The following is a 70706-nucleotide window of genomic DNA, read 5'->3' as shown; positions in this document are numbered from 1 at the left end:
TGAACCTCTAAAAATCTCACTGACATGGCAGTCCACTGATTATTCTTTAGGATTAAAGAATATACATATGAGGGGCGCCTGGGTGGCTTAGTTGGTTAAGTGACTGCCTTCGGCTCAGGTCATGATCCTGGAGTCCCGGGATGGAGTCCCACATCGGGCTCCCTGCTCAGCAGGGAGTCTGCTTCTCCCTCTGACCCTCCCCCCTCTCATGTGCTCTCTCTCTCTCTCTCTCTCATTCTCACTCTCTCAAATAAATAAATAAAATCTTAAAAAAACTATTTAAAATAAGAAAAAAGAATATACATATGAGACTTACTAGTATATCCAGAGCAGTTGCCACTTCCTGTTTAACAGGTCCAATTAACACAATGCCATGAGCATTGTGGACCACCATGATGCCATGGAAACTGTGAAGACGATCAAATCTCTGTAGACTCTGTTGGAACAGAGAGCAGTTGTTAACAGCACGGAGGCAAGACATGGAGGTATGGGAATATCCTCACCACAAAGAGTTGAACTGCCTTTGCTCTTCTGTCTTCATAGGTATTGCGATGAAACCACTCACTACATCAATAACCATTTATCAAATTCCAGAGGCTTAGTTGATCTGTTCCAGCAAAAACAACACATCCAGAATAGCAGCTGTAGTTGGAACTGTCACCTGTTTAAGCTAACATTGGTCCATCATCTGCCAAAACCCATCTTTTAAGTCTTTGATGGTGGTGCTTTTACTTGGCTCTTTCTACCATATTGGCCTGTACTCATAGGTTAGGGAATAATTGGAAAGGCAGGTCTCAATGAGCAAGTACTTTTTCAAGTCTCTGTTGGTGATGTTTGCTAATGTCACCTCAACCAAAGCAACTCACATGCCCAAGCCTGAATTCAAGCAGCAGAGAGATAGACAATGCCTCTTGATGGGATGAGCATCAGAGAATTTGTGGTCGTTTTAAAGAAGTTGACTACAGGGGCACGTGGGTGGCTCAGATGGTTAGGCGTCTGCCTTCGGCTCAGGTCATGACCCTGGTCCTGGGATCGAGCCCCGCTTCGGGCTTGGTGGGGAACCTGCTTCTCCCTCTCCCTCTACTGTTCCCCTTACTTGTGCTCTCTCACTCTCTCTGTTAAATAAATAAATAAAATCTTAAAAAAATTAAAAAATTAAAAACTTGACTACAGCCCTGCTGTAGAGAGTACAAAGGTCACCTAGTACCCTCTTGACGGAACGCTGCCAGTCTGGGGTGAGACTCAGCTTGCCCTTGTGGCTGAAGACAGAGCGGGCTGATGGTGTGTGACCCGGGGCATGGGGAGGGTCAGCTACAGAGGCCTCTTGCATCACTCAGGCCCTCTCGTGCCACACTGCAAGGTCAATTTTTCAGGTTCTTTCAGTTCCTCTAAAGTTCCTTCAGTTCCTCTAAAGGTTTAGTGCACAAAGCTAGGGGAGTCAGCTGAAGTCGTTGACTGGATCTGAGGTGGTAATTGAGGTTTTCTTCCTTCTCCAGCGCTCACTCTAGGTTTTCCTCCCCTTCCACAATAATTTTAACTGGTCTAGGCTGCTTGCTTGGTAGGGTGACCAAGTCTTTTAGACTTGAGGAGTCTGAGACTTTGGCTACCTTGCTTTTGTCCAGATGCGGTTGCTCCAACTGCCCGTCATTTTCATTTAGTGTATAAGCACCAAGACATGCCCTGGAAAATCCTGAGTTCCGGACATACTCCTCTCTGTCTTCACTGTATGACACACCATAGCTTCTCAGGATAATTAGGGTCAATTACCCCACCAACAAAGTAACTCCTTTTTTTTTTTTTTTTTTTTTTGCCTGCTGGTCCATCAGGATAGAGTTCAAAGTGATCAGACAGTAGTCATAGCTCCAAATTCTTACAGTTCCTGGAAGAAGAATTCATACCCCCCCCCAATAGTAATGTAGTAGAACATAAGTTTTCAGTGACTGGAAGCACAGATTCTTCACGTGGGTCCTGGGAGTGATGTTGAGAGTGGTCATTCCTATTCCCATCCAGTGTCTTCTAGCTATTTGGATGTAGCACCGTATATGGGCCATCGGTTCAGTGCTTATTCTGCATCCAAGTAGACAGAACCCCAACCCTGCAGGGTGATGACCCCAATCTAGTGCCTTAGCTGAAAATTCCACTCTTGTATCTGGCCAGCTGCTTCAGGGTGATATGATCTGTATCAGGAATAGAGGGTCATGGCCATAACCCATTGTCACACCACTTTTGCTATGACATGCGGTCCTTACTCTGAGGGGACGTTGTATAAGATCTATCAGGCATCTGGCAAACCTTGCTTAGAGTCATAGGCACAGAAAAAGAAATCTATATCCAGAGTAGGTGTTAATTCTACTTCTTTCCCTCTTGGTTGGAAGAGGTCTGATGTAATACACCGGCCAGGTGAGTGGCTGGTCTCTTTGAGGGACAATACCACACTAAGGGCTACTGTCAAAGGTGCCATCTCTTCCGCTGACAGGTCAGCATTTGGCAGTATCACTGGTGACATAAGTCTCAGCGAGAGGGAGTCCACGCACAGCCTCCACCTCTGCCAACATTGCTATTCTGGCCAAGGTCCCATTGTGCAATGTTAGGGTTGGGGAGGACAGAGGCGGGCTGATGCCTGCTGGAAAAGTCATCTCGTCTACCAGGTTGTCTACACTTCCTCAAGGGAGGGGGGTCTCGGGGAGGCTCTGGTGAGACACAAAGATCTGCTTACTTTCTGCCCAGCTCCCTCATGTTCACAGACCTCTTCCCCAGAACTCCTTATCTCTAGTCTTCCAGCCTTACTCTTTTCTCATCCCCAACTAAACAGCCAACCGTTCACTACTGCCCAGGAATATCCTTACTTAGCTCTTTCCCGGTGCCCTAACTCAGATGACCGTGTGTATTTCTCAGAGCGCTGTCTACTGGGGGGATTTCACTTCACTACCGTCCCTTAGGGACAATCCTAAGTGTGGCAGCAATCTCTTTTTAGCTTACACCAAAATATCAAGTGATTCTGTCTGTGAATCATGCCGGGTTTTGTCCTCTCCCATCAGCAAATCTTAGGCAACCTCTCACGAAGGCATCCGTATGTGTTGAAGGAGAGGTGTTAGCGCAGCAGAGCTAGGGAACCTGTGGGTCTGGGCCACCTGCTCGTGTAATTTATTTGTACTCTTTGGATATGATGCCACATTTACATTGTCCTCCGTCTGATGAACTGCTGCTGGGTCCACCTGACTCTAAGACTTGGTGGATCTTAAAAGGTCTCATCCAGAGCAGTCAGTTATGGCCACAGTCACATAATGTGCTATCGCCAGTGCTCAGACTCTCCTAGGACCCAGGAGCATGCCGGAAGCTCTTTCTCAAATTGCTAGTGGCTGTCTGCTCCGTATGTCATGATCTCACCCCAAAACCCTGTGACTCCCCCATTAGGCTTGCCAGAGATTTCCCCACAGCATCTTTATCTAGTACAGATATTTTGAGTACCAATGGATCCACTAGGAAAGGGCAGCTCTGGGCCCTACTCATGGTGAAGGAACAACGTACAATAGCTTGTCTTTCATCTCAGAGGGGATGTCATGACATACTATAGACCCACTGGACCCTTAAAAACATCATCAATGTGCAGGACCCAGAATTTATTCAGGGTCTGTGCCCCACTCTCTGGCACGCAGGTGACTGAACAGTGCATCCAGGGTCCTCGCTACTTCCTGCTCAACACATTAGTGTAACTTATAAAAACAGTGGACTTGCATACTCTTCTGCTCACTGCAAGGTTTTTGTGGAGTATGTCAGAGAGAATTAAGAGTCCTGGTGACAGTAAATATGCTCTGCTATCTTTTCCATGGTGAAGCAGATTGTTTGATTCTCTTTACTGACGGGGATTGAAAAGAACATGTATGCCAAATCAATCACTATAATGCAGTGCCAGACGCCAGGCTGATCTGTTTGGGTAAAGATCATAATTCTGGCACAGGTGCAGCAATCTGGGCTACCACTTGGATTAAGGCGACAGTAGTCCGCCATCATCATTGTGGATCATCTGGGTATTTCAGGGACTATACATTAAACAGGAAGACACGTCACGGTGCTACAAAAGAGTGCCCAATGCTTAAGGGGGGACGTGTCAGAAGGACATGTAGTCTAACTGAGTAAGAGTCTTACTAGTAAACTGTAGGGTTATTTTAGCTTCAAAAGGAATCATAACTGTAATTAATTGTAAACCATTCAATAAATCAAGCCCACAACTTGATAGTTATGCTGAAAAAGTAAAAAGGAACACAAGGAATGTTCATCCTTTTAGAAGAATGTCAGCCAGAATGCTCAGAACTAACACAAGAACTAGAAAACTGCGATTTCTGCATCCTCCCATGAAACGCTTGCCTCCCGCAAGGACAGTACACAGATCAGTTTCCGAAACAATAGTGCTGCATAGCAAACAACCCCACCCCGAAACAAGGAACATCTGTTTCTCATTCGCAGGTTTGTAATTCTCATGAAGGCTTGTTTATTGGGTTCAGCCTCAGCCCATGGACTAGGTTCAGTTTTGTCTCTTTATTCTCCGTGGACCAGGCTCCACCTGGGACATGTCCATTTCATGGCAGATTGCAGCCCAACCCAAGTTCACAAGCATATTTAACGCCTCTGCCTATGTTATGTCCGCTCACGTTGCGTTATAGCTCAAGTAAGTCACATGGCCAAGCCCTGGATCAATGGTAAGGGGAAACATATTTCCTGTACTTCAGTGGGAGATACTGCAAAGTCACGCAAAGGATATGGAGGTGTAATTCTAAACCTGGGAAGGAGTAAAGAATTGAGAACAATGATCTACCAAAGATGTGAAGGTTGCTAAAACCATTTGGTGTAGTTGTTGAGAGACAGCATATTTGCAAGATGCAAAAAGTGTTAACACACAGATACTAGCTAATTTCAAAAAGAAAAAAAATGTGGTAGAGATACACAATGGAATATTACTCAGTCATAAAAAGAACAAAATCTTGCTATTTGTGACAATGAGGATGGACCTAGAGGGTATTATGCTATAGGTGAAATAAGTCAGAGGAAGACAAATACCATGACTTTTTCTTATATGTGGAATCTAAAAAACAAAACAAATGAACAAATAAAACAAAACAGAAACAGACTCATAAATGCAGAGAACTCGTGGTTGCCAGAGGGGGGTGGGCAGGAGGATAGTTGAAATAGGTGAAGGGGATTAAGGGGATCAATCTTCCAGTTACAAAATAAATAAGGCACTGGGATGAAAAGTACAGCATAAGGGAGACGGTCAATAATACTGTAACAACTGGGGCGCCTGGGTGGCTCAGTCGTTAAGCGTCTGCCTTCGGCTCGGGTCATGGTCCCAGGGTCCTGGGATCGAGCCCCGCATCGGGCTCCCTGCTCAGCGGGAAGCCTGCTTCTCCCTCTCCCTCTGCCTGCCGCTCCCCCTGCTTGTGTTCTCTCTCTCTCTGTGTGTCAAAGAAATAAATAAAATCTTTAAAAAATAATAATACTGTAACAACTGTGTGTGGTGACAGACGTAACTAGACTCATTGTGGCGAACGGTTTGTACTGTATATAAATGTTGAATCACTGTGTTGTACACCTGAAATTAACATAATACTGTATGTCGACTATACTTCGATTTTTAAAAAATAATTAAAGAAAAACAAAATACTTTTGAGTTTCCACTTAGAGTCTTTATCTGACCCATGGGTTACTTAAAAGTGTGTTTTTCATTTCTAAATATTTGAGGATTTTTTCCAGAGATTTTTTCTGTCATTGTTGGCTAATTTAATTCTATTGTGGTTAGAAAACATACTTTGTATGTCTTGAATCCTTTTCCGACTTTTAAATTTACTGAGACTTGTTTATGGCCCAGAGTATGGTTTGTCTTGGCAAATGTTTGGTGTGCACTTGTGAATACTTGTATTCTGGGCTGTTGTGGGGTGGAATATTCGGTTAATGTCAATTAGGTCAAGTTCGTTGACAGCCTTGTCTGTTTCCTTCCTGAATTTCTACCCGCTTGCAACTGAGAGGGGTGTAGAACTCTCCAGCTACCCTTATTTGTGGGTGTGTCTGTTTCTCCTGGTAATTCGATCAGATTTTATTTGGTTTATTTCAAAGCTCTCTTATTAGGTGCATAAACATTTAGATTTGTTACATTCTCTTGATTGACCCCTTTGCCCTGTTTATTACTGCTATTCTTTCTTCTGAAATCTACCTTGTCTGATGTTATCAGAGATACTCTAGCTTTCTTTGATTTAACATGGCATATCTTTCCCCGTCCTCTTGCTTTCAAGCTACTGTCTTTATATTTGAAGTTGTTTCTTGTCGGCAGCATATAGTTGTGTCTTGCCTTTCTTAAAATTTTTTTTAATACTGTGACAATTTCTGCCTCTTCATGCAGGAGCTCAGACTGTGTGTTCTGGGGCTGTGGATATGGTTGACTTTAAGTCTTTCATCTTACTGTTTGCTTTCTGTTTGTCCCATCTGTGTTTGTTTGTTTTATCCCTCCACCCTCTCTTTCTGATTTGTTTTTTGGAATATTTTTTTTAAAGATTTTATTTATTTATTTGAGATAGAGAATGAGATAGAGAGAGAGCACGAGAGGGGAGAGGGTCAGAGGGAGACGCAGACCCCCCGCGGAGCAGGGAGCCCGACGCGGGACTCGATCCCGGGACTCCGGGATCATGACCTGAGCCGAAGGCAGTCGCTTAACCGACTGAGCCACCCAGGCGCCCTGGAATAATTTTATTACTTCATCAGCTTTGTTGGCTAATGAACTGTAATAGTTCATTATTTTAGTAGTTGCTTTAGGGTTTATAGTATACATTTTTAATTTAACCACTATCTGCCTTCCAGGTCTGCCTTCAAAGTGCTATTATGCCGCTGGACGTACAGTAGGAAACTTACAACAGTTTGCCTGCCTTCTGCCCCGTCCTGATGCTACTGCAGTCCTACCTACGCGTCCCTTCGCATGCATTATAGCCCCAATTTACTATTATTTTGGCCTTGTTCCTCTCTGTAGACCCAGGGTTCTCTCTGGTGTTATTTGCATTAAGCTTACAGGACTTCCTCAAACACTTCTTGTAGTATGAGTCTGCTGGCGATTTGTCCTTTCAGCTTTTTGTCCGTCTGAAAAAGCCTATTGCGCCTTAGTTTCTGAAAGACATTTCCACTGAGTGATGAATTTTATGTCAACTGTGTTTTTCTGCTTTCCTTCAGTTCTATAAAATGCTGCTCCACCATCTTCTGATTGCATTATTTCTGACATTGGTTCAATCTTTCTTCTACCTTCTTAAATATGGAGACCACAGTTACACGGTGTCCTAGCTCCTAACGCTTTCATCTGGGCCATTCATGGGTCCATTCCAACTGACTGATTTTTCTCCTTGTTATGGGTTTTACCTTCCTTTTTCCTGCATACCTGGTACTTCTAATGGGAAATCAGACCATGTGAAGATTACTTTTTTGGTGCTGGATATTTTTGTGTTCTGTAAATATTCCCCATCTTTGTTTTGGGATGCAATGAAGTTACTTGGTGGGACCCAAGCAGCATTGAGTCTAGGGTTAATTTTCCTTACTCCTGCGCTGAGACCTTGCTGGTACCCTTACCAGTGTCATGTCCCAGTCTGGCGGCTGCAGGTGAGCACCAGGCACTGCTACTTCCGGTCCTTTCGGGTAGTTCCCACCCACCCCTGAGCACGCGCCAACCGGTTCTCAGCTGGACACTGCAGGGAGACCTTCTGCAGGGCTCCAGAACTCTGTGTGCCCTCCTCTTCAGTACTCTGCCCCGTGGGCTCTAGACCACGTGGCTTCCCTGGACTGCACTCAAGAGATGCTGGGGGGTGGCAGTCTTGACTGCTGTCCTCTCATGTATTTTTGTCAGGTTTTCAGTTGTTTAGGTCAGAGAGTAAACCTGGCTCGTGCTGTTCCATTTGACCAGAACCGGGGTCCTTTTGCATGTTTTTTTTTTTTTTAATTTTTAAAATAGATTTATTTATTTTGAGAGAGAGAGGAGAGAGAGTGGGGAGACGTGCAGAGGGAGAGGGAGAGACTCTCAAGCAGGCTCCCCACTGAGCACAGAGCCTGACACAAGGCATGATTCCAGGACCCTGAGCTCATGACCTAAGCAGAAACCAAGAACTTAACCAACTGCGCCACCCAGGCTCCCCCTTTTGCATTCTTTTAAATAGAGTCTGGGAGCCTGACTTTAAAATCTGAATTGATTCTGCCCAGCTCTGAATTGGCACAAATCACTGGTGATGCCCGCAGCAACAGTGAGAAGTTTACTTTGGTCCATTTCTTCGGGTTTGATGGCTCTGAGAAGAGTCACAAAGAGCTGACACTCCCCAGATCGTGGCCTAACCCTAACTCCACACCTGCTGCGTGGTGGGAGGCTTACTCGGTTCTGGGGAGATTTGCAAAGCCAAGCTGTACATAAAGTCAACAACTCTTCCTTCCCTGGAGGCCAGGAGTTTGGGAGACCTGAAATGACCAGTTAGAGCAAAAGTCCATCTACTTTTGTTTCCCTCCTAGACTCCTAGTCCCTGGAAGGCGCCTAGCAGCCTGCCTGCTGATGGAAGCGTCCCCATGCTGAGCTGTGTTCCAGGACCCCCCGGGGGCTCCTCCAGAGCCTAGCCTGGCCCCCCAAGTCAGAATAGCCCTGCTGGGGACACAGGACCGCATTTTCACACGCTGGCCCTGCCCAGGGTGATTCTATGATCCATCAGACAGGAAGTCCAGAGACCTACAAGGCTAAGTCCGTGACCCTGGACCACGACAGAAGTCCCCTTGCATCTGCACCCCGCTCACCTGTCCATCTCCACTCCAGTTACAGCCTCCAGAAAAGACTTCCCAAACTGGTGTGTTCACAAGGACTACACCTGGGGTCCCAGCAGTCGGGGATCCCACGGCGGGAGGCGGGGGGACGTCACCGGGTTACATGCCGGCTGGAGCTGTGTTAGTCATACCCAGCATTCCAGAACATTCCTGAAATTCTTCAGACTCACAACCCGAGGAGAGGGAGGTACTGGCATTTGCAGAAAGTGTGGGCGGCTGGGGCTCTTCGGGGACTGCAAGCTGTGGGGTCACCACACCCACGCCAACCCTCTGCATCCTGAGTGGAGCCTGTACGCAGCCGTTGCAAACAGATGCTGGTGAGAAGCCACGGGGTTGGGGAAACGTCCGTGTGTGTCACTGACTGGAAGAAGCCCATCAGGAAAGCCTGCATACTGTGTGACGGCAACTCTAGGACATCCTGAAAAAGGCAAAACCATGGAGACAGTGGGATGATCAGTGGTTGCCAGGGGTTAGGGGGAGGGAGGGGACAAACAGGCAGAGCCCAGTGGATGCTTAGGGCAGTGCGTTTACTCCGTATGAGATTATGATGACGGATTTATGTCATCACACATTTATCCAAGCCTGTAGAATGCACGACACGAGGAGTGAGGCCTCGGGTAAACTCGGGACTTTGGGTGAAAATGATGGGTCAGTGTAGGTTCGTTGTTGGGAACAAATGCCCCCCCTCTGCTGGGGGAAGCTACATAGTTACAGGAGCAGGAGGTATTTGACAAATCTCTTACATTGTGAACCTAAAACTGCTCTAAAAAAAGGTAAAGTCTTAAACAAAAAGAAATCCAACCAACCAAACAAACAAAAACCCAAAGAGATGCCTCTTGCCTTTCCAGAATTCAGGTGGATTTGAGTCCCACAGAAGCTCCAAATATTAGAACACTTAGATATTTTGGATGAAATATAACAGAAGTGCTTTAATTCTTGATTGGGATCCTAATAAAAGCAAAATTTCTTCCATGTAGTCCATCTAAAGGTGGCTCAGAAGATGATTGTTTTGGCCTGAGCTTTAGGAGCTTTAGATAGATAGAAAGCCCCGTCTGAGGGGCGCCTGGGTGGCTCAATCGGTTAAGCATCTGCCTTCGGCTCAAGTCATGATCCCGGGGTCCTGGGATCGAGCCCCGAGCCCCGTGTCGGGCTCCCTGCTCAGCGGGGAGCCTGCTTCTCCCTCTGCCCCTCCCCCTGCTCCTTCTCTCTCTCGCTCACTCTCTCTCAAATAAATAAATAAAATCTAAAAAAAGAAAGAAAGGAAGGAAGGAAGAAAGAAGAAAGAAAGAAAGAAAGAAAGGAAGAAGAAAGAAAGGCCTGTCTGTAACTCAGAAATCAGGGAGGAAACCAGGGACCCTTCATGTCGGCTTGTGCTTCAACCCTAGGCCACCCGCTCTGTCTCAGAAACTGCCAACTGTAGTACAAGGCAGCGGCCTGGGGAGGCTAAGAACCAGGTTTTCCAGATTCTGCAGTTGATGCTTCAACACCGAGGGTGTTGGCTGACCTTGGAGGGACGGCCTCTCCAGGGTCAGTCAACTCCTCGAGACAGTAAAGGAGTCTCCTGCGGAGCACATCTTGTGTATGCAAACCCCCAAATCCAGAGCCCACACCCCAACCACCGCCTCTATCAGGCCTTCCCACTCAGGGCCACCATTTCCCTAGTCACCCTGGAGCCATGTTCCAGACAACTGGGGACAGCCCCCATGCCCCAGACCCACCAAAACGATTCAAGCCAGCCAATTCTGAACCTGCTGACCCACCTTGCCCGTTCCTTCTGGTGGAATCCACCATAACGTCTCCTGCCCACATGTCCCCCTTCCCCTCTGCCCCTGACTGACCCCCGTGTGGTCCCTCCTCTTGGGAGCTGTGTGTACAACAAGCTACTTTTCGATGGCAGTCTGTGAAGGACTGAACGCAGAAGCCTCACAAAGGGGATTAGCGCCCCTAGAAAAGGGAGCCCAGAGAACCCCTCGGCCACGTGAGCCACAGAGACTGTCCAGCCCAGGCGTGGTCTGACCAGACGTGGCCTCCTCTAAAGGACGTGCGCTAAGACACTTGTCACAGAACGATGGCAGCAGCATCATTTGTAAAGGCCAGAGCATGAAAACAGCCCCAAGGCCCGGCCCAGGGAAGGAGCCGTGGCAAAGCCACGCCGTGGAAGGCCGGGCGCACGGCCGCGGGGATGAAATGACAGTTGCCCCCCCCTCCCCCATCAGGCCCTCGGATTCCATTTATGAGAAGTTCAGAAAGGATGGTCACTAATAACTGATATTGTAAGCGGACTTTCTGGGTAAAAACGGGGACTTTTACCGTTCTCTTTTCTCTGCAGAAACTTACTTCTTTCATGCACAAGAGAACAGACTGTGTGTGAAGCCTGGCGGGTCTGTTTTGCTGTGCTATGGGTCTTCTGTCCCGGCCTCTGTTGTGGCCTTGGGGACCTTTGTGTCCCTGAGAAGAATTTGTAGCAATGTTTTCAGGCCCATAGTGCAGGTGCCTTCCCCGAAGAGGATTTGCATGTGCTTCTGCCAGGCCCTGCCTGAGTCCTTCAGGGATTAAGTTGACCACTGAGGGGCGCCTGGGGGGTTCAGTCGGTGAAACATCTGCCTTGGGCTCAGGTCATGATCCTGGGGGCCTGGGATGGAGTCCCGCATCGGGCTCCCTGTTCAGCGGGGAGTCTGCTTCTCCCTCTGCCCCTATTGCTCTCCCTCCCCGCCTCATGCTCTCTCTCACTCAAATAAAATTTTTTTAAAAATAATAAAAAATAAAAAAATAAATCAACCTCTGAGAGTGAGTGTAGGCTGAACACTGCCAAGTGCTGATTTATCCGGGTGACCCGGAGGGTGAGGCCCTGTGTTAGCAGAGTACAGTGTGGAGGGGTTCCTGCGGACGCCCAGCTTGGGCAGGCAGGGGATGGTCTCCCTGCATGAGAGGCCGTCAGAATCCCTGTTCTGATTCACCTGGAACCCCTGTGATCTCCTGCCTCTTTCCTGGCTGAGCCCATTGGGCCCTGTCTCCCTTCAGTGACAGCCTGGTGACTCCTTACTACTGTACCATCTCACAAATCTTTTCTTTTTTTTTTACTGATAAACTTTATTTTATTTATTTATTTATTTATCTATTTATTTAAATTTCTTTAGAGAGTGAGAGAGAGAGAGATGGGAGAGAAGGGCAGAGGGAGAGGGAGAGAGAATCCCAAGCAGACTCTACTGAGTGCAGAGACTGATGCAGGGCTCAATCCCAGGACCCTGAGATCATGACCTGGGCCAAAATCAAGAGTTGAATGCTTAACCGACTAAGCCACCCAGGCACCCCTAAACTTTATTTAGAGTGGTCTTAGGTTCACAGCGAAATTGAGCAGAGGGTACCAAGATTTCCCATACACCCCCTCCCACACACACACAGCCTGCCCCCCTATCAACACCAGATGGGACATTTGTTTTGGTGATGAACATACAGTGGGACACATCATAGTCGCCCAGAAGGCATGCTTTACATTCGGGCTCAATCTTGGTGTTGCACAGTCTATGGGTTTGAACAAATGTACAATGACATACATACACCACACTAATATACATACTTTGCCCTAAAATTCCTCTCTGCTCCACCTCTTCATCCTTCCCCCCGCCATCACTGGCAACCACTGTTGTTTTTTTTTTTTACTGTCTCTGCAATGTTACCTTTTCCAGAATTGTCATATCGCTGGAATCATATAGTATGGAGCCTTTCCAGATTGGCCTCTCTGACTCAGTAATAATATACATTTAAGGATCCTCCATGCCTTTTCAGGGCCTGATGGCTCATTTCTCTGTAGGGCTGTCTGGATGACCCACAGTGTATTTATCCATTCGCTTACTGAAGGACATCTTGGTGCCTCTCAGGTTTTGGCAGTTATGAACAAAACTGCTATAAACATCCACGTGCAGGTTTTTGTGGGGACATAAGTTTTCATTTCACTTGAGTAAATGCCAAGGAGCAGGACTGCTGGGTCACAGGGTGCGAGGATGTTTAATTTTGTAAGAAACCTCCCGATTGCCTTCCCCAGGGGCTGCACCCTTTCCCACTACCCCCAGCGACGAATGAGAGTCTCTCTTGCTCCACATCCTGACCAGCATTTGGTGTTGTCACTGTTTTGGATTTTGACCGTTTTAATAGATGCAGAGTGGTATCTCATTGTGGTTTTAATTTGTATTTCCCTAATGACAGAGAATGCAGAGCATCTTTTCATGGGTTCACTTGCCTTTCTTGTATCTCCTCTGGTGAGGGGTCTGTGCAGGTCTTTTGCCCATTTTTAAGTCAAGTTTTGTATTTTCCCACCGTTGACTTTTAAGAGTCCTCGGTATATTTTGGATACTGGTCCTTTATCAGATGTGTACTTTGCAAATATTCTGAGTCTGAGGCTGAACTTCTCATCCTCTGGGCATTGTCGTTCAGAGAGCACAAGTTCTCATCTTTAATGAGGTCCAGCTCGCCCGTTTGTCCCTCGTGGATCTTGATCTTGGAGTTCTATCCAAAAAGTCATCACCACACCCAAGGCCATCCAGGTTTCCTCCCCTTGTCTTCTAGGAGTTTTACAATTTTATATTTTACATTTAGATCTATGATCCACTTTGAGCGATATTCTGTGAAAAGCGTGAGATCCAGGTCTAGATTAGCTGCTTCTGCATGTGGGTGACCCGTTGTTCCTACTTTAGAGTAAGTCCTTTAAAAACATTTTTTTATTTTGGTAAATTAAAAATAGAATAGATTCCATGAGCGGTCACATCTTAATTTCCACATAGTTCTAAGTACAGTTATGCCTTAGTGAAGCGTTTTAAAGAGAGATGTTCTCTCTCAGGTAGCTCAATCTTGTACGGAAACAGTCCAGCTCTGCTTCTCAGTTTTGTAACTGACATCTAGTTGAAAACTGAGTGCAAATAAAGGGTTTTTAGAACTTGCAGGGGCATCCTATTGGCTTCCCCTCCTTGGGTAGATCCTGGCTGTCAGTTCCTGTCCCTAGCAGCCCAAGCAGACAGAGCAGAAGCTCCAGCTCCGCAGGGATGCGCAGCAGCCTTGGGAAGAAAGCTGACAGGTAGGGTGACTGACGTATCCCAGTTTGCTTAAGACTTTCCCAGATTTAAGACCGGGAGCCCTGAATTCGGAGAACGCCTTCAGGTCTGGGCCAGCCACGATGGCAATCACCCCACAGGCAGCCTTCCTGCATGACCTGATGTAGAAGAGGCTTCCCGGCACGCACAGGCCCACCTCTGCAGACGCCCTCAGCCAAGGCCATTGATGCCCCGTAGTTGAATGAGCGGGGCTTATGATGCAGAGCAGGAGGGGGAACAGAGCCAGAGCAGGGAAAGCAGGTTACGCCCTGACATCGGCTTGGCCGGGGGTCTGGGAGAGGGGCTAATGAAGCAGGGGTTCGCTTGGGATTGGATGCTGTCAGAAAGCGTCTCCATAGCCCTGCTCTGCAGACCACGAGCAAGATGGAGTGACAGGGGCAACGAAGCAGCTGTCACCCCCTTGAGCCCAGCCCGGGGCTGCTTCCTAGGCTGGGGGGGGGGGGCCGTGGCGAGCTTGTCTTCATCTGTGCTTACACGGAGTTGTGAGGTGGCCTTGCTTTCTCTCGTTCCATCATTGTCTCCGAGCGGCCTTGGCTGAGCGTGGTGCCCATGGGATGGTTTAAGTCCTCCAGGAGGACAGCACGGCCCGAGAGGCGCGCGGGGCCGACTTCTGTGAGCAGGGGCTATATTTTCTTTCCATGGAGGGGGGAAATGGTAAGTAGGACGAGCATAAATTAAAACTTAACATTCCTCAGAAGTCACTATTAAGAGAGTGAAAGCCAAGACACCCCATTTCAGAAGATATGTTAATACATGTATCTGAAAAAGATTAATATCCAGAAGACACATAAACCCCAAATCAATGAGGAAAAGAAAGAAAACTCACTGGAAAAATTAGGGCTTTAAAGACTCAAATGAAAATGTGAAAATAAGTAGACTTGCAAATAGCCATCAGCCTATGAAAAAGTCCTCGGTTTCATTCATCAAGGAAATGTCAATTAAAAGCATAGCTGGACACAATCACACACCTGGCAAAGGAAAAAATGAAAAAACAATCAAAAGACTGAGTGTTGCCACGGTGCCCAGAAGCCTCTCACAGGCCAGCTGGAGCCACATGTGGGCAGCCACTTTGGAGACAACGCTGACGGGCAGTGTCTACCAGAGCTGCACCCACCCAAACCCTAGCACCCAGCACGTACTCCTAGAACAGGACCCAGAAGGCGAGGCACCGAGCCAGGGCCAAGAGCGGCCCCAGCAAAACCCGCCGAGGACCTCACGCTGGACAACCGAAGAGCTGACCCCAGGGCGGTGGACAGAAGTCGGCCCCACTCGTATAGGGAACACGAGTCAGCAAACAGACGGAACGAACCGCGCCCACTCGGCCGCCGGGGAGAACCGCACCTGCACGTTCTGAGAGAACCCAACCCAGGGTCATGTTGTCGGCGTCCCTGTGGATGAAGGCCGGTAACAGGTGAGACTAGTTCTGCGTGAGAATCAGCCGTGGTGCTTCCCTGTGGCGGGGACAGGGGAGGGGAGCCGATGGGGGCTCCTGGGGGACCGACCCGCGGTGTTCGCGCTGTGCAAACGTTTGCAACTGCCCATTGACAATCCGTATCTCTTTCTACAAGTATGATACACTTCACTTTAAAATTTTACTCCCACACGTGTACAGACGGGCTCCATGTAGAAACTGCCCATCCCCGGATGTCCTCAGGCGCCTGCGGCACAGGCCACAGCCCCTGGCTTTGACCCTGATCGCCTGTGGCACCCTGACAGCGAGATTTGCTGAGTGCGGGCTGCTGGGAACAGGGAAGATACAGCAAAGACACACCGGCACCTGGGCTTCCCTTGCTGAAAGCCCCCCCACCCCCACCCCTGCCTTCCCTGCCTGGGCTCAGCTGCCCCCTCAACACCTAACAACCCCCCCCCCCGCCCCCCGGCTCTGCTTCTGGAGCAACGGCTGGCAAACAAGCCCTCCTCGTCCCCGGGCTCCGCCGAGGTCTCACTTAGCCATCGTCCTGCCACGCACAGCACGCTAACGTGTCCCTTCCTGTGCTCTGCCCACGAGGAAGAGAACAACACAGAGCGACGTGCGCTCGCTCTCCCGCAAGAGCAGACAAAGGTCAAGGACAGCCCGGCAGATTCAGGGCACCAGCGGCTGCGAAGGAGGCAGTGGAGACACCTGCCTGGGACCCGGACAACCGAATGTGGAAAGCACGGCGGCTCCAGTCAGGGATTTGGCCAAGGCAGCAGTTCGCAACAGGAGGCTCGAGGACCCTGGGGAAAGCACAAACGGTTATTTTAAATTGCTGCGACAGCAAAACATTCATTGGAAACCGCTAGATGCAGAATTGGTTAAATGACGTCGGAGGGCTCACACCATCAAGCACAGTGAACCGAGTTCTGCCAGTACGTTGTAGATGATCCTCGCCGACTCGGGGCGCATCCAACAGACCCCGAAGCCACACGAGACGGGGGGCCTGGGTCCCATTTTCAGGCTTTCCAGGCGATTCCCAAGCACCAAAGCTCCAGATCACTCCCACAGCTGGAGGCGGCTTCTGAGGGGAAACAATCTGTCCCAAATGAAACACAAGGTCCCTTACCAATGTCACTTCATCTCCTAAACATACCTAGATTCAGAGACAGTAGCAAGGGAGGCTGCGGTTAGGACCTGTTGTCTCAGAGGGAAGGAGGGATGCTGGTGTTTCTCCACGTCCTTGGTTCAGCTGAGACGTCAGCTCTCTCCCACCATCAGAACAAGATTTGCCAGGACAGAGCCTGGGTCACGGGCCTGTGGAGGTGGTGGAGCCTCCACACTCAGAGTGTGATGGAGAAGCCGGGGCCCCACACGGCCGGCAGGCGGTAACGAGGCGCCACCGGGACCCCGAGGAGAGCATAGAACGCTCTGAGAAGGAGAGAGCCCTGACCCGCAGCCCTCCCTCGCTGTGGGGGTGGGGGAGGGCCTGATGAGTTTTAACTAGAACCTCCTGTGCATTTTGTGGCCCCATGTTCTGTGACCTGCAACAGGTGAGTTGAGCTGATTTTCCAGAGCCAGTTTCCCTGTCGTGAAAGTGTCCTTGCTGGGCGGAGCTACAGGCCTCGGTGCTGGGAGACCCCCGCCCCCCACTTGCCCTTCATGCCGCTGGGACCCCAGTGGACCTCCATTCTGGCCACGCATGAGAATCCCCTGCACAGGGCTGGAACCGATGGCTTCCGTCTACTTTGGCCTGAGCCCATTAACGGGATTTCTGTGGCTGACTCAGGACCGCGACGCCGAGGGAGAGACCTGGGACCAGCCCCGCGCCCGGCTGCGCCTCCGCCCTGGCTCCCAGGACACCCCCCCAAAGTTCCCCGGGGGCCCCGCGCCCCAACCGGCTCGGGGGCGCAGGCAGCTTGGCGGCGCGAGGGGAGCCCCGCGGCGGCGGAGGGCGGGCCGGGGAGGGCGGTGTCCTGGGGCAGGCGGGGTCGTGACTCTCGTCCCCTCCCCACTCCAGCCTCGACGTCCCGGAGCCATCGGAGCGCGGAAAGGCCCCCGTGGGCAGCCCGGCATCCGCCTTCCGCGCCGCGTCTGGCCCGAGGGGGCGCTTCATCCGTGCTGAGCGCAGCGCGGGCTAAAGGAAGCCGCGCTGCGAAGGGCTCCGGGCGTCCCCTGGTGCCCGCGTCCAGGCCCTAGTGGGCCTGCCCTCGCCGCGCCGCCCTCGCCCTGCCTCCCCCCGCAGCGCTCAGTCCGAGGTCACCACAGCTGTCGGAGGGCTGGCAGGTGGGCTCTAGGGAATCCGTTTGCGGGTTTGGCCCCCACGGGGACTCTTTCCTGAAGCCCGGCTCCCCGCGAAGGGCCCTGGGGTCGCGGGGTCCTGCCGGGTCTCCTGCCCTGTCACACGCACCCTCTCCTCCTTTGGAAGCAGCACCACCCGCCCCTCCGTGGCGCAGGCCCGCTGCCCCTCGGTGAGCCAGTGGTGCGGGGACCTCCAGGGCCCCAAACGAGACCGTTCCCGCGGTGGTTGAGCAGAGAGGCCGCTTCCTGCCGCGGTCACCGCAGATCCCGGAGCACACTGTGTCTTCTCTCTCCGCTGAGCTCTTGAGCAGCACACTCAGGGAGAAACTGGGTATTTTCACCCTGGTTGAGCTGTTCCCAATACGGGGAGCGTGGGGCGGCAGCGACCACGGCTTTTCCGCCTGACCTTGTCCAGAAGTGCCCCACTCCCAGGCCGGGAGCCCGAGGCAGAGCCCGAGAGCATCAGGAGGCCGTGTGGCAGGAAACACGCCTCCTTCCAGCCCAGCTCCCTGCAGGAGAGCAGCCGCTCTCTCCGGGTCTCCTCTCAGAAGCAGACGTCAAGTGACATGGCCAACTGAGGACACGCGTGCTGAGTGTCCAGGTCTGGTGCGGGAGCCCATGTCCGGGAGGGGGGCTTGGTGAGCAGCGTCACCCCCGAGCAGCCAGCCGGGCCACCCCACGGAGACACACTGCATCCAGGTCAGTCGTGGTTGTCTGAGTTTGGTGATGAGGGTGTCCTGCAGAAGCGGGGGTCCTCCGTGGCAGAGCTAAACACGCACTCCTGCTCCAGATGTCAGAGAAGCTGGAGAAGGATCTAAGGAAGGTTGAGCAGTGCCGACCCAGCAACAGCCCCTCTTCAGTGGGCGAGGCAGCCGGTCTGGGACTGCATGTGTGAGTGGCAAACAGACACTTCTCTCAGCCTTCCAAAGCTGTGCTCTAGTTGACTCTGTCCAACCCGGGTGCGGGTGCACTGAGCCTCCAGTTTCTGTTTGCATTGCATATAAATTACCATTGTTTGCTTCAACCCATATGTATCATTACATTTCTTTTAGAGGGGGAGAGAGAGAGAGTGGGAGAGCGAGGGGGTGGGCAGAGGGGGAGAGAGGGTCTGAAGCAGGCTCCATACCCAGTGGGGCTTGATTCCACAACCTGAGATCAAGACCAAAGCTGAAACCAAGTCTCTGCTTAACCGATCGAGCCACCCAGGCGTTCCTGACTCTTGATCTCTGCTCAGGTCTTGACCTCAGGGCCGTGAGTCCAAGCCCTGTGTTGGGCTCCACACTGGGTGTGCTGAATGTGCTGTTTAGAAGATCACACTATTTACCCTGAGTGTTTGAATACTTTAAAAGTAGCATCAGCATTGGAGGAGAAAGATAGCCTATAAAACTAAGAACTTTCTTATATCCTGTTTTTTGATAGTAGCATATGGGAACTCTTTCCTGAAAGCTTTCGCCTTTTGTGACTTCAGCACAGATTTCATTTAGCTCGTTTTTTAAAGTTTGTGTCGATGTGCACTTCCTCTCTTACACCAGCTGTAGGAGCTCCTTGCTTCCAAATAAAACAAATCCCAGCAAACCCCACACCCGGGGTTCGGTCTGTAACAATAAACAAGTTTGTCAAAGGAAGCTCTGTTAATATTGTATATCCCATTTAAATAAGGTGATGGCTTTTACCTTCCAACCTCCTAAAACAGAAAAACAAACCCAAAGGACTGAATGTCCAGCCAGAGGCTGAGCCTCCCCTCACTGTCCCCTCCCTCCCAGGGTCGGACTACTTTTTGAAGCCTTGGAAACCAAAGACTTGCTTCCCTCCTCCCACGCTGGGTGGGCCCTGGACAGTTTGCTTCAGAGGCCTCCCCTCCCCTGGTGGTGTCACCTTACACTCTGAGCAGAGACCTCCTTCTGTGTCAGAGGGGAATGGGGAGACACCCCTCCCTCCAAGTCACCCTAGAGGCACCAGAGTCCACTGCCGTTAGGGGTAGCTAACAGTGACTCCTTCCCTGCCTCTCTGGTGAGTCTGTCCCAAAGCTGTCAGAGCACAGGCACCACGAGGGGACCAGTGTCCTGGGCTTCTCCTGGCCCCAGCCGCTGCCTCCCTGGGGGCTGTGACCCACCCACGGCTGCCCTGGGTTCCCGGATCCTTGCCTCTCTAAATAGTGACTGAGATCCAGGAAAATGCATGCTATCTCCAAATAAGCCCTTTCTCCTGGCGTGGCCTGTGGGATGCACCTCCCAGCTGCCCTCAGTGCTCTCTGGAATGGGGCTGGGCCTAACTCGCTGGCCAAGAGGGACTTTACAAGGGGCTAGTATGACAGGTGTTTGGGGGGCCAGGCTCAGGGGTCTCCTTCCAGGAGCCCTTGAGCTCCTGAGTTGAGGTTCTAGGAAGGCACCAGAGGCTGGTCTGGGAGGCCCAGGTCCGGGGCCCAGGGGTTCACTCCCTACAGGATGGATCTCCGAAGGGAACACCCGAGTCCTTCCCTCCTTCAGATGCCCTCAGACAGGTCAGGGGCATCTGTTCCTTGTGGACTGAATATCTGCCCCCATTTCACCTAAAACCACCTCGTGGCCCCCACCCTGCTCACCCCAGGCCTCACTCTCCCACAGGTTTGCCTTTTCCACCCAACCCCAAGAGCCAATTTCTGTCACAGTGATCGTTGGGCTTGTGTCTTAGGACCTGGACTTGGGCCCCAGAGGAGCTGGTGGGCCTTCTGGAGGAGGCAACAAGACAGACTTGTTCAGGGGGCCCCCAGGAAGGATGAAGCCCCCCCACCACCACCTCCTGCAGAATCCTGAGAGGCTCTGCACCCTGCTGGACTCACATCCAGGACTCACTGCTCCTGATGGACCCTGGTTGGAGATGCCTGGTGGGGGGGTCCGGGGGGGGGAGTCCTGGGGCTGGAAAGAGTCAGAGAGAGGAAACCGCAGGGAAAGGCGGCAGCCAAGGGCTCGCCCCTCCCAAGGTCAAGGGAAGGAGCAAGTTGGAAGGAGTCACGTGGCTGCCAGTCAGAAGTTTAACCCAGCGGGGTTAATTTTAAACATTTGTTTTGTTTTAAAAAAAAAGAAAAAAAAAAAGAAGGAAAGAAAAAGTTCTGGAAGTGGGTAGGGCAGCTGCTCAGGGCCACCTTCAGGGGTTGCCAACCCAGTCCCTACTCCCTGCGTCTCAGGTCTGGATGGGATTGTGGTTCTGCCAACCGTGCGCCCTCCCCACAGATTTGGAAGTGGGAAAGGGGCAGAGGCTCTGCCCCGCGCCGCTCTCCCCTCTTTGCTGCTGACAGGCAAGGTCTTGAAGGTTGGGACTTTCTGAGCAGGTTTCAGCTGCTGGCAGGAGACAGCTACCTAGATGCTGGGAGGCTGGGATGGCAGCGACTGGCAGTGACATTAGCAGCAGAAGCAGCTCTGTGTGGGGGCCAGAGTTTGGGATGACCACTCTGGTTGCTCTATAAACTCCTGACTCCAGTGGCAGGTGCACAGGTCCAACACTTCCCCACCCCCAAGCCGCTGAGAGCCTCTGCCTCCAGTTCTTCCAGAAGTTTCATAAGCACCTGATTATGTCTATTAAGTCAACCCCTGCTTAGATTACCCCTAGTGGTTCTGTTGCCTGCACCCTGCCTGCCACGGGATTTGCTGTCAGAAGTGACATGGCCTTAATACCACAGACGAGGCGTAGGCAGCAACAGTGTCCTCCAGCTAAAGCCCACAGTAACACAGCTGTTGTTGAGCCAGTGAAGGGAGCACACACCATGGGGAGCCCTAGGGTGTCTCAGTGAGAAAGTGCTAGAAAGCACTTGGATTCAGGCTTGTAGGAGGTGATTTTAGTGCAAGTTCAGGAAAGTAGAGTTTCACTCTGGAATGGACGCTGTCAGGAAGTGGGGGACATTTCATGACTGAATATCATAGTACAGTTTATCTAGAAGGAGGGAAGGCTGCACCGTTGATCCTTGAACAACATGGGTTTGAACTGTGCAGGTCCACTTAGACGCGGATAGTTTTGTTAGATACAGTCCAGCCCTGTGAATTGTATTTTCTCTTCTTTATGATTTTCTTACTGACATCCTCTTTTGTCTGGCTTACTTCATGGTTAGAATACAGTGTAGACTACATGCAACACACCCGATAAGCGTGGTTTATGTCATTGGTGAGCCTTCCAGGCACCTGCAGACTATTAGTAGTTAAGTTGTTGGTTTGGGCGGGGGAGGAGGGGCGTCAAAAGTCATACACGGATTTCCAGCTGCGTGGTGGGGTGTCAGTGCCCCTGAACCCCGCGCTGTACCAGGGCCAGCTGTAACTGAAAGAGCAGTGGCCACTCACAGAAACCACGAGAGGGGGCGTGTTTGGTCATCTCCGTGGTTTTGAAATTATTCATATTTCTGTCCGTATTCAGACATGATTACAGAGGGCTCCTGTGTGTCTTTATCCATCCCGGTCACAGAGGGGTCTTGTCTCGCTGATGTTGGGGTTCTCTGAGACTGTTTATGTGCAACAGAATGCCACAATCTCGCTGTGAGGCCCAAGCGAGCTCCCACGTGGCCGGGACTGCTTTTCCCGAGAGCGACAGCAGTAGGCAAAGATGCAGGCTGGGAGGCTGGAGAGCCCTGAGCAACCACGGCGAGACATTTGGTGAAACTGTTTTCAGTGCCACGTATCTAAAGAGTCTGTCCAAATGTCCTGAGAGGCTGCATCTCTCACCTACTCCTGCTGCATTGTCTCCTCGCCCACAGTCCAAACCTATGACCTCATAGGGAGGTCTTTACGACCAGTTGATCGAGAAGGAAAAACCTCGATCCTGGTTTACAGATGGTGCAGAAGTGGATGGCTCAAGCATTCACGTGGTGGCCCAGGACAGAGATGAAGGAGAACCCTCTCAGTGGTCATTACTTCAAGCACCACGTTTGGCTGTTGTCCACTTTGCCTGGCCTGAATGATGGCCAGAAATAGGGCTCTAACTGATTCATGGACAGTTGCTAATGGCTTGGCTTGATCATCAGAGCCTTAGGAAAAAAAAAACACACACATTGCAAGACTGGTGATGAGGCGATCTGGGGATAACCTATAAGGAGGGACCTCTCTGGATAGACGTGGACCGTGAAGATCCTTTGTCACATGTGAATGCTCATGCAAAAGCAGCTGCTGCAGAGGAGGCTCTCAGGAACCGGTTGGACGGGACAGTCCATTCTGGGAGGGCAGCCAGCCTCTTCAGCCAGCCATCCAAATGCTTGTTCAGTGGGCTCATATACAAGGTGGCCAAGAAGGCAGGGCTGGAAGCTATGCGTAGAGTTTCATAGAACTTGGCCTCACCAGGTCTGACCTGGACATCGTCACAGTCGAGAATCTAACCCACCAAGAGCAGAGACGAATGTGGAGCCCCTCATAAGGTGCCATTTCCTGGGGCAACAGCTAGTTGCTTGGTGGAGGGTGGATTACATTAGATCTCTTCCGTCATGGAAGGAGCAGCAATTTGTCCTCACTGGCATGGACATTTAGTCTGGATATGAACTCACTTTCCCTGCCTATAATGCTTCTGTCAGCACTACTGTCCACAGATTTATAGTATGCCTTATGGACCTTTATGGTATCCCACAGAACATTTCTCTGATAAAAAGATTAATTTTACAGCAGAAGAAGTGAAGCAATAAAGCTATGCACATGGAATTCAAGGTTCTTACTTTTACGTACTCATCCAGAACACATAACCTGATAGAAAGCCTGATGGTCTAGTGAGGACTCGTGTGAGCCCCAGGGGGGACACAACACTCTGAGAGGATGGACCTGCACCTTACAGGCTGTGACATTATCTAAATTATAGTCATAATACAGTTACTCGTATATATGGTGCTGTTTTTCCCAAAGCCAAAATAGAGGAGTTTGGGAGTCAAGTGGTGGTAGAGGAACTAGCCCCTCTCACTGTTATTCCCAGGAACTAAGTGGGTCCTTGGAGGTGCCTCTTGGTACTTCCATTCCAAAGGTAAAAGGTTATCAGAAAACAGTATCAACCAAAAACTGGCAGAACCTGCTGAGGATTCAGATCCTTTGGGTATGTTTGGGTCATACTACTAGATGAAAAACCCCAACCAGCCAAGGTCTTGGCTAAGGGGAGAGAAAACATGGAATGGGTAACGGAAGAAGAAAAATAGAAAAATCATACTTGAAAGTAGCTAAGAGAGTAGATTGTAAATGTTCTCATCACAACAGCAAAAAAATGGTAATTATGTGAGATGAAGGATGTGTTAACTAAACTTACTGTGACAATCATTTTGTAATATATACATGTATCACACCATCACATCATATACCTTAAACTTATCCAGTGTTACATGGCAATTACATTTCAATAAAGCTGGGGGGGGAGCACCTGGGTGGCTCAGTCATTAGGCATCTGCCTTCAGCTCCAGTCATGGTCCCAGGGTCCTGGGATCGAGCCCCGCATTGGGCTCCCTGTTCAGCGGGAAGCCTGCTTCTCCCTCTCCCACTCCCCCTGCTTGTGTTCCTCTCACTGTGTCTCTCTCTGTCAAATAAATACATAAAATCTTAAAAAAAAAATAAAGCTGGGGGCAATATCAACTATGCCCTCAAGAAAATACTAGCAAATAGAATCCAACAACACTTTAAAAGGGTTATATGCTATGACCAAGTGGGATTTATTCTTGGAACACAAGAGTGGTTCATCATAGAGAAATCAATCAATGTAATACAGCACGTTAACAGAATGAAGGGGAAAAACCTGCACTTGATGCAAAAAAAAACTACTTGACAAAATTCAATATCTTTCCGTGATAAAAACACTCAACAAACTAAGAACAGAAGGAACTAAACATAATAAGATGCGATATATGAAAAGCCCATAGTGAACATCATACTCAATGATGAAAGACTGAAAGCTTTTCCTCTAAGATCAGGAAGAAGATAAGGATGCAAGCTTTCACCACTTCTATTTATGATAGTCCTGGAAGTCCTAGCCAGAACAATTAGGCAAGTAAAAAAGGGGGGGCATCCTAATTGGAAAGGAAGAAATAAAATTATCTTTGTTTTCAGATGACATGATCTTAAATACAGAAATCCCTAAAGATTTCGTTAAAAAAAAGCTGTCAGTAGTAATAAATTCAGAACGTTGCAGGATACACAATCAATACAAAAAAATCAATTGCATTTCTATACACTAACAATGAACAATCCAGGAAGGAAATTAGGAAAACAATCCCATTTGCAATAGCATCAAAAAGAATACTGGGAAAAGAACTTAACCAAGGAGGTGAAAGATTTGTGTAATGAAGAGTACAAACCATTGCTGGAAGAAAGAAGACACAAATAAATGGAAATACATTCCATGTTCATGGATGGGAAGATTAAAGATTGTAAAGATGTCAATACTACCCAAAGCTATCTACAAATTCAAAGCAATTCCTATCAAAATCTCAATGTCATTTTTTACAGAAATAGAAAAACCCATCCTAAAATACGTATGGAATCTCAAGGGATCCCACATAGCAAAAGCAATCTTTTTTTTAAACATTTATTTATTTATTTTGAGAGACTGAGAAAGAGAGAGAGAGAGCGCACATGAGAGGGGGGAGGGTCAGAGGGAGAAGCAGACTCCCTGCTGAGCAGGGAGCCCGATGCAGGACTCGATCCCGGGGCCCCAGGATCATGACCTGAGCCGAAGGCCGTCGCTTAACCGACTGAGCCACCCAGGCGCCCCAGCAAAAGCAATCTTAAAAAAGGATGACCAAAGCTGGAAGACACACTTCCTGATTTCAAAACTATCACAAAATAGTGTGGGAGTGGCATAAAGACAAACGTAGCCCATGGAATAGAATAGACACAAACTATGTTTTCATAGGTCAAAACCTTTACAACTTTGGATTTGGCAATGATTTGGATATGATGCCAAAGGCCCAGGCAACAAAAGAAAAACTGGATAACTGGACTTCATGAAAATGTTAAGATTTTGTATGCATATCAAAAGACATGATAAAAAAAATTTTTGTAAATCATTATTTATATATCAAATGTATATATATCAAAAGGCAGCCTGCAGAATGGGAAATAATATTTGCAAACCATAGGTCTGCTAAGAGGTTAATATCTAGAATATATGGAGAACTCCTAAAACTTAACAACAAAAAAACCCACCTGGGGCACCTGGGTGGCTCAGTCGTTAAGCGTCTGCCTTCGGCTCAGGTCATGATCCCAGGGTCCTGGGATCGAGCCCCACATCGGGCTCCCTGCTCCAAGGGAAGCCTGCTGCTCCCTCTCCCACTCCCCCTGCTTGTGTCCCCTCTCTTGCTGTGTCTCTCTCTGTCAAATAAATAAATAAAATCTTAAAAAAAAACAAAAACAAAAACAAAAACAAAACCCACCTGATTTAAAAATGGACAATGAGTTTGAATGGACAGTTCTCCAAATAAGAGATACAAATAGCCGATGAGCATGTGAAAAGATGCTCAACATCATTCATCATTAGATGACATCACAATGGGATGTCATCTCACACCTACTAGAACGGCTATTATGAAAAAACAAACAGAAAGTTACAAGTGGTGGTGAGGATGTGAAGAAATCGGAATACTTGTGCACTGCTGGTGTTGGTAGAAATGTGCCGCTGTGGAAAACTGTAGGGTGGTTCTTAAAAAATTAGAAATAGAATTAGCATATGATCCAGCAACTCCACTTCTGGGTGTATATCCAAAGTAGGGTCTTGAAGAAATACCTGCACACCCACGTCCAGAGCAGCATTATTCACAGGATCCAGAAGGTGGAACCAACCCAGGTGTCCATTGAGAGGCGAATGGATAAGCCTAACGTGGTGTATCCATACAGTGGAAACTATTCAGCCTTAAAAAGAAGGGAAATTCTGTCACATGCTCCAAGATGGGTGAAACTTGAGGACATTTTGCTGAGTGAAATAAGTCAGTCACAAAAAGACAAACACTGTATGATTCCACTTACGTGAGGTTCCTAGAGTAGTCAGATTCAGAGACAGAACGTCGAATGGTGGATGCCAGGGCTGGGGGAGGTTATTGTTTAATGCATATAGAGTTTTAGCTTGGCAAATGAAAAAGTTCTGTGGGGGGAGGGGAAGCACCTGGGTGTCTCAGTCGGTTAAGCGTCTGCCTTCGGCTCAGGTCATGATCCCAGAGTCCTGGGATCGAGTCCCGCATCAGGCTCTCTCAGAGCCTGCTTCTCCCTCCCACTCTGCCACTCTCTCTCTCTCTCTCTCTTTCATATAAATAAATAAAATCTTTAAAAAAAAAAAGACAAGAAAAAATTCTAGGGACGGGTTGTACAATAATGTAAATCTGTAAACACTCCTGAACTATACATTGAAAAATAGTTAAGATGGTAAACTTTGTGTTATGTGTGTTTTATCACAATTTAAAAATCAACTATGGCCTCGTGACCAGTTACAGAGACAATGATGTAACAGCCATGGATTTTTTGTTGCTTGACTGTTATGGGGCATGAGTTAGCTAGACTGCAAGCAGACCGAGGGGAATAAATTTGTGACTCCCTTACCGCGCCCCTGCCGAGATGGACTGGGGGTGTACTACCCAGAGTCTCCTTCAACTGGGTTGTTGCTTCAGCTGCCGGGAGGCCTGCTGGTTGACAAGACTGCAGCTGTCAGCCCCCTTAGGGACCACCCCAGCTGTAGAGAGCAGCCTTGCTCAATACAACGCCCTTCCCCGGGGACTTCCCATATAAGATGAGTGATCTTAGGGAGGAGTATAAAGACCTAGCTATTCTGACCCTACTCAGAGCAGGCGAAGGTCCATTCTGGTCCTAGAGATCCTCGTGAGGTTGGCTGAGGCCACTGTTAGGGCTGCGCTGCAATTCAACTTCTCCTTCTGCCTTCCGGCCGCCCTTCCCTTCCTCCCATCAGTCTTATTCCCAGAGGCGTTTCTTCATGAGCATCCTGCATGCTAAACTCCTCTTCGGGCCTGCTTCTGAGCCTCCATCAAGCTCTTCGTCTGTGAATCGTGGAGTGAGCCAGAGGTGGAGGTAGAGAAAGGGCAGAAATAAACAATATTGGGGAAAAGGAGAGGATATAACCAGAGATGCTACAGTTATTAAAAATCTTATTTAAGAGGTTGTCATGAACAATTTTATGCTGATTTGTTTGGAAAGACACAGGTTGTGTAGATCCCTAGAAAAATACAAACTAGGAAACTAAAATAAGAAGAAAATTAAAAACATAACCATTAAAGACATTAATTTTTTTTCAAAATGATGCATTCACAAGCAAAAGCTACCAAATGTGGAAAGAGCAGATAATTCCAGTCTTACACAGAACCTCCCAGAGAATATAAAAAGAAGGAATACTCCCCCACTAGACTTGTGTGTGTGCGTTAGCCTAATATTGATACCAAATGCAAACAAGGGCAGCATAAGAAAAAATGTATAGGCAGGTCTCGGTCACGAACATAGATGCAAAAATATGGAATAAAATCTTAGCAAAATCAATTAATCAAATGTATAAATATTTATATCAAATAACAACCAACTGGAGTTTATCTCGGGAATGCAAGTTTGGTTAAATATTATAAAATGGAGGAATATAATCTCCCATGTTTGATCATTATAAAGTTCACAATCTTGTCATCTAAATCAAGTCCAGACAAGGATAAGGCTCCTCTAGTCCAGTTCCTCAAGTACAGTTTCTCTGGGTCTGTGGATCCAGGTTAGCTGCCTCCCCACCGCCACGTGCCCCACCATGTCCAGTGGTGGAACTGACGCGAGGTAACTGCTCTAGACACTCCTGGTCAGAAAGGCGGGCAGTGGGAAACACAAAGGAGTCACTGGTCCATAGCAATTCTGAAACCCGGCCAAGAAATTTTTTGATTAGGTCTTAAGTCCTGGAAATAATCCTCCATTGCTTTGGGCTCTGTCCTCTGACCTCTTTATTCTGCTCTCTGGGCCATGCCCCCTTTTTTCTTGAGATATATTTATTTATTTTAGAGACAGAGAACGAGCAGGAGGGGCAGAGGGAGAGGGGGAGAGAATCTCAAGCAGACTTTGTGTTGATGCTGGGCTCGATCCCAGGATCCTGAGATCGTCATATGACCCGAGCTGAAACCAAGAGTCGGATGCTTAACTGACTGAGCCACCGAGGTGCTCTGCCCCCCCACCCCCCGGCCACCATTTTTTGAATGAAAGCACATGTTTGCAACCAAGCAGTTTTCTCAGTCTGCTTCCTTCCAATAAAATTGTGCGGGGTGGGGGGTGGGTATCCAAAGTCTCTGTTCCTTTTGAACGGCTCTGTCCTTTTCTTAGTCCAAGTGGGTAGTGTTTTTGCTGATATAATTTTTTTTCAAAAACTTGGTGGCTCTCCTGTGATTTGGGGTTAACTCCATAAGAGAAAAGATTCACCCATGAATCTGTTTGAGGACTGGGTCCACTCCATTAGCGAAAAGGCTCACCCACGAAGTTCTCTGAGATGAGCCCTGCTCTAGCTTGGCTCCTGGAATGGCTGAGAGGTGATGTGGGGGCTTCTGAGAGGCCCTGTCTCTGGGGGAGAGGATTTGTGGTACACCTTAATCTGGGTCACAAGCCCATCACGTGACTGAATGGCCCTCTGAGGGAATCACCTTTGCTCTTTTGAGGCCCCGATTGTCACACTTGGCGTCACTTGCAGACCAGTTCTCCCGGATCTGACATTCGCTGGGAAGTCATTTCTTAATTTTAGTGTCTTCTGCCATTCGGAGAGACTGCAAATTTTTAAAACTACTGGTTCCTTTTGGTTTCCCAGCTCTCTCAGTCTGCCTCTCTTCTCCTGCTGTGCTCCAGGCTGCAGGAAGAGACCGGCGGTGCCTTATGCACCCTGCTGCAAACCTCCTGGTGGGCTCACGGGTGTCGGTGGGCACCCTGTTTGCTCCCCACGCAGCTGCAGGCGACAAGGTGGCCAGACTTCTGCTGTTCCGTCCCCAGGACCCCTGGTCCTCACTTCCTGGGCACCCTCCCTGGCAGTGTCCTCAAAGCCCCGCCGTCCACTAATGGCCTGTCCGGGATGTGTTAGTGCTCACTTAACACCCCCCCAAACCCCACCCGGCTCTGGTTCCAAAGCTGCTCTGGCCTGTTGGGATATTTGCATGTTGGTACCCTACCCCAGGTAGCAGGAAGCTATAGTAGTGATCTGTTGCGGCATAACAACTCACCTTGAAACTTATTGGTGTAAAACAATAAACATTTCCCGTCTCATAGTGTCTGTGGGTCAGGCAGCTCGGTGCGGCTCAGCTGGGGCCTCTGCTCAGGCGCCCTCCCGGGCAGCGGTGACAGGTGGGCTGGGGCTGCCCTCATCTCAACGCTCATCTGGGAAAGATTCCCCCTCCCGAGCTCTCGACGGCTGCTGGCTGGGACATCAGTTCCTTGCCACATGGCCCTCTCCACCAGGCTCGTCACAACATGGCGGCTGGCCTTTCACAGAACCAGGGCTCTGGGAGAGGCTGAGCAAGACAGGGGGCAGTGGTTTTGCGAGTTAATCTCAGAAGTGACATCCCGTCACTGCTGTCCTGTTGTATTCTCTAGAAGAGAGTCACTAGGCCCTGCCCAGCCTCCAGGGGAGGGAGCCAACCAGGGCAGGAGGACCAGGAGGCGGGGGCACTGGACGTGTCTGGAGGCTGTCCACCACGGAGATAGAGCAAAACCTCCAAGAACCGGGAAGAAAAGGGCAGATCACACGATTCTAAAAGCTGTCAAAAAGAGCAGGCATCTCCCTGAAGAGGAAATCAAATGCCATAAAACCCTCCGAAAGAACTCTCAACATCACCAGCGGTCTGAATCATACGAATGGAAACCACAACACATTGGTAAGAAAAGCATCTGCGCAGACTCTGAGCTGCAGAGCATTTGGAGCATCAGGAGTGTGTGGGTATGTGACTGTTACAACCAGTTTGGAAACCGGTTTCACATTCCCTGGTGATGCTGAGCGTGCACAGAGCCTATGGCCCAGTGCCCAACCGCAAATGGCTTGAGACGGTAACACCATCTGCAAGCTAGCAAGCTAACTGCCTGGTGCCTGGGTTCCCCCCCGCCCCACCGGGGCACAGTGCTTCCAGGCTCCACAGCACCCCGACCCACAGAGCGGGCACATTCACTGCTTGCAAATCCACTTTAGTTACCTAGGCCGCTCTTCACTCCAGAGGGACTACGAGCAACTTGCATGTAGCATACCTTAGAAGTAAGAAATGTAGGAAGAGAAAGAAAATCTAGTGTGTAGCTCTTGAATTTTACGCGTCATCCAGAAACTGCTTTAAACCTATTCCTGAGGTCACAGGAGCTGATCACGTGGGCCTGATCATTTGTCATGTTGAACACCCTGGGCTCTGAGCTGAAACTAGATCTGAGTGGAAGGATCTGACGTGGTCCTAGGAATCTGAAGGAAGAAATGTCTACTTGTACATTTTTTCCTGGATTGAGCCTATTATCCAGAGGCACAGGAATCCAGGGACACAACATCTCCCAGGAGGCCTCAGTGCTGGCTGGTGGAGAGTCAGAAAGGCAGGGCGGGCAGAGCTGGGGAGTCAGGCAGCTTGCCGTCCTTGGGGCCCAGCTTCATGGCTGAGAACAGGGCACTGCTCCCTGTGTGCTTTCTCAGCACCGCTCAATGCCCAGTCCAGGAACAGTCTTGGGTTTTTGCCTCTGTTCCAGCAGAGGAAGGGGCAGCTTTGGACAAAGACAGCTGAGGCCAGGAAGGTCCTTCCCCACCACGCACACCTCCGCAGGCCCCCCTTCCCTCCTTCCTGTGTTTGAAATGTCCCCTTAGAGATGGTTCTGGAAGAGGGTGTGAGGAAACACTACTGGGAGGAGTGACCCCAGAACACAGAGGAGGGAGTGAGTTAGCTGGACTTCAAGGCTTCACAGGTGCCCACACCCCCCCCCCCCCGCAAAGTCCCAGGGAGACAGAGAGAAAAGACAGGGGACACTCAGCCTAGCTTTCCCCCTGGTGAACTGGCTGTCAGGCACTGTCAGGTTCTAAAATATATATGCTCGTTATGTTAAAATAAAATCCATCCTTCTGTTCACACATCATATACAATATAAAATTCCCAGAGCAGTGCATAACCATCACTTTATAGATAACTTTCCTGTAACAAAATGAACTTTTTCAGGTCACGGGCACAGTTTTGAGTGTTCTTTATTGATTTAATTTGTTTTTCTTGCTTATTTCTTTTAGAAGATGTTTAAATGGTAAGTCTAGGTTCCTAAATTGGAAAGATCTGTTGGGCGGGTGAGGCAGAATCGTTAACTTGTGAAAATAGGCACACGCGACTCCTATCAGAGACAAATTCTTACAATTATAAAACAATGGCATTTTCTAACCAGTGCAGGAAAAGTTTCTTGTCTCGTTATGTGAAAACTATACAAAAAGATTCTTACACGGTCTGCTTCTACTTCAGTCCCGGGGTCACTGTGAACTATGCAGGTATCAGACAAATATTCTACTCTCTGGCGACAAGAAATACATACCAGATGCGGCCATTTTCCCCTGCTTACTATCGTGCTTCCCGGAATAGAACTGGAGAGCAGAGACGGTGTATGCGAATGTAGGAACTGTGGCTCAAAGTATTAGAAAGACCGGTATGTAAAGCTATCACCTTTTCAAATCACTTTATTTTCACTCAATTTACAGATGCAAAATCGACCGAATGTCCGTTACAGAAGGGAAGGCAGAGCTGAGCAACGTCTGGGTGAGAAGTTATTTCTCCCCTCCCAGGGTATACAATATCCCTTTCAAACCACTGCTGCGTGTGTCATAACTATATTTAGAAATACGCAGAGAGGAAAATATGACCGCTCGCTTCGAGGCTGCAAAGCAGAGGGAAACACACGAAAACCTCATGGAATCCGAAGCTTAAAGTCTTTTTAGTTCACGTTCCTCAATCCATTTCAAAGGTCGGAGGGCATCTGAAGGCGTTCGTTATCAAAAAAGGCGGGGCGGGGGGGGGGGAATCCTGTAACAAATCCCATTTGAAGAAAAGGGTGGCACTCTCTCCATACGGGAAAAAGATAGCGATTTGGGGCTTCCTATAGCACTGTAAGAGGTAAACAAATTGGCAAAGTTTTCACCAAGGATGTAAGAAGCTCTGCAAACAGCCTGAGGAGCTGGTCTGAGTTAACTACGCGGAAGTAACCACTTGTCTTGGGCCGGATAACTTTCTTGAAAAAGCAGGGAAGGAAGGCTGAGCTTCAGAAATCAGAAAAGCGCTGAACACGTATTCAAAAGTAACCGTGGCGTATTAGCCAATGAATCTCTCGGACGGCCACGTATCCTGGGCGTTGGTGGGGGGGGCCGGGACCTCTTCCTCGGGCGGGGCCAGGGCCTCCATCTCGCGTACCACCTGCGTAAACACCTGGTCCACCATCAGTTTGCTCTTGGCCGTGACCTCCAGGAACGGGCAGCGCCACTCGCGGGCCAGCGCGCGGCCCCGCGCCGTCAGCACCTGGCGCTCGGCGTCCAGGTCGGCCTTGGTACCCACCAGCACGAGCGGCACGGCCTTGGGCCCCCGCAGCCGGCCCATGCGCTCCCGCAGCGGCCGCACCGCCTCGAACGAGGCCTCGCTGCACACGCTGTAGAGCACCACGAAGCCATCGCTGTTCTTGATGTACAGGTCCTTGAGGGTGACCAGGTGCTCGGCGCCCACCGTGTCCACGATCTCCAGCAGCGCGGGCGCCGCGTTCACCTCGATCACCTTGCTGAAGAGCTCCTCCACCGACGGCTCGCACTGCTCCGGGAAGCTGCCGCAGGCGAACTGCGTGGCCAGTGCCGTCTTGCCCACGGCCACGCTCCCGAGCAGAACCACCCGGTAGCCCTTGGCGGGTCGCGGCCCCAGGCCCGCCATGGCCGAGACGCGGCTGGTGGGACGCTCGGCCGGAGGACTGCGAGGAATGGCGCGCGGAGGCGGGGGCCGGGGGGAGGGGAGAGGGGGACGGGGCGGGAGGAGGGGAGGGGCAGGAGGGGCTGGCGAGGGGGGACCGGGGAGGGGCGGGGCGGCCGCGAGGAGGGGGCCCGGAGGGCGGGCGCGCGCGCCCGGGCGCCGGGCGAGGGTGGGCGTCCGGACTGGCGCGGAGACCCGCCGCCGCCGGGCCGGGGCAGAGCGCCCCGCAGCCAAGACGGGGGGTCCCGGGAGTGTGGGCCCCGCGGTCCTCTCCGCCCCGCTCTCTACCCCGGTGTCTGCCCCGCCTCCGGCCCGGGGCGTGCTGGCGCCGCCCTCCCCACCAGCTCCACGTCCGAGGCCTCCCCTTTCCCCAGACCTCACTCCCGGTGGGGCTCCCGGTGGGGCCCCCGGCAGCCAGGCCCTGCTCGGCCTCTTTCCCCTACCCCACTGGACGACCCGCCGGGGCCCCTCCGACAGTCCCTGCCTTCTGCTCCCCCTTTCCAAGAAGAGCCCCTATGTCCGCGAGACTAGAAGGTAACCTGATCCCTTCCATGTCTACCCGGGAAATGCAGGGATTTCTCCACCATTCCAGAACCAGCCTCGTGGCCGGAAGCCAGGCTGGCCTCGTTTTAGGTCAGGCCCGGCCCAGCTGCGTAGCTGGGGCCCCTCTCCAGACAGAGAGGACCCCAGAAAAGGGGTAACTTGCGAGGGAACTTCAGACGGAGGGCCCCAAGTGAGTCCTGGGCCCCACTCCGTGCCTGGAGTACCACGTGCCCCTGCCTTTGCTCTGGCCCCTCCAGACCCCTTTGTCGTGGAGGAGCGCCCAAATGAACTTTGTGAAATGTAAATCACATTGCACTCCCCGACTCCAACCTTCCCAGGCTTTCCGTCATGCCCTCCTGACCTACGAGTAGAGTGACCACATAAGGCACCATCCAGAACTGGTCACTTTAGAAAATGAAAGTGTGCACCCCTCCACCCAACAGCAAGCATAAACCCGCAAAGTCCCTGGCAACAGGGCTTTGGGGTCACCCTAGCTATAGAGGGTCCTCCAGGTTGGGCCTCCCTGCAGCCACTCTATCAGGCTTCTACTCTACACAAGCTTCTTGCTATTCCTTGATTTCAGAGGAGCAAGGCTGGGTGTGGGACAAGGGGGGCCGGGTAGAAAGTCTTGGGATCTCCACCCACCTTATGCCTCAGGCACAAGCTGATGCCTTAGGACTTCAGGGGGATGGGCAGGCCTGGGCTGAAAGTGGAGGTATCTACACTTTCCCGTTCCCTGTGGGGGGGGTGCCCCTGAGCTGTCATTCTGGTGCAGCCCTGGAGGGAGACAGGGCCCCAATGCTGACTGAGCTTGAAGTTTAAACAACAGTATACATCCTTCACACTGGTGTTTGTGGTCACAGAACATGCTTTTCTATAAACAGGGCATAGAGCATCCTTAACCTATAATATGAATCATACATGGAACACAGCAGACAACTTGACTTCTAAATAGAGACATCTCATGAGACATTCTCTGACTGCAAAGTAACAAAAATAAAAACGCCTTTTTTAAAAAGGATAACTGCGAATATTCCCTGGAGGGATGAAAGTTCCAGCCAGACTTCAACAACGTCCCACAGATAGCTTTTGAGAGAAAAGAGGCAACTCACCACTAAAAAGTCGCAAAACACAAGAGGGAAAAAACCACTCTGAGTGAGAGCCGTTGGAATCACAGACAATAAAACCATGTCCCGAAAACTGCAGACATTGGCATTATCAGACATATAATAATTATGTTTCATGTGTTTAAAGAAATAAAGAAGCTTAACATTTGGAGCAAGGAACAAGAGACTATAAAGTATGGCCATGTAATTTGAAAGAGTTTCTCCAAAAGAAAAAAAAAAACCTTCTGAAGATAGAAAATGTGATAATTTACTATTTTAACATAAAACATCCATTGATAGGTTAAACAGTAAACTAAACGTGACAGAAAAGAGACATAACAACAACATTGTGAGTTGTGGGGAATCTGGCCTGGTTTTCATCATCAATGCCCTGTGCCTGCAGGAGATGTGGGGGGCTCCAGTGTCACCTGGAAGTGTCAGACTTCCATGGAGTATCTTAAATTAAGAGTTGGCTAACTTGAGCCTATCATTGGTATTTTGGGGGGCTTTCAAAGCCATTAACAAAAGTCAGCTCTCCCACCCCTAGCACGGGAACCGATGCTTCCACCCAGACCAGATCCTAACTGGCCCCCTGGTGAGTCACCGTGCCACTCGCAAGGCTTGCCACCAGCTCACTCACCGCCAGCAGTAAGGTCCTTGCAAAGGGTCTGAAGGGCGTGTGATCAATCTTAGAATCCTGCTCTGAAGCTCTGAAGCTCGGCTTCCTAGGGTCTCTTCTCTTAATTCAGGTTCTCTCCAAAAGCAGGATCTATGACGTGGGACATGGTCTTGTGGGCAAATGGTTTAGTTTTGGAAGTGATCTTGGAGATCAGGAACAGGGACCCTGGAAGGGAGAAACGGGGAAGCGGGGAAATCCAAGCCAGAGTGCATCTTGGTCCTAGCACTGCTGCAGGAGGAGTACTCTAAGGAACGGTGTGCGGCTGGCCTCAGCGCCGTCCAGCGGTGCATGGTAGCGAGGGGCGCATGCCTGCTCCGTGCACCGGTGCACGTCAGTGGGCCTGCTGACACCCACTCCTCTGCGCTCCAGGGCTGTCTGCAAACTCTTGTCTGTCTTCCAGGAGTGTACGTGTGCCAGCTAGGTTGAACTCCAGAAGCATCGCAAGCAGCGGCCGTGGAGAGCCTGGGATAGACAGCAGGGAGTGCACAGTGCAGCTGAGGCCAGGCGTGGCCAGGCTCTACCTGCGTGGCCAGCTGGCTTCCGTAGCCATGACAGCAACCCGGTGGACCCAGAGCATGCGAGAAGAGGGCTTAAATGATGGCTGACTCCACTCTAATGGTTTGAAAATGCCTCCTTTGGAAGGGGGTGACCTAGGAGCACATTATCTGCAAACAATGATGAGTACATTGCTTATTTCCTTTTCTTATTGCTTTAGCTAGACTCCAAAAACATCGATCTGGAACCACAGAGGTAACAGCTGGTATCACTCTGCATTTCTGGCGAAGAGAAATGCCCTTACAACACACCAATCATATGATGTGTATCCTTCACCGTAAGAGGAAATTTTGTTCTCGAATGGTATCCTTCACTGTAAGAGGAAATTTTAGTCTATTAATACCTTAGAGTTTGTATTGGGAATGTCTGCTGGGATTTTTTTTTTTTTTTTGGTCTCCAATGAATTTATCGTTTTTTTCTCCTTTAATTCTGTTAATTTTATGACTCATAGTTGATGGATTTCCTATCGATGAGTCATTCTGTTTCTCACTTCATCTCTCACCCCTTTTCTCCCTGCTGCCTCTGGACGTAGTGCTCCTCTGACTGCTCCTTCAGCATATGCCAGTCTGCGTTTCATCACACAACCCTCACATTTGCTATTCCCTCCTCCTGGAATGCTGTTCCCTCCCATGTCCGCATGGCTCACTCCCTCCTTTTATTCAGGGTTTTGCTCAAATATCACTTGCTTAAAGGTGTCCTTCCTTACCAACTGTGAAAGGTAGAACTGTATTCATTTGCTGAAGTTCTAGCCCTCTGTACCTCAGAATGTGACCTTATTTGGAAATAGGGTTGTTGCAGATGTAATCGGTTAAGATGGGGTTCCACTGGAGAAGGGTAGCCCCTAGTCCAATATAACTAGTGTCCTCATAAAAGGGGTAATTCAGGGGCACCTGGGTGGCTCTGTCAGTGAAGTATCTGACACTTGATTTAGGCTCAGGTCATGATCTCAGGGTCATGGGATGGAGCCCTGTGGCGAGCACCATGCTGAGGGGGCACTCTGCTGAAGATTCTCCCTCTCCCTCTGCCCCTCCCCCAATTCATGCTCTCTAAATAAATAAATAAAATCTTTTTTTTTTTTTTAAGGGGGTAATTTGGACACAGAGATACACAGGGAGAATGCCACGTGAAGATGAAGTCAGAGATCGGGCTGGTGTTTCTACAAGCCAAAGAATGCCAAAGATGTTGGCAAATCACTAAAGCTAAGGGCGAGGGGCGTAGAACAGGTTCTCTGTCACAGCCCACGGAAGGACCCACGTCTGCTGACACCTTGATCTAGGACTTCTGGCCTCCAGAACTGTGACACAGTCGATTCCTGGCTACACCCTCTCGTCTGTGGGACTCTGTCAAATCAGCCCTAGGAAGCGACCCCAGTGCCATCTACCAGAAACCCATCCCTTACTGTCCTGCTGCCTTGCTTGGTCCACAGACTGGGGGCGCTTAAACGAACCACATTTATCTCTCTGTTCTGGCGGCTGGGAAGCCCAAGGTCAAGGCGCTGGCAGATTCAGTGTTTGGTGAGGGTCCTCACAGGGCAGAAGGGGCAAGGGAGGGGCGCCTGGATGGCTCAGTCGTTAAGCGTCTGCCTTCGGCGCAGGTCATGATCCCAGGGTCCTGGGATCGAGCCCCGCATTGGGCTCCCTGCTCTGCAGGAAGCCTGCTTCTCCCTCTTCTACTCCCCCTGCTTGTGTTCCCTCTCTCACTGTGTCTCTGTCAAATAAATAAATAAAATCTTTAAAAAAGTGGGGGGGCAAGGGAGCTCTCGGGGGTCTCTTTTATAGGAATGCTATTCACCAGATCACTCCCAGAGGCCCCACCTAATACCATCACTTTGGGGGCTCGCTTGCAATATATGAATGGGGGGGCACCTATCGTACTATATGAAATTGTTTGCTTATTGTTTCCCGCTTTACAACGTGACTCCTGTGAGGGCAGAGACAGCCTCTGGCTTGCTGCTGACTCGGTGCGGGGCCGTAACTACAGTTCTGCTGTGACGCTCCATTTGGAAATTTGGATTTTTTCCAACACAACTGAAGAATGATGGAATGATTCGAGCAGACTGTGAATTTTGCATTTTGTGTGAATTTATTTGCAAGGTAAACACAGAAAAGCGCCCTGGCTGGACTGAGGTATGTAGGGGATACACACAATGCACACGCCTCACACATGTCCCAGCTGCCTCATAACCGCCGCGCTGTGAGCGCACCAGGCAGCATGGGTCTTAGCACTCACCCACCTCACCCACCACCTCACAGCACCTCACAGGCTGAGACGCTCCCCAGGTTTACTTCTGGAAGCAAGCTTCAGGCCTCTTAGATAAAGGGCCACACTTATTATGGCGTTAATGTATTTTTCAAAACAATTTCACATATACAAGTGGGCTACCCTTTTTTCTTAGGTGCCTGTCTGGTTTTAGTGTGGCACTGGTGAAATACTTTGAGGGTCCTGCCCCAGCTCCATTTTCCCCCACAAGAGCCATGGTTTTTATTGTGTAACTTTGCGTGGCACCCTGAATTTTATGAAACAGGATGATGCATCCTAGCAAAACTGACCATATTTGTTGACTGGTTAAATGCTTGCCTTTCTGAATTATGTATCCTGAGATACTGCTTTTTCAGTATACTAACAAAGTAAAATTGCTAACGGGTTGTTGAAGCTGGCTGTCTCCAAAAGGCTTTTTGGCATAGTATAGAATAATCTAGTGGTTACTGTAGGGTGTGAGGGGCCCAGTCGATGACATCTTCAGTAGTCCTGCCCAAGACCCAAACAATTGAGAGATCTGGCAAAGGGACTCAAGAACATGTAAATATAATGATTGCCTTATCACAGATGATATCTGGGTTGGGCAGGTGGCTTTAGAGGGCTGCACTACAGACACTCCTCATCCTCAATCCCCCCTTTGGACTCACCTGCCCAGTGGTAGGCAAACCAGTATAGCCACTGTCCATCTCTAGTGGGAGCCTAGGCCCCTGAGATTTCTGGCAGGGAACTGCAGGAGCAAACCTCACACCATATTCCTGGTGCCCTCTGCCCCCAGTCTCCTGGCCTGCCTCATTATCTCAGCCTGTAGTGCCGGGGAGCCTTTTACCCTCGGAGCCTCACACCCTAGACCAAAGAGAATCTCTCTGACTTCCAGGGGGAGGAACTGGGATCCCAGCACCTCTAGGCACAGAGGAGGAACCGCATTCCTGAGGAAGCAGCAGCTGCCAGTGGTATCTGCAGAGAACAACTGTGCAAATCTCCCTGGGTGGGAGGGGTGTGGGGGGGCAAACAATGGACCCTCTGAGAACTCCTGGAAATAGTGCAAACACGTGGGTGATCTCTGCCAGCAAGTATACGGGTGTGGACAAATGCGGATGCGGACAAATGCGGGTGTGGACAAATGCGGATGCGGTCATCGCAAAGCCCGGTGATCCCTCCCTTTCTGCCCATCAAGTCAGTTAGATGACTGGGAAAAATCTTCAAGACTAGAAATTCTGAATGAACCATCACAAAACACTTTCTGGCAGAACTGCAATGTTGGAAAAGGAAAAGCCCCAAACAGAGAAGCGGCTGAAAACCAAAGTACCAACTGATGCCCAGGCAGGCAGCCCCCGGGCATTCACAATCCTGGTCATCAAGGCTTTGGGGTGTCATGGAGACAGGAGACAAGACTTTGAGACTGTATAAAGTTCCCAGTTAGCCCTGGGACCCCCACACAAACTCTGCATCTGGGAAGGGCCATGTCCTCAGTGAATGAGTGATTTTGAGAGTTTTCCGACCATCAGCAAAAGGAGATGAGAAAGAAATTGTCCTACCCAGTACTCTTGCTGGGACATAAACAAAGGATCTTCCCTAAGATTTGTAACAAGGGTCTGATCCTCCGGGAGGTTTGGGTTTAAACTGAACATCCCTTTAGGTCCTGGAAACAGCAAGATGAAAAATTAGCATTAAATGGGCCCAGATGGGTAGTTCCTGAAGGATGTCTTCAGCAATAAATACCAGCTTCTCTGGAGGGATGCACCTTGAGCTGGGGCTTCCTCTCAGATCAAGTTCATGGTCCAAAGATACTGAAGAGATGAGGAATAAGCCACCACGAGCAGAGCCCACATAAACTCTAATTTTCAGGCAGTAAGATTAATAGATAAAAGACATAAAAGAAATAATACTAAAACACAAAGAATAGATGAGTGATGGAATAACCAAATGTGATACTAAATAAAAACACCCGCTCTGGAAGAATCCTGAAGTTACCAGAGTCAGGGCAACACACTGCTGTAGATGCAGTGTGTCTCCGTGGGGTGGCCCGGCTGGCTGCTCGGGGGTGACGCTGCTCACCAAGCCCCCCTCCCGGACATGGGCTCCCGCACCAGACCTGGACACTCAGCACGCGTGTCCTCAGTTGGCCATGTCACTTGACGTCTGCTTCTGAGAGGAGACCCGGAGAGAGCGGCTGCTCTCCTGCAGGGAGCTGGGCTGGAAGGAGGCGTGTTTCCTGCCACACGGCCTCCTGATGCTCTCGGGCTCTGCCTCGGGCTCCCGGCCTGGGAGTGGGGCACTTCTGGACAAGGTCAGGCGGAAAAGCCGTGGTCGCTGCCGCCCCACGCTCCCCGTATTGGGAACAGCTCAACCAGGGTGAAAATACCCAGTTTCTCCCTGAGTGTGCTGCTCAAGAGCTCAGCGGAGAGAGAAGACACAGTGTGCTCCGGGATCTGCGGTGACCGCGGCAGGAAGCGGCCTCTCTGCTCAACCACCGCGGGAACGGTCTCGTTTGGGGCCCTGGAGGTCCCCGCACCACTGGCTCACCGAGGGGCAGCGGGCCTGCGCCACGGAGGGGCGGGTGGTGCTGCTTCCAAAGGAGGAGAGGGTGCGTGTGACAGGGCAGGAGACCCGGCAGGACCCCGCGACCTCAGGGCCCTTCGCGGGGAGCCGGGCTTCAGGAAAGAGTCCCCGTGGGGGCCAAACCCGCAAACGGATTCCCTAGAGCCCACCTGCCAGCCCTCCGACAGCTGTGGTGACCTCGGACTGAGCGCTGCGGGGGGAGGCAGGGCGAGGGCGGCGCGGCGAGGGCAGGCCCACTAGGGCCTGGACGCGGGCACCAGGGGACGCCCGGAGCCCTTCGCAGCGCGGCTTCCTTTAGCCCGCGCTGCGCTCAGCACGGATGAAGCGCCCCCTCGGGCCAGACGCGGCGCGGAAGGCGGATGCCGGGCTGCCCACGGGGGCCTTTCCGCGCTCCGATGGCTCCGGGACGTCGAGGCTGGAGTGGGGAGGGGACGAGAGTCACGACCCCGCCTGCCCCAGGACACCGCCCTCCCCAGCCCGCCCTCCGCCGCCGCGGGGCTCCCCTCGCGCCGCCAAGCTGCCTGCGCCCCCGAGCCGGTTGGGGCGCGGGGCCCCCGGGGAACTATGGGGGGGGTGTCCTGGGAGCCAGGGCGGAGGCGCAGCCGGGCGCGGGGCTGGTCCCAGGTCTCTCCCTCGGCGTCGCGGTCCTGAGTCTCAGCCACAGAAATCCCGTTAATGGGCTCAGGCCAAAGTAGACGGAAGCCATCGGTTCCAGCCCTGTGCAGGGGATTCTCATGCGTGGCCAGAATGGAGGTCCACTGGGGTCCCAGCGGCATGAAGGGCAAGTGGGGGGCGGGGGTCTCCCAGCACCGAGGCCTGTAGCTCCGCCCAGCAAGGACACTTTCACGACAGGGAAACTGGCTCTGGAAAATCAGCTCAACTCACCTGTTGCAGGTCACAGAACATGGGGCCACAAAATGCACAGGAGGTTCTAGTTAAAACTCATCAGGCCCTCCCCCACCCCCACAGCGAGGGAGGGCTGCGGGTCAGGGCTCTCTCCTTCTCAGAGCGTTCCATGCTCTCCTCGGGGTCCCGGTGGCGCCTCGTTACCGCCTGCCGGCCGTGTGGGGCCCCAGCTTCTCCATCACACTCTGAGTGTGGAGGCTCCACCACCTCCACAGGCCCGTGACCCAGGCTCTGTCCTGGCAAATCTTGTTCTGATGGTGGGAGAGAGCTGACGTCTCAGCTGAACCAAGGACGTGGAGAAACACCAGCATCCCTCCTTCCCTCTGAGACAACAGGTCCTAACCGCAGCCTCCCTTGCTACTGTCTCTGAATCTAGGTATGTTTAGGAGATGAAGTGACATTGGTAAGGGACCTTGTGTTTCATTTGGGACAGATTGTTTCCCCTCAGAAGCCGCCTCCAGCTGTGGGAGTGATCTGGAGCTTTGGTGCTTGGGAATCGCCTGGAAAGCCTGAAAATGGGACCCAGGCCCCCCGTCTCGTGTGGCTTCGGGGTCTGTTGGATGCGCCCCGAGTCGGCGAGGATCATCTACAACGTACTGGCAGAACTCGGTTCACTGTGCTTGATGGTGTGAGCCCTCCGACGTCATTTAACCAATTCTGCATCTAGCGGTTTCCAATGAATGTTTTGCTGTCGCAGCAATTTAAAATAACCGTTTGTGCTTTCCCCAGGGTCCTCGAGCCTCCTGTTGCGAACTGCTGCCTTGGCCAAATCCCTGACTGGAGCCGCCGTGCTTTCCACATTCGGTTGTCCGGGTCCCAGGCAGGTGTCTCCACTGCCTCCTTCGCAGCCGCTGGTGCCCTGAATCTGCCGGGCTGTCCTTGACCTTTGTCTGCTCTTGCGGGAGAGCGAGCGCACGTCGCTCTGTGTTGTTCTCTTCCTCGTGGGCAGAGCACAGGAAGGGACACGTTAGCGTGCTGTGCGTGGCAGGACGATGGCTAAGTGAGACCTCGGCGGAGCCCGGGGACGAGGAGGGCTTGTTTGCCAGCCATTGCTCCAGAAGCAGAGCCGGGGGGTGGGGGTTGTTAGGTGTTGAGGGGGCAGCTGAGCCCAGGCAGGGAAGGCAGGGGTGGGGGTGGGGGGGCTTTCAGCAAGGGAAGCCCAGGTGCCGGTGTGTCTTTGCTGTATCTTCCCTGTTCCCAGCAGCCCGCACTCAGCAAATCTCGCTGTCAGGGTGCCACAGGCGATCAGGGTCAAAGCCAGGGGGTGTGGCCTGTGCCGCAGGCGCCTGAGGACATCCGGGGATGGGCAGTTTCTACATGGAGCCCGTCTGTACACGTGTGGGAGTAAAATTTTAAAGTGAAGTGTATCATACTTGTAGAAAGAGATACGGATTGTCAATGGGCAGTTGCAAACGTTTGCACAGCGTGAACACCGCGGGTCGGTCCCCCAGGAGCCCCCATCGGCTCCCCTCCCCTGTCCCCGCCACAGGGAAGCACCACGGCTGATTCTCACGCAGAACTAGTCTCACCTGTTACCGGCCTTCATCCACAGGGACGCCGACAACATGACCCTGGGTTGGGTTCTCTCAGAACGTGCAGGTGCGGTTCTCCCTGGCGGCCGAGTGGGTGCAGTTCGTTCCGTCTGTTTGCTGACTCGTGTTCCCTATACGAGGGGGGCCGACTTCTGTCCACCGCCCTGGGGTCGGCTGTTCGGTTGTCCAGCGTGAGGTCCTCGGCGGGTTTTGCTGGGGCCGCTCTTGGCCCTGGCTCGGTGCGCATGTGCTCGCCTTCTGGGTCCTGTTCTAGGAGTACGTGCACAGGGTGGGGAAAACTAACCCTAGACCAAATCCTGTTGGATCCCACCAAGTAACTTAACTGCATCCCAGAACAAAGATCAAGAATATTTACAGAATATAAAAGTATCCAGGACCAAAAAGGTAAACTTATATCATCTGATTTGCCGGTATCAGACAATCAACAAATAGGAAAACAGAACCCATAATGATAAGAACAAGCAACCGGTTAAAACAGAAGAGTAAACGATGCAGATGAAAGAGGAGAAATGGACAGAACCACATAAGTGCAAATGGTCTAAACTCCCCTATGAAATGGCAAACTTATTAGATTTGGGTGAAAAAAAAAAGTAGATCCTGCTGTATGCTCCTTATAAGAAATCCACTTTAAATATGAGGACAAAGTAGCTTAAATACAAGAGAATGGAAAAAAATGCCATGTCAAATCAAAGAAAAGTTATGTGGCTCTAATAACATGAGATAAGATAGATTACAGAGAAAGGATCATTTTTTTAGAGATTTTTAAAATTTATTTTAGAGAGAGAGAGAGCACAGGGTGGGGTGGGGAGGAAAAGGGGGGAAAGATTCCCAAGCAGTCTCCGCACTGAGCACGGAGCCCAACGCCGTGCAGGGCTCGATCTCAGGACTCTGAGACCTTGACCTGAGCCGAAACCAAGAGTCGGACACTTAACCCATGGCACCACCCACGCACCCCCAGAGAAAGGATTATTATCACAGATAAAAAAGAGGAAAGAGATCTATTCATCAAGAGAACATAACAAACCTACATGTTTACGCATCTACAAGGTCCTCAGAATACATAAGGCAGAACTAAGCCACAGAGAGAACTAGACCCATCCCCACTCACTCATGTCAACCCATCGTATCGCCGTCCCCTCCACACCCTCCCCTGCCGGTTTCAAGCGGCACCCGCTGGACCCTTCCCGCCGGGCAGCAGATTTCAGCCAGGTGCCTCGGCCTTTTGGTGAATAAGCAACCCCCATCCCCCTACCCCCAGAGCAGAGACTATTTCCCTGCTGGGCTATCTTCAATGCCCGCCCTGTTGATCAGGTGGGACGCAATGAGGCCTGGCAGGGACAGACCTGAGAGAGAGACCAGCAGCATCGTGCAAGGCACCTGCCTCGGGGGAAGGCTCTGCAAACTCTCAGGGAAGGGGGAGCCTTGCTCCTGCAGGCTCAGAGGGCTCACAGGAATGTGGCCTTGAAGATTCTCAGGCTCATCCCTCCAAATATCCCCATCCATTTCTGAAAGTCGCTCTGTTCCTGTCAGAGCTCCATCTTTGACGTAAGAGACCTGTCACATTTTCAGCTCTGCCACCCGTAGGATCAGATCCTAGCCCGACATCCAGCACCCATTCAAAGTACACCGCTGAGTGGGTGCCCACATTGGCAACTAGGGCTCATCCCATTGGGAGCCCTCGGAATTCACATGTAGAATGTTCCAGGGAAACTAGGCGGCTCACCAGCTGACTCTCCTTGCCTACTTGTTGATGGTGGCCTCGGGAGTGAGAGCAGCCTCCCCTCATCTAGGGGGTCTGCCCCCCACCTCACCAACCCTTATGCCTTCAGACCAACAACCAGCGTCAGGACCAGGCACACCCAAGCGGGGACGTACAGTCTCTACTCCCAGGGGACTAGCTTATACGAGGGAGGAGTTGCCCTGTCTGGGAAATATGTGCCCGCACACGGGGACTGGGGAAAGCCAGCTGGGAAGGGACTCGGGGCGGGGGTGGGGGGGAGCCGCAGGCTGGGGCGGAGTGTCCAGAGGGTAAGGGGCATTCCTTGACATAGGAGCATCCTCTTGTGACGGACGCCGTGGGACCAGCGTCCTGGCAAGGGCACCAGAGACTGGTCCTAATGCGTTTCTGGACCGGTCTGCTCGTCCTACTGGGTCTCGCTCATGGTTCCTCTGTCCTTGTGTGCTTGTTTATTTTTGTATGGAGCTCATTATCCCCCAGAAACTATTTGTAGGAGTGATTTGACACCCAGAATGAAGGCACTTTCCTCAGGAGAGGATCAGTATTTGCAACCGCCCAGCATCCATCCAGGATGGCTTTAAATAAAATGTACAGCTTGAGTTTTTTCTTTTGTTTTGTTTTTGGATTGCTTGTTTATATAACGTGATTGGTATGGAAAATCCACGTTCAGTGACCCTCCCCACCTGGCCCCATGCCCAGGGCCCGCTCCCCATGGTCCAGCCCTGTGTCCCCAGGGGTGAAGATGTGGCCGGTCCCTTGCCTGTCCCTGGGGCTCTGCGGCACACAGGCCTTGGCCAAGCGTGCCATGGCTCCCCGACCCCTGCCAGCCATGGTCCTGCACTGCCGGCTCGGAAACAGTCCCCGGGAGCTCGTCGTCGGGGTGTGAGAGGAGAAGAGGAGAGACCCACCAGGATGGCCGCTCAGGAAGGAGGTGGCCTGGCCCTTGTTCTCTCCCTCCCATTGGACTCCAGGCCAAAAAGCATGTCGGCCCTAAGGAGGGACCAGGCTGTGGCCTGTGGCCAAGGCGTGCGGGGGCCAGCCGGGGGTGGTGATCAGGGCCTCGGACTGAACCAGTCCCAAGAATCAGAGATCACCCAGGCAGCATTGCATGATATCCAGCAATAAAACCAGGTCTTAAAATCTGAACACAAAAAGACTCTTCCGCCTGGAAATTTAGATTCGAAAACTCTTCAACATCTCCAGGGACAAAGGAGATGCGCAAACTGCCCGTTCCTGTTCCGCTCTACAGAGGTGCTATATTTCTGAGCCCAGGGGAGGCCCTACAGTGGCGTCCACGCTCCTCACCAAGGTCTGGGGCACAGCTCATCTTAAACACAGATGTACAGGAGCTACTCTTTTATCTCCCAGAAAGGAGAATGACATGGAGGAAGACAAAAGGAAGGAAAAGAAGGTATGACTTGACAGCTTCTGACTCAAATGAAGTGGAGACCTGTTCACTGCAGCAAATTCATGTGGCCCAGAGGTGGCAGCAAGCATCCGTCCCCCCGGGGAGGCGTGGGTGCCCGAGGTGACTCTGAGAAGACTGTCCCTCTCTTCACAGCATTCCTGACACCAACCGTGCGGGCTTCCCCACCAGGCGAGTCTCCAGCGGTCAGACACCCACAGGCCATGTCAGCCTTTAGTTCTGATGCTACATCCGCCAGAGGTTGGGCAGCAGGAATCCTGAGGTTCGGGACTCAGGCCGAGGAGGAGGGTTGCTGGCTGGAACAGTGGCACGTGGCCTCCCACAAGGCCAGGCCTGCCTTACTGCTTGGTGGCTGGGTTCTGGGGTAAATGCCCCAGGGACTCCTTCTGATAGAAGAGTCCAGACTTACAAGGATTGGCTTCCTCCTGGAAATCAGGCTGCCATTTGTGAAGTGAGCACCCAGATCCTTTGCCTTGGTGGGTGTTGGAGCCACACAACCTGCACAGCCCAGGGCTGCCTGAAGCTAGAGCTCACCTCCACCTCCAATCAGGGCAGTCAGGGCCCTACCAGACCCCGTGGGGACAAAGACAAACATAGCTGGTCTTCTGCCATCAAGGCGCTTGCCCATGAGCAGACAAGATAGCTCTTGGCCGAAGGGAGACTGTGATGTGCATTTCAGGGGAGAAAGTGAGCAACAGACTTGGGGGTCTAGGCCAGACCTTGAAGGAGGAGAATTTCAACAGATGGAAAGGGCCCTCTGGGGAGGCAGAACAGAATATGCAAAGATGTGGAGACAGTCTGTTTGAACCATATGAATTCGTCATTTTTCTTGGGGGGAAAATGCTCCAATATCAATAATTTCAGATAAATCAACCTCCAGCAGGCGCCAAGGCAGCGACAATGAATTCTGCTAGTACCCCTCACCATCACGCACTCACAGGAAAAAAAATCCAGTTTCACTTTAAAATGTGTTGATAAAAGAGTACAAATAGTTACTTTTATTAAATCTTAACCCTGAATACACAAATGTTTAATACTCTACATGAAGAAATGCACAGTTCATAGCTAGCCCTTCTACTGACCCGTGAAAGACAGTGGCTGCCCAGAGCAAAAACACTTGCACAACCGACTGTTTGAGTTACAAGCTGAACTAGCCACTTTTTCTATGGAATACGGCTTTTTTTTTTTTAAGATTTTATTTGAGAGAGAGAGAAAGCATGAGCAGGGGGAGGGGCAGAGGGAGAAGCAGACTCCCCGCTGAGCAGGGAGTCTGACATGGGGCTCAATCCCAGGATCCCAGGACATGACCTGAGCCGAAGGCAGACGCTTCACCGACTGAGCCACCCAGGTGTCCCCGGAATACCACTTTTACTTGAAAGAATGACCGATGGACAGACTATTCAGTTGTTGATGGCATTTTCTTTAGAATGGATGATGTGAGCTGGCTGCTTCAAAGTAAACAACGGACAGTATTTGTTGTCAATGATAAAAATTTGAGCCTTCAAGCAAAAAATCAGGATTTTGGAAAACTTGTGTCTTCCACTGTGAGCCTGGGATTCCCAAAAGCTACAGACTCTCCTGATGAAGCTGATGGCAGTGTGGACAATGGTGCTTTTTGGATAAGGTATGATAAAACGTGCCAACACCTGGATCCACATCACTCTGTGAACTGGTATTTGCCAGGTGACAAACACTTGATGTCACAAATTCACATATGGGTAGAAGAGCCGTTCAAAGTGCAAGACAGGCCAACAGATTTTACTACAATAGAGCATGCAAATTTCATAAAATTCATCAAGTTGGTTTCAGAATCCATGTCCTAATCTTTAATAAACTACCACCTGTCCAGTTTGGGTCTGGTATCAAAGAAGAATAACAAGTACCGAAAAGAGGCATTAAAATACCCTTGCTTTCCCCAACAGTAACTAGTCTACAAGAGGCTGGACCTTCCTTGCATACTTCAGCCAGAGCATGTCACAATAGATTGAACACAGCAGCAGACATGAGGATCTGTCTCCTGGTAAGCCAGATAAAGGTATTTGCAAAAATATAAAACAGTGACACCCATATTGTTAAGTTTTTTGTTATTATTTCAGCAAATACTTCATTTTTTTCATTTAAAAATCATTATTTGCCGTAATGTTAACATGTCGTGGGTTTGTTATTTTTAAAAAAATTAACATTTCTAAATATTATTCCTATATAAATACTAATTTATTTCCAAATCTATTCACATATAAATAGTATATATTATCATTTACTTTGTTCATAGTTATTTAATAAATACTAATTTTCTATTCTAATGAATTACTACTATTTTTAACAAATACTGTAAGTGAATTACTAAATATTTTTTGGTTTTAATTTCTAATGTGGTAACTCTTAGATATAATACATAAGCTACAGTTCTTTAGTTTCAGTAATTGCTCGGGGTAGAGGGGTCCTGAGACCAAAACGTTTGAGAACTGCTGGCCCAGAGCACAAGGTGATGCCGTGTCTACTGAAAGCAACTGGACCACGCTCCAGCTGTGCCCCTTGACCTGGTTCCCGCCCTGCCCAGGACTGGACCCTCCCCTATCGCCTCCCCTGGAGGAGTGATCTGCAGCCTTGAACCCTTGGTCACCTTGTCCAGAGCTGGGGGTATCAGCAGCAGCAGCAGCAGGAGCTTCCCTTGACCTCAATCTCCTCCTCCAAGTCCACAGAGCTGTATGGCTGCTCCTGCAGGCTGGGGAGCGGGGAGAGGGCTCTGTGCACCCATGAGTGTGTGCAAATGAAATCTAGAGCAGTGTCTTCCAGGGCAACTGGGACACTAGCAGATTCCCCAAGTCCCCACCCACCCTTCCTTCTGGGGACCCCTAGGCAGCCTACCAGGGAGCCCTGGGAATTCTGGGAACAGGTTAGGACAGGGGCACTCCGAGGGTCCAGCCCAATGAAGCTTGGGAGCAGGGAGACCAGCTCCCTTAAGACCCCAGGTGTGACGGTCCTGCACTGCCTACAGTGTTTGCTGGGGACTCTGGGCAAGTTCTTGCCAAGACCCTTGCTCTCTGGCCTCGGTTCCTCCCTATCTGGGAATGGGGGTCAATGAGCTGTGAGACTCCAGCCTAGGGTTCCCAGTGCCTGCCAGCGACTGAACCTCCATACCTGGGGACTTGTGCCTTTGGTGTGGCCATGCCCCCACCTGGGCCCCTGGAAGTACCCCATCTCCGCAGGCTCACCCTCCCCCTCTCTAGCCAACCCCTGCCCCCTATTCTCCCTCATACCTCAAATAACCTGGGACTCTGTCCCTGAAGGAGGCCAGCCAGTCATCCACAGTCTCCCTGCTCTTGTTCTCGCTGGACTGGAAGATCCCCATGATGGGCTCCTGTAGGTTGGCCAAGCCGAGGTCCTGCAGACAGCAGCTGGCGGGTGAGCTCAGACGCTGTGCTCCCAGCCTCCTCTCTCAGGAGGATCTATTTGCCTTACCCACCTGCAGGCCCACACCCTGGGTCTACGCCGCAGACCCCTGGGCCGGCACTGCTGGTCAGTGCTCTCTGGTCCCACTGATGCTACCTCCTGAGCTCCCCACAGGCTGTCCTGGCCTGGGTGGGGGCGGGCTGCCTCCCCCCAGCTGTGACATCCCCACCCCTACCTCACAGCCTTTGCTGTGAAAGCAGGTGGCCCCAGCCTTGTGTGTGGGACTCAAGGCCCAGTGCTGGCAGGCCTGAGTGTGGGTTGGGTGAGGAGAGCACACCCAGCCCAGGCAGGGGGCCAGGAGAGACAAGTACTAGAAAGGGAGAACTAAGCCCCCCAGCACCTGGCCTACCCAAAGGGCCCATGGCTCACCCCATGCTTCATGAAGATGTTGTGCAACTTCCTGGTGTCTGTCTCCACCTGAACCCTGAGGCCCTCCCACTTCCTGGGCTCCAGCGTCCTGAGGTGGGTGGCCAGGGCCTGGATGTACTCCCCAAAGACCAGCATGTGCAAACTTCGCCTGATTCTCTGTTCCCCCAAGAGACAAAGAGATGGAGAGGCCTGAGCAAAAGCTGTCCCAGGACCTGGTCTAGCTGGCCTTCGGGGATGGGGGTGGCGGGCTGCTACACAGACTCCTCTTGCATGGGCCTGGCAGGGGCCTGTCCCCACCACCAGGCAGATGGAACCCCTAACCCCCGGGGGTGCAGGGGTTCCTGCCTCAGCTTCTCGGCAAGTCAGTCACCCCCGAGTCGGCCTCCTACCTTGTACATGGGAGTGGAGTGCATGTTGGGGCAGCCCTCCAGGCCTTGCCACAGGGACTGCAGAGCTCGAACCAGATGCTTGTCCTTCTTCCCAAAGTGGCCCCTCGGCAGACTCTGAGGACCAGAGGGTCGGACGTCATGGAGGCCCAAAGCGCCCAGCTGGCTGTGCTCTCTCCCACCCTTGCCTGGTCTCCTCCAGCCTTGTGGCCCCCACCTCTCCCCACTGGGCGCACAGTCCTGGACCAGAAGGGCCCACACTGAGGGAGCCAGAGGCTCATCCCCTGTCTGTCCCAAAGCTCTATCCACTCTCCTCCTGCTGACTCCTGGGAGCACCCCAGATTCAAACTGCAGCCCTTGACTTGAGCTCCTCCCTGGAGCCCTCCCAAGTCCTCCTGGGTATCTCCCCTTTCCCCCTTGGTCCCCACAGGACCATAGCCTGGCAACGGACCTCGATGATGCTTTCTCCCTCCAGATCAGACTCCTGAGACATGGGACAAGGGCCTGCTCAGTTCTCAGTGGACACCAGAGGGGACGGGCAGAGGGGGCAACGCCAGCCCCCTCGGTGTTTAACCAGGGAACCCGAGCAAGTCCCATGCCCACCATACCGCAGCCCCCCGGTGCCCCATCTGCATGATGCAGCCTCATCAGCAACATCTGTAAAACATGGCGCCAAGTCCAATCCATGAGCTGTGGCTGCCTGGAGCTCTGTGTAGAGAAGGACCCTGCAGCTCCATATGGACGAGAATAGAATGCTAGAATTGATTAGTAATGTCTGCCACGGCCCAGGGTGAGGCAAGGCAGTACGTCGGCCATCCTGGGAGGGCATGACCTCTCTGGGTCTTCCCAGGAGCTCAAATCTCTGTGGAAAATCCAATGGCAGATGTCTCAGGAGCCGGGGCCCACAGTGGAAAATGAATCACTGGATAGAGCTGCAGGAATGGAGACCCGCCCACCACCACCTACCATCTTCCACCCAGGAAGCCCCATGAGGACAAGGCCCTGAACCCCAGATTTGAACAGGAAGTGCCTTCCTGTGGTTTCCACATCCTACGAGGCCACCCTGCCCTCTCAAGACTTCAGCTCTGGGGCCAGCGCCTGGGTATCCTCAGGGACCTCATTCTCTGGTGTGTGTGGCAGCCACAGTTCAGGGGAGACAAAGATGGGCAGGTACAGAGACTCTGGGACGCGGTGACGGGACTTCACCTGCCTGGGGATGCACTGGGGTCAGAGCCAGGGTCAGGGGAAGGGGGAGTTGTCAGGCCTCAGCTGGCCTGGCCGGAGCGGTTTCACAGGTGGAGAAAGGAAGAGGGGACAAAGGGAGATGCCCTCAGTGAGGGGGGAGCCAGACCTCAGAAAAGGTGGAGAGGCCAAGCCCAGCCCAGCCCACCCACAGGGACAGGGCCCCTCCCTCAGGCCACAGGGCAGAGCCGGCCCTGCCCTTCTGCTCCAGACAAAGGCCTGACCAGGCGGCCTGACCAGGAACTGATCAGCACCTGATCGGTACCTTGCCCTGTCACCCCAGCAAAGGCTCTGCTGGGCTGCGCACAAGTCCAGGGAGACACAGGCAGGTGCCTCCTGCCTAGGTTCTCTGGGAGCAGAAAAGACCCCACACCAGGGCTGGGGCAGGGGGTGGCGTCACCTGGCACAAGGTTCTGACTCTAGGCAGGAGGTGGTCCTGGCTGTGGTCCTCAATGACATGGATGGTGCCTTGCACAGCAGGGCCCGGGTCTGCCAGCAGAACGTGTTCCTGGCTCAGCTCCTGCCACGTTTCCCTGGTGGGGCAACCAAAGGGGTCCATGGGACCTGGCCCAGAGCCTGCCACAGCCCCAGGCTGCATACCAGCCACACCGGTGCCCCTCTGTGCACCCTTGGACGCTCCCTCATTTCTGATGCTGTTGCTGTCTATCTCATCCACTGTTTTTTCTGACTGTATTTACAGACTTGTATTCACGTGGCTTAAAACGCAAAAGGTACAGTGGGAAAGTCCTCTCCCAGAGGCAGCCAGTGCTGTTGGCACCTGTTGTTTCCCTATGAAATGGTGCCATTCTGTACACACACCGGGGTTGTTAGCCCCGCTTTTCTCACAGGTGGTCCGCATGGACCTGCCGCCTAGCCTGCCTGCTCCCACTGGCCCCGGCCGCTCCCCGACACACCCACTGGCCCCGCCCACGCCCGGGCCGCACCCCCACACACCCACGGGCCCCGCCCACACCTGGCACACCTGAGGATGCCCAGTTTGCCCCACGTGCACCTCGGGGGCCTTGGCGGCAGCGTTCTGCTGGAGGAACTGGACAGCCTCCGCCTGGTACCTGCAGTGGAGGATGGAGATGAGCCCCTCCCACCAGCCCAGCCCCCCAGGCCGGCCCCACCCAGCTAGGACCCGAGGACTTGCTCCCTCCCCACTTCACTGCTGCTTCTTCGCAGAATCACAGATGTGGGTGACAGCAACTGAGGTGTCAGCAAGGCAGCGAGGGCTGGCTTTGTGCCTTGGGCTGGCTCTGTGCCAGGCCCTGCAGCCAGATGCTTCCTAAGGGCCTTTTCATTTAATGCTTTCAGTGACCATTTGTGATAGATGCTTCCAGAACAGGATGGGAGTGTTTTTTTCCTGTGGCCTTGGGAACTGCAGAGAATGCTGCATTTGAGAGGCCTAGCCCTCCCGTTCCCCGCAGTGAAGGAAGAGGAGGGAGGGGAGGCAGTGCTCCCAGAGCCGGGCTGGCCCCCCACCCAGAGAGTCCGGGTGAGGCCTGGGGGTGCTGAGCTCTCGGGAAGGGGAGGCTGGCACCCCACGCCTGGGCTGGGCCACTGAAGCTGCCCCAGAGCAGGGAGCAGGGAGAGGGTCAGGGACAGCACACTGCTCCCCAAAGGCAGGAAAAAAGGGGTGCTCTCACCTGTCCCAAGAACATGGATCAACCTGGCCGCCCAGCCACATTTTCTTAAACATTTAAAACCTGGCTGATTTCACCGAAAAATCCCCACGTCTGGTTTCTCTTAAGTAACCTGCTTCATGTTTGCCCATAATGGAGCCCATCCCAGGTGAACACAGCTACTCTGAAGGCCCCCAGAGGGAGGAGCCTCGTGATGGGCTCTACACAGTGCTTCCTCTGAAACAGGAGCAGCCCACAATACTGACTCCAGCCCCAGCCCAGCAGGAAAGAGGCAGGGTCCCCACCCAAACCCTGAGGCCGGGGCAGAGCTGGGTGTGTGGTTCAGGGGTCTGATGGGAAAACCAGAGGAACGGGGAGGCGGGTAATGTAACCGAGATAATATTTTAATGAAATTTTTTAAACGATTTTATTTATTTATTTGAGAGAAAGAGAATGAGATAGAGAGAGAGCACGAGAGGGAAGAGGGTCCGAGGGAGAAGCAGACTCCCCGCCGAGCAGGGAGCCCGACGCGGGACTCGATCCCGGGACTCCAGGATCATGACCTGAGCCGAAGGCAGTCGCTCAACCAACTGAGCCACCCAGGCACCCTTTAATGGAATATTTTTAAAAATCAAAATCAGTCCAAAACATCCATCATGAGCAAAACACCAAATTTTAAATAAAGACAGAATTCGACCCTGTAGGTTCATGACGCCCCTCCTGGGCTTCCCCCTAATCCCAGTCCTGCTGTCTGGTGTGGGAGCCACAGCCCCACGTGGTGTTTAAAGTTCAATTAATTAAAAGTAAAATAAAATTACTTAATAACTAAATAAATTACAAGTAAATAAAATTTAACTGTGGTCCCTCTGTGGAACCAGCTCGAGAGCCACACGAGGCCAGAGCACCGTGTCAGACGCCGCCGCCATGGGGCATTTCCAGAGCCAGACTGGGAGCACCCAAAGCTGATGCTAGAACCTTCCCCTGCTTCGTGAGATGGCCAAGCACCTGGTAGCCAGCGGTTGGAGGCCTGGTCAGCACTCTAACTGGGGTTCGGTGGACCCAGCCACCCAGGCCTCCTTCTGTGGGCAAGGACCACCTTTTCACTTACCTTTTCAGAAACTCTGAAAATGTTTCCAGAACCACCGCTTGCACCTGGCTAGTGACAGGTAGTCCCATGGGCTGTACTGCATTCATGCTTTCTTTCAGCAGCTGTCAGTCAAAGCAAGTGGGTTCTCAGGGGCCCCCAGGGGTCACAGAGCCAGTGGACCCTAGGAGAATGTGTCCTCCCCAACTTTGTGCCTGACACAGCTGTCCTTGCAGGAAAGGCTGGTGTGCACAGGCCACCACCACACGTGTACCACTATGCAGATGGCACAGAGCAGACACCTCCCGCCAGGCCCTCACTGCCCCTCCCAACCCCCCACCATCTTGCCAGGCCTCTCTCCCTGGAGCCCTCCACCGTGTCCTGCCATGAGCCAGCCTGCACAACATCCTCCTCTCCATGCATGGCTAGGCTTCTCCCGTTTAGCCCAGAGGCTGCCCCAGCCCCACCTGAAGCTGCCAACTCCCCACTGACACTGAACGGTGCTGCTTGGTGTAAAGGCATGAGGACGCTTAACATCCGCTCCTTTTCTCCCTCCGACCCTGAGCCGTCAAGGGAAGCAATAGAAACCCCCAGCACCGAATCCTCTGAAAAAAAAAAAAAGCCCCCACCCCCCCGCCGCCACCACCACACACGCTGGTGGCCTCTCCTCCCGGGCCAAACATCCTTCACCCCAGTGGGCTGCTCGACCCTCTCCCCGAGGTGTCCCCGGACACTGGTCCCAGTGTAGGTCCTACCTGAGGCCTGAGCAGGCTCATGAGCTGAGACATTCCGGGAAGAGGCCTCCCCAGGACATATGCCCTGCAGCCCTGCACTGGGGGCCCACTTGCCTCTGCCCGTCGCCCTCAAACACTGACGCTTCGATGCCCAGAGCCCCGCCCTCCACCGTGCCACCCATCCTGGCTGCACACGCACCCCACCCCCCATCACCCATCGCCCCCCAGACCCCAGTCCTTCCAGGCCCCCTCCCAGCCTGGCCGGGTGCTCAGGAAGGGGCCAGGGACCCCACGTGGCAGGCTGGGAAGGTTTGGACGGATGCGTACCTGGAAGATTTCGAGAAACGCTGGGTAGGAACACTGGGCTCACTTTTTCCGATCCCAGATCAGGACTCTTTCGACACGCTTTGCCAACTCTTCCTGCCCAGAAAACAGTAAAAGCAACTTCTATCCCCACACTCCTCTCTGGAGCACGTCAGGTCCAGCTCCGACTGAGGACTCGGAGGGTGACACCCAGAGCCAGCCCAGGGACCAGCAGCCTGAAATCCGCCCCCAGGGACCCAGTTCCAAGTAAACCCCCTCTTTCACGGCCTCCAGCCCTCCGTCCATCACGGGTGGTCTGTGAAGCACCTTCTGGACACACCCTCCTCCTCATTCCTGGCAGGTCCTCCCCGGGGCCCCAGCCACTCATTCACGGCCTGGAGGGGAGGGGGATGACGAGCAGCTAGTGGGCAGCCAGAGCCCTTCCGTGGGCGAGACCTAAGAGGGGTGCCCAGAGACCCACAGCCTGGGGGGCACCAGGGAGACCCGGGGTACTGGGGACCAGCTCCCGGCCAAAAATCTAAGTGTGACCTCGTGAGCCCGACCACAGGCAATGACAAAAGGCTGTCTCTGGCAGGTTCCCAGGGAAGGCTGCCCTCCTCACCTGGGCTTGCGGCACGGCCAGTGCCAGGAGGTCTGAGGGGGCCTCAGGCTGACTGTCCCCTGCTCCCATGCAGATCTCCCTCCTAGCCCAGGCACCTCCATCCAGAGGCCTGCTTACTGGGGGCCCTGGGCAGGCCACGGCCTCCTTATTTGGAGAAGGGGACAGCCTAGAAGCCAATTTTCTCCACCGACTCAGCACTCAGTACTTTCCCACACCTAGCCCTGCCCATGTCATACCCTGCCCTCGTCCACCAAGCAGCAGGAAGCTGTGTCTGGCCACCTGGGCCGGGAGAGGATCCTGACACCACATCCAGCTGATGCTAGCCCTCGCCTGGCCCAGGTGCCAGGGATGGGACAGGCATCACTCCCGCTAAGCCTCTTGCCAGACACAGAAGGAAGCCTACATGGTCACGTTCGTCTGGCCACCTGTCTGAATGGACCACTCGACACCCAGCACAGCCCTTGACAGGTGGGGTGTGGAAGTGCAGGAAATGCTAAGCCCTGTCTTCCTTCATTCAGCCCAGACTGCAACTCCACAGTTTCAGGGGAACCCTGAAGGACAGGGGAACTCAAAACCCAGGTGTTTCAAGGAGACAGAGTTTGCAACCAAGGAAAAGCCTAAGCATTTATATACCAGTTAGTGGAAAGTTCCAGCAAAATCAATACTGATTCTTTACTGCACTGAGAAACTAAGCTTTCTCAGTCTGTTAGCTAGGAAAGGCAGAGAGCTTCCCTCCCTGTATCCCGAACATCTCCTCCACCGGTCCCCATGACTCTTGACATGTCTGTACCAAGACCAAGAACGCTGGTACAGGAAATCACGTTGGTAAAAACGATCACAGTAGGAGATTGTGATGTCCCCTTGAGTCCTCACTGTGTCTGCCGTGGATTAACCGCGTGCACCCATCTTGGGGCAGCTGGCTTTCCGCCTGAGGCTCACTGGCCCTGCTCTGTAGCCACTGGCATGGAAGAAGCCAGACCGCCCTCACTGGTCAAGGCAGCGACCTCCGGTCGGGTGCTCTCCCTATGGGCCCGCTAGATGACGTTCCTCCCACCGCAGAGCCACGGCCACTGTTATTTCCCACGTGACAGTGCTCAAGGGCCAGAATCAACACAGCAGCACCCACCCCCCCAGCCCCACCACCCAGGGCCCACCCTGGCCCAGCCCCTTGCCTGCTGCGCCCCAGATGCCAGACGAGGAGGCCTCTGGGTGACGGATACTCCTGGATCCATTTACCTGGATCAGCCCCACCAGTTTCTTCTGCATTTGGGACATCCAGGTAACAAACATTATGGGGTCCAACAGGTGCCCGACCGTGGGCTCCTGAGAGGTCGGAGGTGCTTTCACAAGTGTCTCCCTATTGGGTTGGAAGGAGCCATGAGGGGCAAAGAGCTGAGCTGGGGCTGGGGTGTGGAGGACAGCTCGGCGCTAAGGGCAGTGGACCCCAGGCTGGGCCTCGCTCCCTCCCTAGCCTGTGCTGGCCGCCCCCACCCCTGCACAAGGCCCAGTGACTGGAGAGGGCAGCTGGGGTTGAGAAATGGGAGCAAGAGGCTCTGTTGGTGTAGACAAGTCTCAGTGGTCATACACACACACCCTAACGCGCTAACACACCCATACACATACTACGCAACAGACACACTGGCACGCACTAACACATGCGTGTGCATGCACTGTCCCCAAGGCCAGCTGTGTCCACCCTTCTCCGACCACCAGTCCTGCCCAGGTGGCCCCTCCAAGTCTCTCTGTTGATCACAGCCCTGGCCTGAGGACCCTCACCCAGAGCAGTGGCCTCACCCAGCACCCCAAGGTCCCCAGGAGGACTCACCCCGGATGCCCAAACAAGTTCGTCTTGCGCCAGGTGTACAGGACTTGACAGCTTTTCAAGTTGGTGCCGCAGGAGTGTGTGAGCTCAGAGAGGCGGCTGAGGAGCACTTCCTGGAAGTACATCCTGTAGACCTCCCAGAGGCAGGTCCCCAATCGGCTTGCCTGCGGGGACCCCAGGCCCTGTCTCACAGCTTTGTCTAGCTTCTCCAGGTATGGGTCCAGCTGGTCCTTGGGGCCCAGGGTGGGCACTCGGGCCTCAGCATCGTTTCTCAGCAGCTCCTCCAGCTGACCAGCCCACGGGGCAACACCACTGTCCTGGAGGGCGCCGGCCTCTCAGCTCTGGTGCTTGTCCTGTGTCCACCCCACAGTGGTCAGCACTGCCTGGAGCTTCAGCTCCAGCTCCTGGCTGGGCCCAGGGCCCTCCAGAGCCTGCTGGATGACCTGCCACATGCTCTGGGCCACAGCCTGGTACTGGGGGCCACAGTCCTGCCCTTCCTCTGCCAACATCGAGATGCTCTGGTAGGCCTCCAAGAACCGCCCCTCCTGGACCAACTCGAGGGATCCTGGAAGAAAGGAACCCGAAAGAATGGCTCAGCGGGGGGCTTGAAAGACCCGGAGATCTGGGGAGGGGGAGAGGTGCCTGCCCTGGACCCTTCACTGTAATTTCTGACAGGAGTAGGGTGGAGATGGGCTGAGCTATACGGAACTCATCCATCAGAGGAACCACCAAGAGGACCAGGAGGAGGTTTCAAGAGGCTTTGGGAACGAAGTTCCTTGTGGCCAGTCAGGATCAGAAGGCCACAGGTTTGTTACAATGTTTGCAGAAGACCAGTAGGCTTTCCACTGTGTCAGCTTTGGAGTAGAAAAACGTTAACACCCAGCTGTGAGCTCCCAGGGCTATGCATGGTCCATACCTTCATCAGCTGTGGGTTTGTTAACCCAACATGGAGACAGCAAAGGCACTTTCCCCACCAGAGGCACAGAGAGGGAGGTCCAGCAGACTTAGTAGAAAATTTCTAGCAAGGGGTGCTCAGTAGGAATGCACTTCAGGACCACCTGGAGGGCTCATTCCAGCCCAGATTGAAATGTGCATTTCCTTTTTTAATTTTTTGGGTTTTTTTTTTAAGATTTTATTTATTCATTTGACAGAGAGACACAGCGCGAGAGGGAACACAAGCAGGGGGAGTGGGAGAGGGAGAAGCAGGCCTCCTTTGGAGCAGGGAGCCCGATGCGGGGCTCGATCCCAGGACCCCTGTGATCATGACCTGAGCCGAAGGCAGACACTTAATGACTGAGCCACCCAGGCACCCCTGGAATGTGCATTTCTGACAGGTTCCCAGGAGGTGCTAATGGTGCCGGTCCTGGACCTCCTGCTCTGCCCGGCTTTGCACCCCAGAGGAGCCTCAGCAAGACTCTCCAGCCTGTAACTGCAGAAGGCAGGCGCCAGTGAGACTCAAAACCAAAAGAGGAATTGGTGGGCAGGATGGTCCAAAGCACTTGAGCACTTGGACACCAATTCTTCTGGACTTCAACTTGAAAGGGCATTTTGAACTTTAACTTCTGGAAATTTCGAAATGAGAGGGCAGTTATATTTCAAGTTGGGGCTCAGAGCGCCTTTCTGTTGTCAAGGGCAAATGCATGTCCTCCCCTTTCCTATTCCTCCTTTCTGACAGCTGGAATGTACATGTAATGCCAGGACCTGGGCAGCCATCCTGGGCCATGAGACAGGAACACCATGTGGAGGAGAGTGGAGGAGTACAATGGAGAGGTCTGGGTCTCTGAGCACCGAGGAGTCCTGAACCACCTACTCAAATCTTCCATGAAAGAAGCAAATTTTATCTTGCTTTATCTTAAGCCACTAGTTCATTGGATCTCTCAGTGAAAGCAGCTGAACTTATAATAATACAAAGAATTGAGGAGTGGAATGTGGGATGGAAATTATTTTGAACCAAAACAGGACAGCCTTCCATGGCATGTAACTATTTTGAGGGTGAAGAGTCCCTACCCACTTCTCATAGATAGCTCCTTGTTGATAGTAATTAATTAGATCAGACTTGAAACTAGGAACTGTACGTGCTGGAACCTCTGTGGTTTTACCAGGCGCAGGGCTGCTCGGACATCATTCCCCTTCCTTCCAGAGCTGCCCATCCAGCAGGGCAGCCTCAAGCCACACGTGGCTACTGAGCCCTTGAAATGTCAAAACTGAGCTGTGCTGTCAGTGTAGACCACACACGAGATTTCAAAGACTTAGCGGGGGGAAAAAAAAAAGAATGTGAAATATCTTAATTCTAATATTGATGGAATGTTGAAACATGTTGAAATACTATGTCAGCTACATTGGGCTAAATAAAATATTTTCCTAAAATTAATTTCACCTATTTCTTTTTATATTTTAACTGTGATTCCTGAAAATGGCTCCCGCTCTATTTCCCTGGGCAGCACTAACTACTCTAGAGCACGCTTGCCCCTCTCCCTCCAACAAGGAGCTCCTGTTTATCCTGCACCTGGCTGTTTTCTGGGTAGGGGGCCATCATCCCCCTACCCAAAAACAGAACAGCTGCCCTTACAAAGTCCTGAGGTCTCCCGGGCTTCCTACAAACATGGCTGCGTTGGCTACCATTTCTTTAGCAAAGATACTGGGGGGGTGGGTTAGGCAGGCAAAGGCAGACATGGGGGGGTCCACTGTTGCATCCACACCCGCCCCATGCAGGCCCATCGAGCTATGCAGAGCGTGGCTGCTCCCGACCACCTGACCATCTCTTGGCATCACAGGCCAGCAACACGTGGGGCCAGCGACATCTGGCCTAAGAAAAAAAGTGAAATGCACCTGAAAAGTGACCATCCTGGCAAGGCTGGCCCGATGTCATGAGGCACAGGGCTAGTGTGGATGTGGGAGACCCTCAAAGATCCCATCACCTGTGAATCAACTGATAAACACTTGTCCCCTCTTGGGTGACAATGCCAGATGCCAGAGATAGGCAGCTGGTGACACCTCATCCCCCCCCCCCATGACTCCACACTCTTATTGCAATTCTGCAACTTCCCACTGACCTCAGGGAAAATCTGAAGCGTTTTCTCTTCAGGAAAACATGCCCTAGATTATAAAGGTACCAGCTCCGCCCACAAACCCACTGCGGACCAGAGCCTTAATAACCAGCCCAGCCCCAGCCCTGCTGTTCCACGCAAGGTCATTTATCGAGCTTTTGTGTGTGTGGACCCATGCTGGGTCATGGCAACACAAATAAGACACTCCACACACAGCTCCACCTCCATCCCAGGCCCCTCCTCTCCCTCCTGCAGCCCTAGAGCCTGGGGTACAAGTAGCAGCCAGCTCTGCCGGCCTGGATTTGAACCGTGACCACCTCACCTGCTGTGGGCCCCTGGGCAAAGGGCTCCATCCCCCTGAGCTGTGGTTTCCTCGGCTTTGAAACGGTAAGGTGCGTCTCACAGGTGTGATGACTATGGGCTGGTTCACTCTGCTTTGGTCCTTCTCTTGCTCCCCGGCACTGTGTCAGAGCCCCCATGGGCTCAGCAGCCCACCCCAGCCCCGTGGCAGCCCGCTGCGTGGTGGGTGGTGGTGGTCAGCAAGCCAGCCCCGCTCACGTAGGATCCCCCAGGCATGGGAAGGAGGCATCTTCCCACTGTGCCTGGTCCCCTCCAGGCGCCCAGAGTGACATCCAGGAGGCTAGCATATGCAGTAAATATTAAACAAAAGGATAAATACGGGAGCAAAAAAAAATGAAGGAACAGGAAAAAGGTTCCTGCCAGATATAAAGGTGAGACCCAGGGACGCCTGGGTGGCTCAGTTGGTTAAGCGTCTACCTTCCGCTCAAGTCATGATCCCGGGGTCCTGGGATTGAGCCCCGCATCGGACTCCCTGCTCCGCGGGGAGCCGGCTTCTCCCTCTGCCTGCTGCTCCCCCTGCTCATGCTCGCTCTTGCTCACTCTCTCTCTCAAGCAAATAAATAAATAAATAAATATTTAAAAGAAATATATAAGGCAAGACCCATACCTTTGGAAGTTTCTGTCAGATGAACAGAAACTGGGGTTCTTTATTTCTGTGAAACACTCCCAGAAACTTTGCAATCTTCCTTCTGGGCTTCGGAGGATGGCCTTTGGGCTGCTGCCTCGGGTGCCCCTGAGCCTCACTAGGCAGGATTTGTTGGTGCTCACTGCCTGCTTCTTTTCCTTCCAGCCTGGGTTTCTCCTTGCCCCAGCAGCCCTTTCTTTTCATCTGGTCCATCTCTCTGCCTTTGCACCTGACAGCAGCCTGGCCCCACAGACACCCTCTCAAGGTCTGCAAGTCATGGGGTCTTATCTATCTCCATGAACAAAAGAAATAAATGGGAGGAAGCTGGTGACGGCCAGAGAAATTTCCTCTGTATCTAAAAATATGGGTGTTGGGACACCTGGGTGGCTCAGTCGTTAAACGTCTGCCTTCGGCTCAGGTCATGATCTCAGGGTCCTGGGATCGAGCCCCGCATCGGGCTCCTTGCTCGGCGGGAAGCCTGCTTCTCCCTCTCCCTCTGCCTGCCCCTGCCTCTGCTTGTGCACGCTCCCTCAAATAAATAAATAAATCTTTTTTTAAAAATGTGAAACCCTTCTCAGATTTGTGTGTCACCGTCATGCAGGGGCCGTGCTAGTCTTCTCTGTATCATTCCACTTTTAGTATAAGTGCTGCTGAACTGAGAGCTCTTTTTTTTATTATGGTAAAACACGCACAACACAAGAGTTACCATTCTAATCATCTGTAAGTGTGCCGTTCAGTGGTGTGGAGTAATACCCATTAACTAAGTTGTGCAATTGTCACCACCATCCATCTCCAGAACTTTTTGGTCATTGCAAACAAAAACTGTCCCCATTAAACAGGAACCCCCATCCCCCCTGCCCCAGTCCCTGGCGCCCGCTCCCCTACTTTCTGTCTCTGGGACTCTGACCCTTCTAGGGACCTCACAGCAGTGGAATCATGTGGTATTTGTCCTTCTGTGACTGGCACCATGTCCTCGAGCTTCATCCATGCTGTAGCGGAGTTCCCTTCCTTTTTAAGGCTGAGTAATACTCCCCCATGTGCACGGACCACTCCTCTGTTTAAGCACTCATGTGTCGATGGACACAGGCTGCTTCCACCTTTTGGCTCCTGTGAATAGTACTGCTCTGAACACAGGCGTGCAAATGTCTGTTCAAGTCCCTGCTTTCAGTCTCTGGCTGTGGTTTCTTTTTCGCTGACAAAGGCATGATCACCGCTGTGGTTCTTGAAAGCTTCTCTCTCCTTGGAAGCACTCACTGCCCAGGCCGGTGGTTGGCAGCTTGGGGGGTTCTATTCTGTTGGCCACACACCCCTTAGCTGCAGTCTCCTCTCTCTCCCGGCTCCACAGCATGACTTCCAGAAAGCACTGGACGTCTCCACATAATAGTGGCCAAGGGCCGGCCACCAAAATGGCATGTTGATTATTTTAAATGAAAACTACTTGGGAAGGTCCGTCAGACCCCCGTCTGTCCCCTGAAAGCGGGCAGTAAGTCTCCCATATGAAAGGCACCCTGTCAGTAAGTAAAAAGACACCCTCGTCACCAGAGATCGGAAATTCAGAGCCAAGAAGGCCATATAAACAGCCGTGTTACTTTTTGCTAATTTCCTACTTTGGTCCAAATTCTGCTTAGAATTCCTTACAAGGCAAAGCTCCCAAACACCTGTTTTCTTTATACTGAGAATTCCCCACAAATTGAGCGTTTCTTTGTCCAAAATGTATGAAAACCACCCGTCTTGGTCACTTGTTTAGGTCTCAGTTTTATCAGGCCTCTGTGCACACAGAACAAAACTGTGTTTTTTTCTCCTGTCGATCTGTCTCATGTCACTTTAATCATCCGTCCAGCTGGAAGCCGTGAGGGTGGAGAAGAATTTTTCCTTCCCGACAACACACCTCCCTCCAAATCCCCTCCCCCACCAAGGCAGCCGGGTCCCATCTTTCTTCGAACCAGGCTTCACAGCACAATCCCGCAGGCCTTATCATGAGGGACTCCATTCAACATTCTAGAACAGTCCTCTATTTCTAGAACAGTGCCCAGGTTCCCAAGGACCACTCTGGCTTATTTGCATTCCCTGCGTTCATTACTTCCTGCTCACAGAGACAGTGACACACACTTTACTACGGGACACAGCTTACAGAACACACTGAGTTCTCGGGATTTTGGCACCACCATACACACATACTACAAAAACCCCCACGTGTATGTGAAATAGGGCTTCTGTCCCGAGCTGGGTGTTTTCCATGGGCGATCTCCTTCACTCCTTGACAACCGTATGAGGCAGGCCCTAACTGACAGATGCCGTGGGACAAGGAGATGCCCTGGGGTCGGGAGCTAGAAGATGCTGGAACCGGGATACAGCCTGAAGAGCGGCTCCTCCTAGAAATGCTGGGCGGGGAGGGGATGTTCCCAGAGACTTTTGGTCTATGATACAAAGACCTTTGGGCTATGAATGTATCCAGAATCCAGAACCAGAAAGATGCTCCCACAGCCTGAAGGGAAGTCCGTACGGATGTGTCTCCCCAGGTCACACTCCTGGGTGTGAGCACTCACACTCGTTCAGATGAAAGGGGCCGTAGCGAGTGTGTCCAGTAGCATGGCTTGTGAATACTGGCATCCCGTGCACTGTTCTTGAAGAGTCCGAGATGAGCGTTGGAACAGGACTGTCTCTAATGGGCTAGGGTGGCAGGACCTTGGTGTCCTGCCTGGGGCTGGAAGCTTGGGCGTGAGGCACACCTCGATTCTGGGGTCCCCCTGCATCTGCAGCACAAACAAGCAACCTCATAGGCTGCAAAGCCTCACGAGTCCCACGTCCAGGTGACATACAAGACCTGGTGGCCTTGGTGAGGCTGTGGGGACAAGGGGGTGACCAGCGGGGTGGTGGGAACCAAGAATGAAACCATGCCCTCAGCTGGGCTTGGGGCCAACAGAGGAGCCCCCCGTCCCCATCACCAGATGCCTCGCTCCTGTAAACTGATAAACTCCAGGCTTGGGAGCCTCTTGAGGACAGAAGGTGGGTCTGCCAGGCTGGAGAGAAACCGTCTCAGGGAATCCCCAAAGGTCCCGTTCCATTCAGGAAGGAAAGGGTTTTACTTTCAGTTTTGCTCTTACTGGTTTTCTGGTGTTTCTCGGAAACCACTGGGAAGTTCTTGTTTATTTTGCTCAAAACACATCTTGACGGATGAGCTCACGTGAGACACAAACACTCTCCTCCCTGCAGGGTCTCTAGGCCCTTATGGGGCTCCCCCCCGACCCGCCCCCACACAGCCCACCGCTATGTCTGGGCGGACTGTCCTGCCCTCCCTCCCCTGTAGTTCAAGGGCTGCCTGACCGGTTCCAGGCAGACTCCGGGGCAGGAGAGGCAGGCTTCCTCCCAATGCCCCCTCCCCTCCACGCTGCTGGGAGCACCCTTGAAGGGGTCCCAGGAAAGCCTCCGCCTGAGCCAGCTGCTTACATGTTCCCACAACATGAGTGGGCTCAAGACAGAGACTCTCCTCACAACTCTGAGGGCCTCCCCCCCAACCCTCCAGGGCCGGTTCTCTCCCTCGGCACCTAAATCCCAAGGCTTTCTAACCAGGTTCACCAGACAGATTGGATCAAAGCACACACCCCTTTTCTCGCCTCGGATGAACCCCGCCGTCCATCCCGGGCCCCCCTCTGCACTGGGGGAGGGGGCCATGTGCCAGATCCATCAAGGTTTTAAACGGATGTAACTTCAGACCGAGCTATTCCACTACGAAAGCTTCTGACCTCCCGACAGAAAGATACGGATTCACTCCACAAAGAGGACCGCGGGGTCTGCATAAAAAGCTGAAGCCACCTGTAGGCTGACAGGTCGGGAAGGAAGCCATCTCACAAACTGCCCACAGCAGCCAGAAGAGCTGGGACCCCCCCAGCCACCGACAGCAACGAGATGCACGGCGCAAGGGAAAGAGCCAAGTGCAGCACGCACGGCTCCTAGATGTCACCCTGGCTCCCCGCTCGGGGGCCCACCTTCCTTGTCGTCAAAGCTGGCAAGGTCGCATCTCTGACCAGTCATCAACTCTCCCCCTCTGACCACACCTGGGAAAAGCCGTTAAGGACTCATGTGATGCCACTGGGACACTCTCAATCACATCTGCACCGTCGCTTTCTCCTCGTCCCCTATTCGCATGGGGGGGGGGGGTCAGGGTGGGAACATCTTTACACCTTAACCATGACTCTGCCAACCACAATAGGACACCCTGCACACTGCTCGTGGCCATGCATATAGTCCTCATTCCCTTCTCTGCTTGCATCCTGGATCTCTCGCGAGGACGGACCAGGGTCTACTCAACCAGGCCCTTCTGTTGGAAAATAAATGGAACTTTCTCTTGAGTCCATTCTAAGATAAGCTCAGGGGAATCCCAAACACATCTCTGAATATGTATCAGTGACTGATCATACAGCTGAAATAAGTATTTTCAGCAAGCAGCAAATCCTACACTGGCTCCCTGACCCACGGAATAAAGGTTTTCTGGATAGAAAAAGTAGAGGCCAACCAAAAATAAAGCAAGTGCTCAGGGGACTCCTAGATATGAGGGCGCCATTAAAGACAGAAACACACTCCCGTCTAACTACGGACAGAGATAACCCTGCCGTCCCGCCCTGAGTCCTGCCAATCCCACCGCTTGATACAAAACCCTCCCTCCCAAAGCACATGAAATCTGCTTACTTGCCTCTGTTCCCACCACTGGCCCATCCAAGCACCCTCTCCGCAGACCCGAAACAGCAAGGCCGTCGTCCTCCTGCGGGATCTCTCACGCCCCCTTTTCAGGGCTGGTCTTGGTGTTCAAATGCAGATCCAGTCAGCTCGCCCCTCCCCAGCTGCTTTCTCGTAGCCCAAGGACTCAGTCACAATTATTCAGGGTCTTAAAGTCCTAAATACCTTTTGGCCCATCCCCTCCCTGCCTACCTGCCCCCTCAGTGCTCCTGCTCACCCCCTTCCCTCACTCTCCCGCTCCTCCTCCAGGAGGCAGGCCAGCCCCCAAGACAAGAGCAAAATAGTCCCACGTGTGCGCCGTGGCCCCCACCTTGCCTACCTCATCACCGGTCAGCGTCCCTCTTCCCGAAGGCTGATCAGCTGCGTGAGCTCGGGCCTGGGCTCGCCGCTGAGTCCCGGGGCCTGGCAGGGCCTCATGCATCCACGGTTCAGTCAAGAGTCGCTGAATGAATGAATGAATGAATGAGCAGGTGATGAAAGTACCTCTGAGGCCCCTCCCCCAGCACCCCTCCTGCTGGAGTGGGGGGTGACTCTGACTCTGAGACTGGGCGACCCCCAGGCTTTGCTCCCCTTCTCCGGAGCAGTGGGCCTGACAGCCGTGTCCCCCGCCACCCCCATGAGCAACCATATTTCCAAGCTAGGCTGTTCCCACGGTGTTGCCTAAGAGGGGCTGGGGCCGGGGGAAAAAGGGTCTTCCCCCCCACCACTCCGGTGCCCCTTGGAGCCCCACTCTCTGCAGAAGCCAGAATGACGCTGGGATCATCTCTCCCACATCCTAAATTCCCATGAAGTGGGTAAAATCCTGCAACACACGTGCTACAAAATTGTAAAATTCTCCTTATTCATGGTGGTGCCCAACTTTCCCTTTCAGAAACTGCACCTGAGTCTGTCCCCCACCTCTACCCCCGGGGCTGCTGGCTGAGGGGGGTGCGGGGCAGAGTGGGGGCCAAGCCGGGGGTGAGCAGCTGGCCCTGGGAGGGAAGGAGGGTATGTGCGTGTGACCCCAGACCACAGAGCCCAGGGTCAGTCTGTCCAACTGGGGTAAGAAAGCTCTCCTTCATTTATTGGTTTTGAGTATGATGGATCCAGCTCAGGCCCTGTGGCCAGAGGCTGGGAAAATGCCTCTTCTCTCTCCTAGAATCCTAAAGAAACATGGCTGGGGACCCAAGCATGGGCACAGATGCTCCAATCCTCACCTACCTTCATGCTCCCTGTCGGCAGAGCGCCCGAGAGGGTCAGTGTGGGCACAGGCCACGGCCTCCCAGGCGACAGCAGCGAGTGGCCAGGAGCTGCAGTGTCCACTCCCAGCCCCCACAGACCCATGCCCAGAAGCCCACCACCCCTCCCCTTCCTTGACTCCATTAGCCTGGACACTGTCACCAGGGCAAGAGGAGGAAGGGGCAGAAGCGGGGTGTGGAGGCCGGGACCCGTACTGAGGAGAGGGAAAGGGGCAGAAAGCACGGAAATACCTCCCGAAGGATCCCCCTGCAGCAGTGTGAAGGAGTGGGGGACACTAATCATTTTAAGAGTTTAAATAAATACTTAAGGTCAAGGGAAAGGGCCGGCGGGTTGGGAGGAAGCAGCGGGCAGCGGGGCGCCAGGAGGGGAGGCCGGTTCAGAAAGGGGGGCGCAGTGTGGGCAGCGAGCAGCCGCCCCCGGGGCCCCCAGCACCCCCGAGACCTGGGCCCCCGAGGGCACTACGGGTCACGGTCGGCAGCCCCTGGGCTCGGCTCTGGCGAGCAGGCCGCCGCGCTCGCTGGGAGCCTGTGCCGGGGGGCCGCACTTGCAGGCTGGAGGCCCCGGCAGGACTGCCCCCCACCCCACCCCGCGCTCGCCAGCCCCGCTTCCCCGGCCCGGTTCTCAAACACGTCCGGGCCGCTGTACGCCAGGCTGCAGAACCGGGCGAGGGACGGACCCGGCCCCCGGCTGCTGCGGGGGGTGGATACGGGAGACAACGGGCGGGAAGCTCGGTCTCCAGGCCCCCGGTCCTCGCCAACCGCCTCGCTCCCCAGAGACCGCGGCCGCGCCTCGCCACCTGGCGGCCTGCGGTGGAAGTGTCCGCTGGCGTTCGGCGCTTTGCCCACCTGGTGGCACCTCGGCCCAGGTGAGGCCCAGGGAACCCGACTGAGGTCTTCCCCTCAGAAGACAGGTGAGAGCCTCATCAACGGGAGAAAGTTTCTGAGTGAGGTTTCAATAAACATTTGAAGGCTGGGAGTTCTTTCAAGAAAAATCATCTTGCCCCCCCCCAAAAAAAAGGAGGCAGTGAACAGAATGACAAAGATCACAGCAACCCAGGTGCCCCTTACTACACATCAGGCCCTGGTAAACACAGGTGCTGGGACAGGGCTCTCGCAATGCATGCTCCAACCCACAGCAAGAAATCCATCCCCGTGTGCCCCAGTACTTGCCTATATGTGTGTCTGACCCCTCTTGATATTTTCTCTTCTGTGCTACTCAGGGTTGCCAGATTTGGTAATAAAATACAGGACTCCCAGTTGTTTTTGAATTTCAGATAAATAACAATGACTTTTTTTTTTTTTTTTTTTAGTATGTGTACATCCCACACAATATTTGGGGTATATTTATAGTAAAAGAAATTATTTGTTTTGTAACTGAAATTCAAATTCAACTAGTTGTCCGGTATTTTACTTGGAAACCTTAATTCTACCTCATTTTTTAAAATGCCAGTTGCAATATTCTGAACCAATATTACAGCCGGCTAATGAGTCAGAGGCCCCAGTTTGAAGACATTGCCTTAGGTGACAGGGCCAGAAGCGTTTCTTTCCACAGGGGAAACCAAGGTCAGCGGAGGAATTTGGATTCGAATTGGAGTCGCCACCCCTCCCCTGCCAAGACCCACCCTCCCTTTAGCTGCAAGGAGAGGAATCTCAGTGGGTCTGCAGACGACCATATCCATGATCCATTTTCTCAAATTCCTATTTCTAAGGACAAAGAGGAAATATATTCACAATCAGAGAGAGGCTCCAGCCAATGTTCTGTAATAAGGACTTGGACCACTGCATTTTCTTAAGGGGACATAAAACAGTATTTTCACATTTGTTGACATTTATGAACAACATTTGATGCAGTTCATAAGTGGATAAATGCTGAAGGCAAAGACGGAAAGAAACAGATGATGCAAAATTTTAAAAATTAATCAAATTGATGATTCTAATGGGTATTTATAAATCAAAAAATAAAAATGTTTTACAACTATGGAGCAAAGAAAAATGGCTATATTGCCTTTGAGAAAATTATGAGTATCAAAGTTCTCAAGGGTTCCTTCCAAATACTGCGTTTTGACAATGCGATGCACAAAAAAGACTAACAACCGGCTGGCATCTGTCTGAGGGGTATTTGAAACCCGGAGGCAGCATTTCCAAGGCAGATTGTTCTAGATTCAGGCACAATAGGTGACACGTAGCTGGCTGCAGTCAAAGGAAGCGATCCCTTTATTCTTACAGA

General features: G+C 52.4%; 2 protein-coding genes and 1 non-coding gene across 3 annotated transcripts; all 3 read right to left on the bottom strand.

The window, feature by feature from the left end:
• Positions 1 to 32259: 32259 nt before the first annotated feature.
• Positions 32260 to 33483, bottom strand: LOC114207373 (ras-related protein Rap-2a-like). Its single transcript, XM_028101380.2, has one exon. It carries the CDS (start codon positions 33473 to 33475, stop codon positions 32873 to 32875), a length of 603 nt encoding a protein of 200 aa, XP_027957181.1. The 5' UTR covers positions 33476 to 33483; the 3' UTR covers positions 32260 to 32872.
• Positions 33484 to 49356: 15873 nt separating this feature from the next.
• LOC148163847 (uncharacterized) lies at positions 49357 to 61875 on the bottom strand. The gene is given in 11 exon segments (XM_088024985.1): positions 49357 to 49560; positions 50096 to 50220; positions 50658 to 50813; positions 51047 to 51160; positions 52686 to 52818; positions 53230 to 53355; positions 55019 to 55119; positions 56056 to 56148; positions 57890 to 58010; positions 58479 to 59040; positions 61845 to 61875. Coding segments are annotated over 11 exon segments (1644 nt in total). The 3' UTR covers positions 49357 to 49478.
• Positions 61876 to 63063: 1188 nt separating this feature from the next.
• Positions 63064 to 63172, bottom strand: LOC114208974 (U6 spliceosomal RNA). The gene has a single exon (XR_003609207.1). It is a non-coding gene; the product is annotated as a U6 spliceosomal RNA (small nuclear RNA).
• Positions 63173 to 70706: the final 7534 nt, after the last annotated feature.

The sequence above is a fragment of the Eumetopias jubatus genome, unplaced genomic scaffold, assembly GCF_037043125.1.
Source record: "Eumetopias jubatus isolate StellerSeaLion01/CBP00866 unplaced genomic scaffold, mEumJub1_p1.0 scaffold_7, whole genome shotgun sequence".
Taxonomy (NCBI): Eukaryota; Metazoa; Chordata; class Mammalia; order Carnivora; family Otariidae; genus Eumetopias; species Eumetopias jubatus.
Note: the sequence above shows the minus strand (reverse complement) of the source record. Positions and strands in the feature narration are given on the sequence as shown.

Coding starts and splice junctions, on each gene's coding strand:
- LOC114207373 (XM_028101380.2), bottom strand. CDS start 33,475: ATGGCGGGCCTGGGGCCGCGACCCGCCAAGGGCTACCGGGTGGTTCTG.